Raw genomic sequence first — 57,795 nt, 5'->3', positions numbered from 1 at the left:
TAATTTCTGGTGAGTGTGTAACACTGAAGATATTGGTAGAAAGTTCAGTAGACCGTGGAATGAGTATGAACGTGCTTGAGACTTCATGTTATATGTCATCAACACAATAACACCTAACACGATTCATGTTCCTTGTTACATATAGTTGACGAATCGAAATATTTCATTATTAGGGTATAATTGTTTGGTGAGGAGAAGGCGTTGAAATAAATGCTGTAGTAGATTCTTTTTTTTTCTGTAGTTGTTGTTTGGTCATGTATTCGTTCCACCACTATGTGCTTATAATTATTTAACAATGGTTATTTATCGTGCATAAATCGAAAGCTGCCTGTGTTCTGTACACGTATGTCTTACTTACTTATGCTAATAATAGAACTACTATTGAGGTCATTCATTCTAGAGAATTTTCATGATCTAGTTTATCGGTGGCAAGCATAAAGTGCCCTATGTAATGGTTTTTGGGTACAGTGTGAACTTACAATGCTTTGCTGATGCATTTAATGCACATTGCACAGAATATGATGTTTGATCAAAATATTTGTCTATTTCTAAAATACTATTATATGAAATGGATGGCACTGGGATATATAGCATCTGATGCAATGTACCATATCCTCACTTAATCCAGAGGTTTTCAGACATCACCATGGTGGCTCTTCTAATCATATATTACCCACATTTGGTTCTCTGTTTGTTAAATAATGTTATATGGGAAAGAGATTACTAAATCATCTTGCATAAGTACCAGTCACTTTTCTAATTTTTTTTTAATTTCAGGATCAGATGATCTTTTCTGTTCTTGCTTTCTAAATTAATCTTATTTGGTATAGACCGTGTACAAAAACACTACCACAAAAATGATTTCAGGAGACAGTGGGTTTTATTTACAGAGGCGGACATTTTCTTCCATTGCCTCTAAAAATCTCTCCCTGCATCTATAAATAGATTTTCAGAGGCGTTAAAAAGACCATATCTGAAAACAAGGTCATTTTCAGAGATGGCCTTCTTATGAGGCCGTCTTTGAAAATCCAATTACAGAGGCAGTGTGTCACGCGGATTACAGAGGCGATGTCTTACACAGAAGCTTATGGCATGACCCTCGATAACTATGTTGCGGTTCGGGCAATCTTTTGCCCGAGTTATCGGCGGCCATGATTAATGTGCCAAAATGCTAAACTGAGGCCAAATGTATCTCTCCACATTTTTATTAATCAGAACAATCTTCGTGCCTAGCAGAGGCACTGCTTTTCCTGTTCGTCTTTTGCGTGTGGGGAGACGAGCAACTGAGCACCAGCACCGTGCTCACCAGGCCCGAGCCGGTGCTCGCCCAGAGAGGCCGAAGGCATGCGCCAAGCAGCAGGAGCCGCGTGCTCCCAGAGCCCGAGCGGCGCTCGCCCAGGTGGCCATCCTCTCGTCGGTCTCCTCCCTGTCTCTACTTCCTTCGGTGCTTGCTCTCTGTCTGTCTCAGATTGGCAGCGCAGCATCTGGCCGGCGGCGAGCAGACCCACCGCTGGTTGTTCCTCTCTCCATCTCCGCTCGGTACGTGCAATGCAACCCAGTGCCGTGCGGTAGCTGTTTCCCTCCGTTCGTGCGGTTTTTCTCTCGGTTCTGTTCGCGGCTGTCGGTGTACACCGCCTCCTGATCGTGCGGTGGTGTCCAGTGCCTGTCAAAAGTGCCGGCCCAATTTCCAGTCTGGCAGGTTCGAATTTCCAGCCCTGTTTTCTTTTGTTTCATCCGTGGTTTGCGCGTTTGTGCTCGGATTTAAGTTCCATCTTTTGCGTTGGTTTTCGATCGATTCAAGGAACTTATCTAAGGGCCTGTTTGGCACGGCTCACGCCGGCTTTGGCTTATCTGACATCGGCACTGTAGCAACACTGTAGCGCGAAGCCGGTTTTCTCTCTCCTCCTCTTCCCCTCTCACTGACATCGTCGCTGTTCATCGAAGCCGGAGAAGCCATTTTTTCTGGCTTTTCCCCGAGTGCTACAGTACGCGTGCTACAGTGAGACAGAAAAGCAGGAGAGAGAAAACCGGCTTCGCGCTACAGTCAGAAAAGCCGGAGCCGGCGCAAGCCGTCCCAAACGGGCCCTAAGTATTCTCGTCATCAGTTGGCATGGATATTTTAGATTTGGGAACTTCTTTTGGTGTGCTGGTTTGGCGGTGATTTTGGGACAGCGGCCACATATTTCGAGAGAAATTTTACGGCTCGTATTCACCCCCCTCTGGTCAACGTTTTCGGTCCTTTATATTGCTACTAATTTAAATATCTGAAAAATAAAAGGAGCCTTGTTAGGAAGCTGCATTCTCATGGCACTGGCAGCATATATATGAACATTTAGTTGGCAACCTACGTACATTTTCAGGCTCACAATGAATCCGCAAGCCGGAATAAGCTGTATCATAACATTTGTTTTGTCACATGACGACTCACAACTTAATTATATGTACAAGGCTCTGTATTCTCAGGTGGTAACCTGCATCCACAGTAACACAGATTCGAATAAAAAAACTAATTCACATCACATCGCATTCTAGTCACCATGAATTTATTTGCAGTGTCCAACATCTGACTGCCTCACGACGACCCGCAGCGTAGTAATCGGCTCCATTGCTTCTTCTTCGGCCGAAGCGATGATAGCTCCAGCCTCCAAGGCTGCTTTTTGTCCATGCGGCACTCCACCTGCAGGCGAGGTCTTTTATACATTCTATAATCGATAGTGCTAGAGACGTATGTAGTAATAATAATAGTCTTGGAGTAGCATGCATACTTTATTGTTACTCCCTCTGTTGTTCCACGATGAATTCCCTTCAAACTTGCTCCACTTTGTCCAATAACACCTCCTCTGTTTCATCCCCTGAAACGGACCGTCTAGTCAAGTAACCAGATATTCCAATAGCAAGAAAGGTGCTCAGTATATGCAACATATAAAGCAGCAGTGTTGTGTTAATTTACCTGAAGCGTCAGCAGAGGGGCTGATGTTTGTCTTGAAGCTGAAAGGATCTATCGTGTACTTCACGTACCACTTCCTTTCAATGTTGTTGACATCATCATCTGCATATGCCTTGACCTGCTTGATATGGCTAAACTTGTCCCACTCAGGGCTAGATTTTCCTTCAGCTATGGAAGTGAGCAACAGGACATCACAGTCTAGATCCAAATGCCTTGGCTTTACGTCCTGCAAATATCCAGGGAGTGTTTCCATGTCGTAGTCCTCCAGCCAGAGTTTCTGAAGTGCAGGCAAACCCTCTAACACCTTCAACTTTGGGCACGACCTGATACTAAGGTTCTGCAAATTTGGTAGGTTACTGATCCTCTCCAGGCAAGGACATCCAGCCACGTGAATTTTCAAACCAGAACCAAAGTTCTCCACAGCGCTTGGGTGCTCATGATGGTGTGGTAGTAAGAACTCTGGCCCAACACGCTTGATGCCTGGGGCGCTTTTAATCTGTAGGTACTCCAAGCTGGGGTGCTGCCAGAAGCCATCAGGTAGCTCTGTGCAATAAGGCAAGTCTTCCATGAATAGAATCCTCAAGCATCCAAGGCACACAATTGCTGTCGACGTCATCCACCGTGGAAGTCGTTGACCAAAGTACCCTTCGATTGTAAGATTTTCTAAGCAAGGCGGAGGGCAGAGCCCATCAAACACCTTCTCGATGTGTTGCTGCTCTTCCTGTTTCACCAACCGGTGAGCACCTCCACTACTACTAGTGCACTGTAAGTACAGATAGCTGAGGCACACCTTTTCACCAAGCCTGGCTTTTATAGCAAATGAGGAAGAAGATACATTCTCCAGGCCACGAATATCAACACTCGTGAGCCAGTTAAGAGGTCCTAATTCTTCCAAACTACACCAATCACCCTCCACATGGGCTGGAAACCCCTTTAATATCCTCAAATTAGTTAGGCTGCCGAAACCCCTGGGTATATTGTTTATACCTGAGTATACAAGGCTTAGATACCTCAGCTGCCGTAACATTCCAATGCCACAAGGAAGCTTCGTCAGACTTCCACAGTTAGAAAGGTCAATGAACTGCAAGAATTGCATCATGTCTATATTTTCTGGCAGCCTTGATGTGTCAGTGCCATCTAGGCACAAATACCTCAAGTGTTTGAGTTGGACCAAGGATTCAGACAATGCATCAAAATTTCCATCTTCTATATGTAGGGTCCGCAAACAAGGAAAAGATGACAGTGAATCACCTGGGTTGATCTTTGTTTCCCCAACTAAAATAAGTGTTCGCAGTGATATATGTGCTTGTAGAGCACTCCACTCTAGCTCATTTGACTCTGATTCTTTGGATTTTAGTGATAACCGAATAACATTTTGTGGGTTAATGTTATTGGTATGGCCAGGCTCAGTTTTGTGAGCTATCAATGCTTCATCTCTAGTCAAATACTGAGCGAACGAGCGAACAACATCATGCATATTGCAAACTACCTGGTCTATGTACCCTTGATCAGGCTCTAGAAGGTTCCTAGCTATTAACTGGTCATAGTACTCTTTTCCTAACACTTCCAAATCCTGTGAGTTTCCATGAACAAATCCTTCACTAATCCACATGGCAACAACTTGCTTATACCAGAACACCATGTTCTTTGGGAGGAGGGCGTAGTGCAGAAAGCAAGACTTCAACTCAGGGTTCAGATCTTGATAGCTCAGGTATACTGCATAGTTTAGCTCTTCGGGCATTTGAGATACTGACCATGTAGAATCATTAAGGACCTTTGTCCAATCGCTTCGCCTTGTCCTTTTCTGGAGGAGGAGGCCTCCTATTACTTTGACTGCGAGAGGCAAACCATCACATTCTGCTATAATCGACATTCCAATGTCCTTCAGTGTATCAACCTTTTGTTCATCATTATTTTCATTTCCGACCACCTGCAAGCAGCTAATTAAGCCAGTTAATTATGTGGAATATGGATATATATATACATTTCGTCCTAATCGGAGGCAAAATCGAGTGCTAATTACCAGCTCTTGTATTTTATAGTCACTGTATTATGTACCATAGTCACTCCAGTATTTATTGTAGCTTTTAATAATTATAATTTTATTTTACTAAAATGGAATGAACTGTCCTCTAAGCCCTGCACTGTGGCACTAAAGATATTGAATTTTCTATATCAAATTTTTTTGCAGTAATATTATTTTGTATAAATATAGAATAATTAAAATTAAATTACTAGCATTGATATGACATAATATTTTTTGTCAAAATTTATAAACTTATTTAAATTAAAGGGCGTACCCAGTGCAGATATAAATGTAATTAACAAAAAAATGTTAGTATAATTATTTATTTGTGGTTTGTTAAGGAAGATTTTTAGCTCTTGATTAATTATTAAATAAAGAGTAAATTTCACTAGTGGTCCTCGAGCTTGTCCTAAGTTCTCGTTCAGGTTCTAGTACTTTCAAATTACACACTCAACTCCCTAAATTTGTCATGAGTTCTAATCCCGGTCCTAGTATATGCAAATTGCACATTTAGCTCTCTAAACTTGTTCCGAATTCTCATCTCGGTCTTGGTACTTGCAAATTCCACACTCAAGGTTCCTAAAATTGTATTATTATACCATTATGGTCCATTCACCCTATAACATTGTCCCCACCTCCGTCACACCACACATGCTTGCCTTACTACCCTCCACCTGCCTATGTTGCATCAACGGGGGTGTGTGGGCCAACACAGATGGCAGTATGTAAAAACGTCACTTGTATCTATTTTAAAATGTTTTTATTATATTTCTTTCAACGATTTCAAAGACCAAGGTGAGCATCACCGTCCAGTTTCACTGCGAAATCGCAAAACTGACGGTGATGGCGGTTTCTAAACTGGTGGGGATAATGTTTCTATAGTAGTGTCTTCAAAGTAGTTTGTAGCCTAGATTCATAATATTAGTGCTAAAATAAATAACCATCTAGGTTAATTTGCATATCCGTGTGCATAAGAAACCTAATAAAAACTACTGAAAATGCATAGATGTTATAAATTATAAATATTACATAGGGGCACTTTGTTCTTGAGCCAATTTAAGCTCAGTCAGTAATAACAAATGGTAATGATAAAGATTCTAATTGTTAGAACATTCTGGATGGCCAAAGAATTCCTTGCATGCATATATTTGTTTCCATAAATAAACTACCCTCAACTAACGTTTACAATTAAATGGAAGTTACAACAAATCTTAAAGGTTTTGTAGATAACTTACTAGCCCAAATGTGCATCGGGCAGTAGTGTCGTGCTAAACAAATTTGTTTCTGAAGAAAAGCTACCACAATAGAAGGTGAAGCTTAGGGGCATGGCATGTGCAGACCGACTAGCTAGATAGACTATGAAGCAAATGTACAAGACTACCAACTATCTAGATAGATTGTGAAGCAAATGTGCACACATGAATACATAACATATTAAATCCTTAAATTAACTTATACGAACCTGCTTCTTGAGCAAAGACCAGGCATCTTCTTGCTCTAGTTTGTCGACATGGTGGTAGGGAACCTCTGCCATCATGCCTCGAGCAACTGCATCTTGTCTCGTTGTAACGAGAACACGGCTTCCTCGAGAAAGTGATTTTATCAATGGAGGCTTGAGCACCTTCTCCCATGCATGGTGGTCCCAAACATCATCCATCACCAATAAGGTCTTGCACCCCTCCAGGGCTTCCTTAAGGGTTCGCTCTAGTGCAGCCTTTGTGTTTCTAGCTGCTTGATGATCTCCTCGTGCTTCAGTGATAGCTCTCTCTAGTAGACCACTGTCGCTAAATTCTTGATTGACGCTCAACCATAGTCTCTTTTCGAACTCTAATTTGATGAAGTCATGGTTGAAGATCTTCTTGGCAAGGGTGGTTTTGCCAATCCCTCCAACTCCCACAATAGCATAAACCATAACTTTTTTGTGTTCATGTATGTTTTTCTCCTTCTTTGTGAGTAAATTCACTAGATTTCTTGTGTCCTCCTCAATCTTGTCACCAACCACACCTAACTCATCCTCCCCCGTCGTCTCACGCCTAGCGCGAAGGGAGGATTCTACCTTTTTCTTGTCGTCCTCATAAGAAGCAAGGTTGATGAAGTTGAAGGTTTTGCTACGCTTCTCAATGTCATCTAGCCTCTCATTGAGATTCTTTATGCGATGACCAATGTCATGAGCATGGAGAGGATTTCTCAAACAAAAGAGCAAGGGATTGAAGCAGCCCATATCCTTGGATGGACCCCGTTCCATGGCCTTGAGCTGGCACAAATCAAGAATATTGGTTGCATCATACATGGCATTCCTAAGCTCTCTCACCCATGATTGCACACTCTCGTCGCTGATGTTCCTCTTGTCAGCATCGGCGATGAACCTCTTAAGGTCCCCGAGCTTGATGCCCATCTTTTTTATCTCATCAGGAACACCTAAGAGCAGATGCACCTCTTCTTTAGCCATCTCCAACAGCATGTGTTGTAGGTAGGATGCTAAACCGTCCAATACCACCGCCATTGCTGCTTCTGTGTCTACAAAGTCAAAATTAGATAAAAATATCACGTGATTTGTTTCAAGCAAAGGTAATATTTATGGTAAAGGAACCGAGGTCCCAGTAACCATAACACTAATTATTGAAAAGTAGGCCCCTGAAACAATAGATATATAGGTACTAGAATAATTACATCTAACGATAACTGAAGGCACTACTGCACAAAATATTTTGAGCAGCGTTTGCAAATAGGCCTCAGAGGCGGGCATATTTTTAGACCGCCTCGGTTAATGCCTCGATTAACTGAGGCGGTCATTTTTTATTAACCGCCTCCTAAAATCTATTAACCAAGGTGGGCAATCTAACAGAACCGCCTCGATTAATGCCTATTAACCGAGGTGGTTGCCCTAACGCAACCGCCTCGGTTAATCTATTAACCGAGGCGGTCATCTATAAGGCTTGCCTCGGAAATTCCGGCCTAGCCCGCTACTGTTTCCTTGCCCAATATCTAGCTCCTACTATATATACCGGGATGAAAACCCTAACCTTCACCACTCCCTCCCAGGCACTACTCGCTCATCTCCCAGGCGCCGTGCGCTCTCGCTCATCTTGCGACCCTTCCCTCCCACTCTCTCATCTCCCTCACTCGGCGCCACTCTCCTCTCTCTCCCCCACCGCCGCACATCACCTCGATCTCATCTTCCTCTCGCGGGCTAACTGGTGGCGGGCACCCCTTTCTCCCTCTCCGGCGGGCGGCAGGGCAGGCTCGCGCGGCCCAGCAAGCGCGCGGCGTGGGACGCGGCGGCGAGCGTGGCACGCGGCCCTAGGAGCGCGGCGAGAGCAGCGGCCCAGGAGCACGGCAAGCGGGGCGGCGGCGGCTTGTGGGGATCTTCGGTGACTGTGCTCCTAGGCAGATCTAGGGCATGGATCTCCGGCGGCCACGCCTCCTTCAAGCGAGTACACAAGTTTGAAGTAGATCTTGGACGCAGAGCTAGCTACGCATGAAAAAAATTGAATGCAGAGAAATAAGGCGTCGAGGAAACGGACCTGTTGAGCGATGGCTGGAACTGGAAGTACGTTGGACCAAGTGCAGGCGTGGTTTGTGGAACGGCACCTGCTGCCTAGCAGTTGCAAAGGTTGGAGATTGGCCGGATCCGCGACTAGGCGTGGAACGGCACCTGCTGCCTAGGCGTGGTTTGCAGCCGGTAGAGAGAGGATAATCTGTGTGCTTCAGTTCCTTGGTCTGTTGTAGAGTAACGCAAGAGGACTGGCCAGGCCGCGCTGGGGTTTACAGTCATCGATCACCATAGAGATGCCGAATTGTTAGATTTGTGGTTGGTGTATATATATAATAGTATATATAAACGAGTACACAAGTTTGTAGTAGATCTCGGACGCAGAGCTAGCTACGCATAAAAAAAAATAATTGCAGAGAAATACAACGTCAAGGAAACGAACCTGTTGAGCGATGCCTGGAAGCCTGGAACAGGAACGAATCCCGGCGTGGTTTGTGCAACTGCTCTGCTTGACGGACGCTGGCGGAGGTGGTGGTGAATGGGCTGATGGCCAGGGTTGCTGCTAGCCGGCGCCGGAGGGGGCGGACAAGCTGAAATGGACTTAAGCGAAGAACAGAGGAGATGTGAGGTGGTTAGCGACGACTAGAACTGCGGTTGCTTCTCTCGGCAGCTTGAGATGAGGAACGAAGGCAACTTTATAGTTGGCCATGGTCGCCCAGTTAACTGAGCTGGTAGTGGCAGGCAGAGTCTGAACATCTTCAAATACTTCAAATAAGTTATAGTCTTACACATGGTATCAGGTCAATAATTTTGGTATAAATTTATCTTCATGCAAATTCATATAAAAAAATTATGAATTAATTTTTTGACCACACTTCTTTTCAGAAACGGGCTTGCCACCTCTGTTAATTGTTATGTCCAGATCCTAGTTTTCTCTTTAACCATTCGTATAAATGCCTTCCTTTATTTGTTCATGTTACTAAAAAAGAGTTTAGGTCCTAGTAGTATTGCTTTCCACATGTTGATTAAGTTGAAACACAGCCAACGCTCAATACGTTGAATTTATTATAACACAGGATTATATTTGTAGTAGTATAGTTTTATATAACGTAGAATGGTAAAAAATAAGTTACTAATATTGATATTACATAATTTTTTATTCAAAATGTATAAACTTATTCCGAATACCAAATTATGAAATCTATTATCATGGAGTGTTAATATAAATTAAAATTAATAATTGGTGATATTGCTATTGATTTGGTAGGTGAACATTTTTCCATGTTTCATAATCTATTAAAATAAATATTTATCCTATGTATACATGTGAAAGATAATATTATGCTTAATTTTAACTTCATGGTTGTTGAATGTTAAATTTTTTTTTGTAATAGCATATATTAGTATTTAATGTAGATTTGAGAATTTTTATTTGTTTCTTTATAATAGCCGTGGTAGAAAAAATATAGAGGTGTTACATTATATGCTATTTCATAATAGCGTATATGGGTATGTTGAATGCAAACTTAGAGGTTACTTTGCATTATCCTTCATATTGATAGAGGTGGTTAATTTATAAAATTATCAGGGAGTATTTTAAATTATCTTTCATAATGGCAGGTGTAGGTAATTTAGATACATTGTTAGAGAATTATTTCGAATTGTCTTGATAATGACAAAGGTGGATAATTCAGATGTAATGTTAGGGGGTTATTTTGAATTATCTTTAACAATGACAAATGCGGTTTATTTAGATGCAAGTTTAGGGGTTAGCTTGAATTATTTTTCAAAATAACAGAGGTGGGTAATTTATATACAAGTTTAGGGGGTTATTTTGAATTATCTTTCATAATGGTATATGTGGATAATTTAGGTGCAAGATTCAAAGGTTACTTTATGTATTTTTCATAATAGCAAAGGTAGGTATTTTTATAAATAATAACATATCCAATGGCTATTATCAACGATGACGATTAAAGTTTATCAAATTAATGGTTAGATGTTTCTTATTATTGTGAGAGTTTCTAGGATCTATTTTTTGACTAGCACGTCAAGTGAGAATTAACGAGGTGCCTTTAATTACTTCATATTAGAATTAGGTCTTGAGTTGGTTTTTGATAAATTTTTTTTTTACCAAGAGACGTTTGAGGTCATAATAATAATAAATAAATTGGTCTGTTACTCCTCAAAACTCTTCTTTCCATTGTCTTAAAAATAGATGAGAGACCCACACACACACGGGTGATATCCTGAAAAACAATCTAGGAGGGAGAAGCGCTTGCATCCTGTCGCCTTATCGACGGAGACATCTATCCTTGGCTGCGGAAACGGGTCTTTCCTGCATGCTTTGTTAAGATCTGTGAAATCTATGCACATTTTTTCTTCGTTGCTAATACCACATTTGCCAACCATTCTGAGTACTTGACTTCTCTGATGACGTTTGCATCTAACAGTCTCTGTACTTTAGCCTTCGCTGCTAAAATTCTGTCCTTCCACATTTTCCTTTGTTGCTACTTTCTTGGCTTTATTTTGGGTTTGATGTCAAGAGTGTTGTATAATATACCTGTTGACTCCTTTCAGGTCAGAGGCTGACCAGGCGAAGACATCTTTCTTCTTGGCTAAAGTTTCTATGAGGTCTGCTTCTTCTTCCTTCTACAGATTGCCTCTGATGGTGACTTTCCTGTCTGGGACTGCCTTCTCCAATGGGACTGACTTTGTTTCTTCTTGATCTTTGAGATCTGTTTTGCCCTTTGGCATGTCCGGAGGCTCCGGTGAATTGCTTCTAGCCGCCTCGACAGAATTGATGTTGCGCTGTGATTTGTAGATGGCTCTTTCTATGTTTCTTGCCTCCTTCTGACTACCATGCACTATGATGGTGCCATGCAAAGCTGGCATTTTCATACACAAGTAGCCCATATGGATGGCTATATTGAACTTGTTTGCAAACCCTCTGCTGAAGATGGCATTTTATGGGTAGTAGAGGTCTACTACGTCAAAGTCACGTATCTATCCTAGCATTTTCCTGGCCTCCGAAAGAGACTGGCAGGGATATTTTTTCCCAATGCATTCATCCTCTTTCCTCCGAAGCCTATCAGTGGTGAATCCATAGGCTGCAGCTGGCTTCTGCTTAATTTCATCTGATCGAAGGCATTAACAAAGATGATGTCTGCGGAGCTTCCGGGGCCTGAGAACCTTGTTGATTTCTCAGCCTGCTATATTGGCTTTGATCACCATGGCGTCAGCATGGGTGTAGCTCTCCAATTAGATGTCCTGTTCTGAGAATGTGATGGGTGTCTTTGACCAATCTATGTAGTGTACTGGACCCTGCACTGCTATGTTGTTAACGAGCCTGAGGTGATGTTTCTTCTGCTTCTTTGTTTGGAATTCCATTGAAGAGCCACCGGCTATCGGCAGTATCATGTCGTTGATGGGTAATGGTGTATGTGGATTGATCTGGTTTTCTGGGTTGGGCTCATTTTTTGGGGTGTGTAGCTGTGATGGAGGTGGTGGCAGAGGTAGTGCTTCGAGTTGTCTATTGTGCGCTTGAGCTAGCTGGCTTGTCTTTATGAATGTTATGTGCGGAGGCTTTGGATTTATATAGGTAAGGTTGGCTTCTGCTCGCTGATTACTTGCCTGCCCTTGCTGTTGGGTGCTTGGTCACTATTTAGGTAGGAAGTTGGGGTAGTATGCGGCTGCTAAGGTTGATGGGTGAATTTAATTGGAGTTAAGACTTGGGTAGATTGGGCAATATGGCTGCCGCGAAGGCGTAGCGAAGGTGTAGTTGACCTCTCTGGCGGGTTGTTGTGGCGGAGGTTGAGGATTTGCCCTGTTTTTTATTCTCTCCTGAGTTTCCTTCGCATGTGGGCAATCTCTGGTGATATGCCATTTGTTCTCTCCATGAAAGAAACAATATTGCCTTCGCTGTCTTGGTTCTTGGTTTTTGTTCTAATTCTTCCTTTGATTGTATTTCTTGCCTTAGTACTGCTTTTGTGGTGCTTTGTTTGGGGCTACCTCCGGCGTCTGTTGCCCTTGCTGGCTATTCCCTTGCTGCTCTATGTTGAAAACTTGTTGATCTGACGGTTGGTGGGGCTTTGACTTGCCTTGGCTTCTGTTGCCCCTTTGTCCATTCCTGTTGTTCCCTTGGTACTGTTTGTTCATATTTTGCTCCTCTAGCCTTCTACAAAGGTCGTTGTCTGACTTTAAATACTTCTCAAACTCACTGTATAGTTCTTCTATGGTACACTAGTAGAGAAACGACCTTTGATCCAGCTCGAAATTTGGCTTTAGTCCTGGTATATTTTGCGTCCGGGACTAGAGAGACCTTTAGTCCCGGTTTGTAGGTCCAATTGGGACTAAAGGTCCCTACCCAACGGCTACTGCGGCAGACTTTTGCTGCAGGGGACCTTTAGTCCCGGTTGGAGCTACCAACCGGGACTAAAGGTTAACTTTTACTCCCGGTTGGTCCCTCCAACCGGGAGTAAAAGTCTACTCCTAGCTGGAGGCTCCGTCCGGGACTAGAAAGGACCTTTAGTCCCGGTTGCTGTCTCCAACCGGGACTAAAGCTTGAAACTGTAACAGGCAGCTTTTAAGCTGACACTGACAGGGTATCAATTAGTCCCGGTTGCCGTGCTTTACAATTAGTCCCGGTTGACACTGACAGGGTAACAGGCAGCCCTGCATGATTCATTATAATGAATGCATCAATTAGTCCCGGTTGCCGTGCTTTAAGTCCCGGTTGCCGTGCTTTACTTGTACTAGGAAGTAGCAATATGTATCAATTAGTCCCGGCTCTACTTGTTGCCGTGCTTTACTTGCCGTGCTTTACTTGCCGTGCTTTACTTGTACTAGGAAGTAGCAATATGTATCAATTAGTCCCGGCTCTACTTGTTGCCGTGCTTTACTTGTCGTGCTTTACTTGTTGCCGTGCTTTACTTGTTGCCGTGCTTTACTTGCCGTGCATTTGTTGCAATTAGTCCCGGCTGGTATTACGAGCCGGAGGTTAGTCCCGGCTGGTATTATCAGCCGGGACTAAAGGTCTTTTAGTCCCGGGCGTTTACAGGAGCCTCGATGGGCCAGCTCAACCTGAAGCCCACACATAGGAGAGATCATATACCAGAATGGAGCGGCCCAGTACGCAATATGCTGGAATTGCTGACCAGTCCCACCTATTAGCACCACCTCGCTTGCTCAGAAGAGTGAAAGCTAACTCAAAAGCTCAGCTCTGGAGCCATGCACCACGATCTTACTTGAATAGGATCTGTTCTATAAGATCGTACCGCTGCATCCTTGACTAAACATTATAAACATGTAGAATACGTATATTCTAGCAGCATAGAATGCGTATTCGAAAGCCAAAACGAATCATCAATTGAAAATAGAAACAAAAAAAAGAAAAAATATTGAAAGTCCCGGTAGCAGCGTAGAATGCGAACGAAAATTGAAAGTCCCGCTAGCAGTGTAGAATGCGAACGAATCATCAATTGAAAATAGAAAAAAGAAGAAAAAGAAAATAGAAAGAAAAGAAAAGAAAACCTTTGTCCCGGTTGGTAATACGACTAAAGGGCCGGCCCACATGGCCAGGCCGGGAGACCTCTTTAGCCCCGGTTGGTATTACCAACCGGGACTAAAGGTGGATCTTTAGTCCCGGGTGAGAAACCGGGACTAAAGTAGGGGCCCTTTAGTCCCGGATTCGTGCTCCCGGTTGGGAAACCGGGACTGAAGGGGGTTAAGAACCGGGAGTACAGCTCGTTTCTCTACTAGTGGTATTTGGCTTCTCCCGGGCCAGATGAGCAACGAAGGCTCCAATACGGAGACCTTTAATTGCTGCTTCGATTGCCACATCTTCTGGGACGTTTGGTGCCTTCGCTTTGAGCTACACGAATGTTTGAAAATAATCCCTCAGGGCCTCACCTTGATTTTGCTTGCACTGGAAGAGGTCCATTGAGGTTAAGGATTCCGTGCTGAACCCTTTGAAGTTGGCTATGATCTTGTTGCGGAGGTCCTCCCATGAGTATACCGAACTTGGTCTCAGCATAGAGTACCATGCCAATGCATCACCTTCGGCTGCAATAACGAATGACTTGGCTAGGACAGTGTCATTCCCCCCTACGGAGGCTATGGCTGCCTCAAAACTCATGATGAATTGGCGCGAGTCTGACCTTCCGTTAAACTTGGGCAGGGTGATGGGTTTGTAAGATGGGGGCCAAGGTGAGCTTTGTATTCCTTCGGATAGTGAAGATTTTGAATCTATGGTTCTGTGGACTGTAGGTGAGGTGAAAGGCGCGTTGAAGGTTGGTTGGGCGGCCATTCGTGGTGAAGGGTTTGGTCTGTTGTGGCATCTGCACCTTGATTTGCAGCGGGGGCAGATAATGCTCTGTGTCCTGCAGTTCCTTGGTCTGTTGTGGTCTTGTGGGAGTAGAGCAAAATGCCTGGCCGGGACGGGCTAGTTGTTGCATTTATGATAGAGATGCCGAATTGTTAGATTTGCGATTCATGTATGTATAATAGTATATATAAACGAGTACACAAGTTCGGACGCAGAGCTAGCTAGGCATGTAAAATTAAATGTAGAGAAATACTGCGTCATGGGAACAACGTACCTGTTGAGAGATGGCTGGATGGAACTGGAAGTACGTTGGACCAAGTGCCGGCGTGGTTTGTGGAACGGCGCCTGCTGGCTATCAGTTGCAAGGTTGGAGATGAGCTTTACATTGAACACTGTGCTCTGTATCGTGAACCTGTTGCTATGTGCCGTGAGCCCAGCCAGCCAGCCAGTCATAGATTCATAGTGTGAGGACAGCTTACCCCGCAAACCCAGCCACGCGTCCCGAGGTAGGGGGGCGCATGCAGCAGCCGCACGCCGCAGTCCGTAGTCCGCCTCGCGGCCGTGTCTGCCGCACCCATCACGTCGCATTGATCCCAGCGGCCGCTCTCTGTTCTTCTCTACCGCGCCATGATGGATCGGTGGCGTGGCAGACCCTGCCACGTCACCGGTTAGCGTCCCGGTCGTCGCCACGTCAGCCCTCTCGCCGCGCCACTATGCATGGCGCGACACAGGCATTTCGCCGCGCCATGGCAATAGGCGCGGCCAAAAGTGTTAGATTTGGAAATAAAAAACAAACAGTGTTAGATTTAAAATTAGTTAAAAAAAGTGTTAAAATTAAAAAAAAAATCTCCCCCGACAAGGCTATGTATGGGTAGTGGATCATGTATGTCTACAGAAATGCAGCCCATTCGGTTGATCGGTTCGTATCGTTGCTAATTCGTGAAGAAGTACTGTTGGCTGATTTGTGTGAGAGAAAAATACTGTTCCGGCTGGAAATTTACGATCGTTTACGACAAGCCACAGCCAAACGAACAGGCTGATGGAGTTGAGGGCTTCTATTGGATTATATGTAAAAAAAACCAGACCATCAAAAGTAAGGGGACCCCACGAATCTAAAGTAGGGGCCTTGGTTTGTGGGCTTCTGTTGAAGTTGGTCACCTATCTTAATTGATTCACAAAGGCGCGGCTACTGCCTCTATAAATTGATGATTTGTAGAGACAATGGCCGTAGGTGCTTGCTAGTATAAATGATTAATAGCGGCTGACATTTATCTGGTTCTTGTGTCACTATTTTCTCCCAAAACCTTTTTTTTATACTGTGGCCTGCGGTGGCCCTCACTACTGGATTCAGGTTCTTTGTCGAGTGCCTGAGGCACTCGGCAAAGAACACACGGCAAAAAATTGATCGGCAAAGTCCTCTTTGCCAAGAGCCCCAGGGGCACTCGGCAAAGAAAAGCGACCGTCACGGCGCCGGCCCCGTTGACGGTCGCTTTGCCGAGTGCCAACCCTGCAGGCACTCGGCAAAGATTTTTAAATTTTTTTAAAAAAAAATTCTTTGCCGAGTGTCCTCTATCCGGCCCTCGGCAAAGATGTTTTTTTTCTAAAAATTCTTTGCCGAGTGCCCCTTGGCCGGCGCTCGGAAAAGTTTGAATTTTTTTTAAAAAAAATTCTTTGCCGAGTGCCCTCTGGCCGGCACTCGGCAAAGTTTGAATTTTTTTTAAAAAAAAAATTCTTTGCCGAGTACCATGGTCATGGCACTCGGCAAAGCTGGAAAAATGGTTTTCCACCCATGCTTCTTGCCTTGCCCCGCCCTCATGATGGCCTCTCCATCGAAGTCCTGGGTGCTCGGATCGTGGTTTGGCCCATGGAGCGACCTCGCCACCTCAGTGTACTCACTGATGCGGGAGTGGATGCTCGGGTTCGTGTATGCCTCGGGCGGGTCCTCCAGGTTGAAGGAGACGTCGACGTCGCCTTGCCCTTGTGGGCCATACACCATGCCTGGAAGTCCGAGCAAGCCTGGCCACTATGTGACGCCAACTGCGAGAAAGACAGCACGATGATTAGAAATCAGGCAGAACTGAGCGTCACAATAGATAAATGAATTCGCGTACACATGCTTATTTGTATCCGGCGAGGCTATGGCTGCCTTGATGGTGTGCTGGACCTTGCATCTGCAAACGACGGTCCCAGGCATTCCTGTGCATCTTGAGGTACTCCTCCGTGAACCACCTCTCCACCATCATCGCCCAGCACTCGGGTACGCTTGGCACCACCAGGGAATCATCTACACGTCAAGTATTGGACATATAAGAAGATCAAATTAAACCAACTTAATGTCAAAACGAATCAATATTGATGTTCTTCATTTACCTCAAGGTACTGCTCCCGGGTCAGCTGCATCTCTCTTGCGTCTTTCTTAGTTTTCCTCTCCCCAAGCTTCGACCCGTAGTAGGTTACGATGGCCTGGATGCGCATCTCGTGATGCATGTCGGTGATGAGTTTTTTACAGGCTTTGGTAGTCACTTGCTCCGCCCTGGCCTCAAATCCCTCCTTGCATCTGTAATAAGTCTGCATACAAAAGCGATTTATCCATTCATTATTTCAAGAAAAGTTCAATGAATGCGACGTATTGAGCAATATTGTGCGAGGGAGACTTACCCAAAACTCTGCCTTCACCCGCACCGCCTTGTTGGGGTACTCCGCATCGAGGGCGACGGCGTAGTGGTCAAATGAGTAGGCCAGCTCCGTCTTCGATGCGTACGTGACAATGCCGGGGAAGTGTTGCCTGCATAGAAGACCCAGGATGCCGTTGACTAGCCGTGCGCTACCACCCGACACAACCACCCAGTTCCTGCACAAGTGATTAAGAAAAATTATTAGTTTTTTTTCATCATATCATATGAAGTAGTGGTGATAACATATAAAGTTACTTACTTTTGCCCTTCGGGGCGAATCACTGGGCGTTGGTGAGGAAGCGGAACCTGTGGAAGGCTCACGGGACCTCGCAAGTAGACACTCGAAGAGGAGTCGGAGGAAGCGGAACCCGTGCCTGCCGCCTCTAACTCATCGTCCTCGTGCGGCCCCTCCTCCTCGTTCGTCTGCCGAACTAGCTCCTCGTCCAACTCGTCCACGGGCGCCACCTCCTCCTCCAGCTCCTCCTCACGCGGCGTGGGAGGAGACGACCCCCTCCTACGGCTGGCGGTCCTCCTCCTCCTCCTGTCCGATCCCTCCGCCGCCCCCTCCGCCTCCTCCTGCAGCCGGCGTGGTCTTTGGTAAATCGAGTTCACGGACCTATGACGGTCACCCCGCCATCTTTGTTCAATCACCTGCAATAAAAAAGAAAAACAAGACGTAATTAGAAATAGGTGCAAAAATGAACAAAACATAATTACAAAAAACATAGTAATACATGTATTAGAAACATATGCAAAAATGAACAAAACATAATTACAAAAAACATAGTATTACATGTATTAGAAATAATCTTTATGATTGAGATTAGCTGGATCATATGTCTCGTCATCACTATCAACATTGTCCAACTCATCAACACTATCTGAAGGAGGAATGTTGTCTTCATTGTCATTGCCTAAACGTAATCGCTCAAGCATTTGTATGTCCTTCAGATTTCGCACCTCGTCTCCAGCATCCTCGTCATCATCCCTTTCATTGTCTACTTCCATTCCTATCTCTTCGGTTAAGTCTATGTCAAACCTCCCTTGAAGCCCCTCTTCTTGACAGAACTCTCCATCATATGTGTTTGGGTTGAAGTTGTAATCTTCATCGTTTGGGACAAGTAGTTTATCGTGTGGCGATACCTTGTGCACAATAGACCAACCCTTAAGATGCTCGGTGTCTTTGCACGCGTATGACATATAATAAACCTGGACGGCCTGTTGAGCCACAATGTAGACATCTTTTCCTGGATAGACGGAATCCTGTCGAATCTCGACTGGCCCAAGCTTAGGGGTCCGTCTCGTTACTCCAGGATAAAACCAGTGGCATTTGAATATGACAGGAGTAAGAGGTTTGGAACCATAGAATGATAGTTCGTAGATTTCTTCAATTCTTCCATAATAGTCGAGTACATCAGTATCGGGCGTAACAACTCCGCTGTTTGTGGTTTGTAAGCATCGTATGTGACAACGTGCACGAAATCTTCTGAAATTTTTATCATAGCCTCCACATACGATATCACGACATCTCAACAAGTTTCATGATTTTCGGACTTCGTTTGCTTTTTATAGAATTTAAAAACACTTCGCACGCAAGTTCGCGGTCATGTTTCGTGAACGAGATGTCCGAAATTTTGGGTCCGTTCCTGGATACGGCCTCACACTACACTCAGTAACATGACTATCATTTTTCGAATCATTAAATTCCATTATTCGTACCACGTGCAGTTCAAATTTATATTTTTCGAAAAAATTCAAGTAAACGAAATAAAGTAACTAAATATATCAAAAAGCCACAAAAAATTCCCAAATTCTAACGAGGAGTTCCTAGTACTTAAAAAGGGCTGCACAAAAAAATAAGGCGCTCGGCAAAGAGGGTTTTTGAATTTTTTTTTAGAAATTTTCTCTTTGCCGAGTGCCTTCACAGGGGCACTCGGCAAAGGTATTTCAGAAAAAAAGTAATTTTTTAATTCCTCTCTTTGCCGAGTGCCGAATCAGTGGGCACTCGGCAAAGACATTTCAAAAAAAAATATTGAATCTTTGTCGAGCGCCGTGTCAGGGGCACTCGGCAAAGTATTTTCCAAAAAAAAAATCTTTGCCGAGTGCCTAACAGCAGGCACTCGGCAAAGAAGGACGTGGCCAAACACCGTTACGCGGGGCAGCCTATGCCGAGTGCCGCGCTTTTGCCGAGAGCCTGGCACTCGGCAAAGAAGTCCTTTGCCGAGTGCCCTTTTTTGCCGAGTGCAATTCTTTGCCGAGTGCCCGATTTTTGACACTCGGCAAAGGCCCTCTTTCCAGTAGTGCCTGCCCATAAATATATCTATACGAGAAACTAAGTTTGAAAGAGATATAAGATGTGGACAATAGGAGAGAGAAGATAAATGATTAGACCAAAATCTATCTTGAAGAAACCTTGAATATAATTACTTTGTGTAGTGTGTATATAACTTATCAAATACTAGTTAAAAACCATCTTATATTTTTAGGTTGAGTTTGCCAAAATAATGTCAGTTCAGAAACAAAACCTACCAAAAAGGCTAGGTACCAGTTATTTGTACTCGGTTATCAGAGAGGATCATCCAGACACAGAGATCGTTGGGTTCTGCAAGTCTGTCATGCCTGGATGCCTTTACCGATTGGATCATCTGGCAGTGCGAATTGAAAAGACGGTGTCGGAGCTTCAACTACTGTGCCCTCCCTAGTTTAATCTACCTGTGCCCTGCGTGCCTCCGAGGGCGATAATAAACAAAAAAAGATTCCTCCATGGAAGTTCAACTCTCTTCCTGCCATGCCGAATATAACGAAGGACAAGAAGCTAAGGTCGTCGATGGTAAACTAAATACATAATCAACTCATCGATCGGCTGGCGCGCTGTCATCGCGCTGGCGACGTATGGCATATGCGAGTGTCATGCTTGTTGGCGGGCGAAATTTAATGAGACGCCGGACGACCTGCTTGGAGTCATGGAGTGTCACGTGGCCGTTTATTGTACACCGATGATCGCATGTTCATTGGCGGACTCCGGAGATGGAAGAAGAAGATGACGCCGTTGCTTGGCTGGGAATGATCTGTGAAAGGGCGTTGGAACTTAGAAGTCAACTGATGATATATGTATGTGGTATATACCATTCCTTAGATGCCCTTACACAGACTGGATCACCATCATGATTGGGTAGTGCTATTTTAAAATAGGCAATTTTTGCTAAATAATCAGGGTGGCCAGACGCGTGTTGACGCGTCGAACCCTTGTATGCGAAGTGAATGAAGACACGCGTCTGTGATTAGCTTTTCTTACGTAGTGTCTGTCTGTCGCGAGAGAAGCTGATGATGCAGAAGAAAAAGACGCAGTCCTGGACTCATGGTAAATTTAGCTAGTGTGTTTGTTTCACTGCTAATCAGGTTTCAAGAACATCAAAGAATGAGATGTATTTTTGTCCTCATCCGATGCACAGTGCGACTCGCAGGTCTCAATCAAGAACACATACTGTAGGCACAACCAGCAAAATTAGTTGTAGTACAACCCCAGATCGACCACCCAAAAGCCCAAATCCATATTCAGCTACACTCGTGATGACGTTTCCTTTTGCTGTTGCAGCCGCCCATATGTCGTCTGATAACCAATATACGCTGCATACCCGACTGCTTCCATCCACTGCTCTGACAAGGAGGCGACGCCCATGGCTTCACTGCAGTGCAGACATGCCCCACGCAACCAGGCGACCACATGACGATAAGAATTGCACCTGCACGCGTTGATCAATTCTGGTTTACTGCATGAAACAAAGAGCAATGTACGAGTAGCTGTTTCAAGTGATCTTTGAGGATCACTTGAAACGGCACATGGAGTGAAGAAATTTAGCGGAAAGCACTAACTAGCGAGGGCAAAGTTACCTGAATCGTGAACAGAGGGGAAGGCGTTTGTCAGCATGCGCACGTCGTCCTACCAGCATTTCGTCTTCGATCGGACATGTTTGACAGTAAGCAAACAATGCAGGTGCCAAGCAGCCTGAGGATGAGAGATTTTTTTTTTCAACAGGAGGAAGCTAAAAGAACAGAGTCTCTGATAATAAAAGTTATTTTAGACGGAGCTGCTGAGTTAATTTTTACCTTGACCAATGGTAGCTCGACTGATATTTGTCTCAAAGTGGAAAGGATCTCTTGTGTACATCACGTACCATTTCCTGCCATTACCGTCTGCATAGGCCTTGACATGCTGGATATGTTTCAGCTTGTCCCACTCAGGGCTTGATTTCCTTGCCGCAATCGATGTGAGCAACGATAAGGTGCAGTGCAGCTCCAAATGCCTTGGGTTTACATCCTTCAGATATCTTGGTAGAGTTTCCATGCCATAATCCTCCAGCAGGAGTGTCTGGAGAGCTGGTACACCCTTCAATACCTTCATTCTGGGGCAGTTGCAGATGACAAGATTCTTCAGGCTTGGTAGAAAACTAATCCTCTCCAGGTCAGTGTTTCTGAACGCTTCAAGCAGAACAACATGAGAAAAGTGGTCCAAAGATTTTAGGCAGTTGACGTCATTTACATGGAGTTCCCTCAGATTCTTTGTGTGGAAGGCAAGGCCACGTGGAACGTGACTCAAGTTGCATCTCTTGAGTTGAAGATACTCCAAGACAGGCATGGCATGCACTTGTTCCTCCCACTCCCACTCCTCCCATTCCACCATTCCTATAAAATTTAGCTTGAGCAATCTAGAGAACCCAGCAGCTACCCGAGAACGCTTGCAACACACGAATTCTTGCCCAAGACGCCTGATGGCTGGGGCCCTGTCGACCTGTAGGAGCTCCAACCATGGGAGCTGACACAGGCCATCAGGAAGTTCGGTGCAGCAGGCCAGGTCATCCATTGTCAGAATTCTCAAGCTCTCAAGGGGCATAGATTCTGTCGACATCATCCATCTTGGGAGTCGCTGACCAAAATACCCATGGATGTGAAGGTTTTCTAAGGAAGATGGAGGGCAAAGCTCATTAAAAACCTCCTCAATTTGTAACTTCTTCTCAGAGTCGCCTTCTTTATCTTTTTCCAGCCGACCATCAGCTCCAAGTCTACTGGTGCAACTTAGTGCCAGTTCTCTTAGGCATGCCTTTACACTAAGCCTGACTTCTGTAGCAAATGATGAAGAAGATACATTCTCCATGAGTCTTATACCAAGCTCAGTTAGCTGGCAAAGAGGACCCAGATCTTGCAAACTACACCGGTCACCATCCATGTGGGTTGGAAACCCATGTAATTTCCTCAAAGAGGTTATACCACGAAAACCCTCTGGTATACTTTTTATAGATGTCCTGCTAAGTTTAAGAAACCTCAAGTGTTGTAGCATTCCAATGCTACTAGGAAGCTTAACCAAACTCTGACAACGAAAAAGGCTAATATACTGCAAGAACTTCAACTTGCCAATATTCTCAGGTAAGCTAGATGCGTTACTATTTTCTATTGATAAATACCTCAAGTGTTTGAGTTGATACAAAGATTCAACTAATAAATCAAAATTATTTATGGACTCCAAATGTAGTGTCCGAAGACTTGAAAAGGGACCCAATGAATCACCAGGCTTTATCTTTACATGCCCAACCAATATCAGTGTTCTTAGTGATGTATGTGCTTGTAGAGAACACCACTCTAAATCATTTGATTCTGATCCTTTGTTTTGCAGGGATAAACGAATCAACTTTTGTGAATTGAGTTTATTCAACATAATACCAATTTCACTATTGTGACCCACTAGTGCCTCATGTCCTGCCACATACTGAGCAAAAGAGCGAACAACATCATGCATGTTGCAAACAACATGATCAATGTACCTTTTATTTGGCTCAATAAGGTTTCTCTGAATTAATTCGTCATAGTACTCTTTTCCTATTTCCTCTAAGTCACGTGAGGTTCCATGAAGAAATCCTTCACTGATCCACATGCCAACAATGTCACCAACCAAAAAAATTGTGTCCTTAGGAAGGAGGGAGTAATGCAAAAAACAATGTTTCAAGCCTGGACCCAAGTCATCATAGCTAAGATATATTGAATTGCTTAACTCTTTAGGCATTTGAGAAACTGACCATAGAGAGTCCTTTAAGACATTTTCCCAGTCGACTGGCCTTATGTTTTTCTGGCGTAGCAGACCTCCAATAACTTTGACCGCGAGTGGTAAACCATCGCATTTTTCTATAATTCCCATTCCAATATCCTTTAGCATTTCAAGCTGGGGCTCATCATTTACACTTCTAACTACCTGCAAGCATATCAGACTAATTAGATAAGCATTCATTTTTTCACCAGTACGGCAAATGTGGAGATCAGGTTAATACAAAGCGCATGATAATTAAATTGCACTGCCCCTTTGTCACTAACAAGATAGAACTTCAAGCTCAATTTTTTAATGCTCTGGTGGGACACAATTTTTGGTCCTCTTCATTTATATATGCATGTGCACATAACAAAATAGAAAAGACATCTAACAATCTACATGCTACTCATTTTTAGCTACATCGATCTGGAGGAAAGACAAAACAAGATCAAATACACAACGGATATTTAGTGGCGGGGCATGCCTTTCAGCTAAGTACAATCTAACATGAACCCTTGAACTGTCCACTGAATATTTAGATCATGGTTATACACATTTTTTTATTTTTCATGTCTGCCGTGCACTTTCCACATTAGATCGTCCTAGTGAAGTTAGATCTTGTACATTGATTTTCCCCAATTTTCAATGTTCTATATTAAAGGAAATGTAAATAAGTCACTTTTTGAGCATATTAAATCAAATATAATTAAATCAGTGGTCCACAGTTATTTTAGAGTAACATAGCTATAAACTTTGGGAACTAATTTGGTAAAAGAATCATTTTTCCCAATTCCACGGTAATTTTTACCCATGCATGCACATACTGTTTACTAGTACACAAAGGGCCTATAGTTCCAGTTAGGACAGCCCTTTAGTCCCGGTTTCTCACCCTTTACTCCGGGCATAGGCAGCCCGGACTAAAGGGACCTTTAGTTTCGGTCGGCAACACCAACCGGGACACCAGGACTAAAAGGGCCTCCAGGCCACTCCCGGGGGCGGGCACCTTTAGTCCCGGTTAAGGTCCCTTTTTATTTTTCTTTTCTTTTCTAGTTTCCTTTTCCTTGATGGATTCTTTTCAAGCCCCTATACTGGCATACCAAAGTCCCTATTTGAACTTGGTTTGTCGAATCTTATCATCACACATCCATCACCACACCAAGAGGTGGTTCCCAACTGAAAATCAATTGTTCACACTACTATAGTGAAGTCCATCCACAATGCATTATCGATATCACTCATACTACCAAAATCCATGTATGATAAAAAAGTGTATCCTATCATAACACAAGCACCGCTCGCAACAGTTTTTCAGATCAGTTAGCTAGGATGTGGCTCAAGGGCACTACTCTGTTTTATAGTATATTTGTAGTACGTGCGATTAGCAGGCATGGCACCAAAAAAATGTCATATAATTTTTGAACTTTCTATTATGCTGCTATGCTACTTTTTACTCGAACACAACGAAGGTTTGTAAGCTCTCCACTGATCTTTTTGAGCGCAAGGTGTCCATACTAAGAAAAAGGTAAGGTTTTCTTAATTATACCTCATAAAAAACCATAAAATGAACTTATTATTGTTTCCTAAGTCTGTAAACTGAATTTTCTAGGGAATTTACCATTTCTTATTGCCTTCATTGTCAGTGTTACGCAATGGCACTCAAAATTTCCATTACAAAACCATGAAAATTCCGTGCACTTTTCCCACAAAAAAAAGGTGTAGACTTGTTGTACAGGTTCTTGTTTGAGTGTCTTGATGAAACTGTGAATAACTGGTGTGGGGTCCCTAAGATATGAAACTATCAGGCAACTGACGCTTTATATTTGTAATATCGCAATATATACTAATTATACTGGATTTTTGCAACATAAAAAGAATACTGCAAGTGGTAGCAGATCGAGCCCTTACTTTTAAGAGTGCACCAAATATAATGTGATGCAGCTAACAAGCACGACGTCTGAATGAAAACCAAAGGAAATTTTCAAAGAATGGGTGAGCTTGTATGGACCTGTTTCTTGAGAAGCAACCATGCATCCCCAGGGTCAAGTTTATTGATATGGTGGTAGGGTTCCTCTGCCATCATTCCTCGTGCGACAGTGTCATGCCTAGTGGTGATGAGGACACGGCTACCATGAGCTAGGGCAGCATTGAGGAAGTCTGCTACCACTTGATTAGACATCATCCATTATCAATAAGGTCCTATGTCCCTTTAAGGCTTCCATTAGATCTCGCTCTTGCAGTGCCTTTGCATTTCCGGCAATATGGTGGTATCCCCCAGCTTCAGAGATTGCTCTCCTCAACAGCTCAATCTCATCAAAGTCTTGGTTGACACTCAACCATATTTTCTTTGTGAAATCTTGTTGTATTATGTCATTATTAAAGATCTTTTGGGCAAGGGTGGTCTTGCCCATCCCTCCAACTCCCACAATGGCGAAAACCATAATTCTGTTATATTCTTGTTGTGTTTGATACTCTTTTGTGAGCATCGCCACTAGATTTTTTGTGTCCTCCTCAATCTTCTCACCAACCAAACCTGATCCATCGAGAGCCCCCGATGTCTCACGTGTACTTGAACCAAATGATGCCTTCTTACTTCCATCGTCCTCATAGGAACCAAGGTTGATGAAGTTGAATGACGCGCTGCGTGCCTTGATGTCATCTAGCCTCTTGTTAAGGTTCTTGATGCGGTTTCCAATATCATGGGCATGGAGGGGAGTCCGCATGCAGAATAGCAATGGGTTGAAGCATCCCATGTCCCGGCATGGGCCTTGCTCCATGGCCTTGAGCTGGCACAGATCCAGGATGTTTGTGGCATCATACATGGCATCCCGAAGCTCTCCCACCCATGCCTTCACACTTAGATCAGTGAGGTTCCTCCTATCAGCATCTGTGAGGAAGTTCTTGAGATCTCCAAGCTTGATTCCCATCTTGTCAATCTCCCGGGTGACCCCTAGTAGTATATGCACCTCTTCTTTAGCCATGTTCACCAACATGTGTTGGATGTAGGATGCCAAAACATCAAGGACAGACACCATGGCAGTGAGCTTGTATGGCTATTTTTCTGCAACAAAAGCAAACCGTCATTTATAGGTTCAATAGCCTATAAACTCGGTCCATCCTAAAATAAATCAATTCCTAGAATGACCCTAAGACGGTATAAGTTTGACCAAGTTTATACAAGAGGGTGAAAATATCTATAGCACAAAATGCGTACATTATGAATATATATATATATATATATATATATATATATATATATATATATATATATATATATATTCCATGAGGTATGTAGTTAGTGATACTAATTTGGTGACATAAGTTTTGGTGCTCTTTTCAATAAATCTAGTTAAATTTAAATAGTTCGACTTAATAAACTCTAGAAGTGAAACTAATTTGGGACGAAGGGAGCACTGGAGTGGTTGCACCTCACATTCGGTAACCATGCATATGGAACAATTCATATCGTCTAGCCTCTTAAAATGTGTATTATTGTTTCCTACCGAAAGTCAGGGACGGTAGTGTTAAAGTATTGATTCTCTGCATTGCATGTTTTTTTGCCGGTGATGCAGATGCTAATTATTCATAAATTTAATGCGACTTATGCAGTACAACACTTCTAATAATTGATGTAAAATGGGAGGCCCTAAAACAAATATAGCATTATTCCTTTTTTTTTTGACAGAGGCATAGGAGTCCAATAATAACGCACTCGTTGCCGTAATGAACATATCGTAATCTGATACAATAGCTACTTTGCAGTTTCATATGTCTCTCAACTAATCACAAATCAGATGTTATCTCTGGGGTGGTTTGATTGATCCTACTCGTCACGAACAAGCAGAGAACCTGTTGTTGACAAAAGGGAGGCAGAGCTATGCATGCATGCAAGAAAATACAAACGGCCATGCTAGAAACGAACCTGACGTTGGCGTGGCCAGAACAGTTGCCGCCGTGGTTTATTCCGAGATCTGATTTTACAGCTCGACTGAGGCCGTGGAGGCAGAGAAGAAGGCCAATGGTGAGGTTTCCGATAGGCGGTAGCCCAGTGTGTAAGGGGCGAGATCAAATCAAATTAAGTGAAAACAGCAAGGCTTTTGGTTCCAATGTGGAGTGGTTGGCCATGGATGAGTAAGGGAAGAAGATGATGGCTGGGATGGGGCGGTGACTGTGAGAGGAGGCAGTAATATATACAGTAGGCTGCCAAGCAAGCTCTATAGTACGTACCAAGGACGAGAAATTGCGTGGAAATATCCGCGCGTATGACATTGTGAAAATATTGTAAAGTAACCCCCTAAATTTGTAATTTTATATAGATTATCCACCTCCATCGTTACTAAAATTAACATAAAAACCCCTGAATCTGTATGTAAATCACCTACTTATTATTTACTATAAAAAATATGACAGTCTAATGTTCCACATATTCTTCTTCTTAATTACTCACTTAAGTAATAAATGTATTATATTTGTCATATTAAAAAAAGAACATGTGTATAATAAGAATGCTTGAAGCAATGAGCATACATATGATTTATTTTTCCGTCAGACATACCTAGCTCAAGCAAAAAATTCTTTTTCAAAAGATCCGTTACCAGCTTTCATCGATAAGATTAGAGAATAATTACAGTAAAAGTTCTGGCACAAGCTACGCCAACACCCATTTATGCTCGGAGCTCAGCTAAGTGAGGTCCAAGCCACCCCTGGTTTGCCTTAGGACTAATTTATATATGTTGGAGGAACAACTAGGCCATTTGCCATTTCTGGCTGATCCACTACATGAGACTGGACGTCGCTCTACCCGGCAGTATAAGTTGCGGCCCTTTGTTTCCTGCATGTGCCCACGTATTGGCTTCATCATAAATGGATTCCATAATCTTCTGCACTTGCCTGCATTCTTTCATGAAAACTCTGTTGTTTCTTTCACGCCACACTTCCCAGATGGTCAACACGATCAGTGATCTCAGCCTCTCCTTCATTGGTGACGGTAGTCTGTTCATCATCTGAAGAAACCACTCCTTGACATTATCTGCGTCTTCCCAATTTGCCGGTTGCAGGCACGGTGCACTCACCCAGAGCCCCACCCTTTCCCATATCGTTTTGACCACTGGACACTCAAGCAAAAATTTCAACTAAAGATATCACAAACATACATGCATTTTTAAAACGTGTCTTGAAAGCCCAGCAGGATGGGTTGGTGGAAGATATAAATCAACACAGTACTACCAATGGGTGAAAGCCGGAGAAAGAAGGGATCAGAGTAACAAGAGGATACTCTGTTAGAGCTACTGCAGTACGTAAAAGCCCTCCCAAGTTAGGGCTCATATTTTTATTTTTGGGCTACTATACTTTTGCTGGCTAAATTTTTGGGACTCAAGTCCTTCAAGAGCCCTTAAATAAGGGCTCCTGCTACTGGCACATAGATGATTCTTCAGACAGACAAAATCGACTTTTAGGAACAATTTTTGAAACAGCAGCTATGCTATGATTGTAGAAACAAGAATTTTTCATAGGTTGTTTGAAAACAACCCTGTTTTTTTTAAAAAAAAAATAAAAAAATATTTTAATGTGCCAAGGGCTACAGTCACCTCTTGCGCATGCATCTCTCCTGCACACCGCACCCTGAAGTCACTTGTAACAAAGATGCTACCTCTTTGTATTAACATTTATGAATCTTGTATTGATAATTTTAGCTACTAAAGAGTATCAAATGCAAAATCGTTCAACTATAATGTTTTAGAACAAATGACACACTCCAATTTTGGTATACGCCATGTCTCCACCCAAGGTAGTTTGAGAACTTCAAAAACTTTAAATTCAAAATTTTGATATTTTCAATTTTTCAACTGATATCACTTAAGATAATTAAGAATTTATCAACTACAATGTTTGAGATCTTGTCCAACTCTACTATTATAATATAGATTTTGTTTTTCATCTGATATCATTTAAGACAATTATGAATTTATTTGGTTGGCAGCTATTTTCAAGGTTAGTTGACTTAGTCAGCCGTCCCTGAAAATTAATTTCTAAAAATGGTAGTAAATAAATGCATAGATTTTTTAGAGACGGTTTTTATTAAGCTAACTTCCAAAGGAAATTGATTTCAAGAGCCGGTTTGTAAGCTACAGGGCATTAAACATTTATAGAGGCTGGACTCTTAAGGCCTTGTTTAGTTGGGTGAAATTTGGGAATTTGTCTACTGTAGCACTTTCGTTTTTATTTGGCAATTAATAGTCAATCATGGACTAATTAGGCTCAAAACGTTCGTCTCGCGATTTCCAACCAAACTGTGCAATTAGTTTTTTTTTCGTCTACATTTAATACTCCATGCACGTATCACAAGATTCGATGTGATGGCTACTGTAGCACTTTTTGGGAAAACTTTTTAGAACTAAACAAGGCCTAAAAATAGGAGGCGGTTATTGTAAAAATGATTTTTGTGGTAGTATACGACTTTTACACATGGGACCGATCCATGAGCTTATTAGAGCAAGGCAAATAATATGCATTGGCCCTCTGTTTGTTGTATGTACATTTATTTACTGTCCACTTATATAGTAGTTGGCTAATCTATGATTCACTTTTTTTTCTCTTGAAGTTTCTTCGTTCCTATGCATAAGCTGGCTCAGCCCACTCCTCTTCTCTCTACTCTCCTCTTTACCCGGCCTCAATATAAAGCCCACTTATAGACACTTCACTGTATTTACTCCTACTCAGTTCATCACCTAGGGTTCCATGAACCATCCCGTGCAACTCGGCAACTGCATTGAGTGTGCAGCGTGGAGTCAAACAAGAAGCAAAGGTAAGGCTCAACCAAGGAAGTCAAACCAAAACAGACATTATGCTACTTTGCTACTTCATCACTAATAATGTACTCCCAACTTTTTTAGAGAGTCGAAGTATGTCAAGTTTGATTAAAACTATAAAGAGGATTATAAAGATTTATGACACTAAATAGGTATACTTGATGAAGGATCTAGTGATACTTATTTGGTATCATAAATATTATTATTTTATCATATGAGTTTGGACAAACTTAATATACTTTAATTCTACAAGAAAATTAGAATGACAGAATTTAAATTTAGAAGGGAGGGGTATCAACTTGCATGTTTGTATCACCGCGCTTGCACACACGAGTGTGACAGTCGAGAACGTCCTGTAAAGGAAGGTGGAACGTCAAGTCTCCCATGGCTGCTTAATCTACAGCTTACTCGGGTGGTGGCTTCCAATTAATGGCAGAGTGGACCTAGTGGTGACAGCATAGACACGTGGGCCAAGATGACTTTTGGATCTCAGAGTTGGGTAGCAGAGATGTGTGGCTGGGTGCATGCCAATTTGATGTGTTACTGTTGCAAGATGGAACGAAATTAACAATTTGATCGCCCATCTCTAGATGCACCGTGTAGATGCCTCGGCCTCACGTGTGAACTAATTGAGGACATCGGGTTGCTTTAGTCCCGGGTGAGAGACCTTTAGTCCCAGTTCGTAATACCAACCCGGACTAAAATATCACCCTTTAGTTCCGATTGGTGTTACCAATCGGGACTAAAGGTTGGAGGACTTTTAGTCCCGATTGGTGGCTCCAACCGGGAGTAAAGGTCCACCTTTAGTCCCGGTTGGTGTCTCTAACCGAGACTAAAGGTCCCCTACCACTGTGCCGAGCACAGTAGCCGTTGGGCAGGGACCTTTAGTCCCGGTTGGAGACACCAACCAGGACTAAAGGTCTCTCTAGTCCCGGACGCAAAAAATACCAGGACTAGAGCCCATTTTAGTCTCGGATGAAAGGTCTGTTCTCTACTAGTATGCCATGCATAGTGCTCAACGCCCTAAACCTCGGTCCACGGATGCCTGCCTCGATTGGCTGGAAGCTTCATGTGTGACTGCATCGGGTGCAGGTACCATGCCAGTGAACTGTGAACTAATTGAGGACATCGGGTTGCTTTAACAAATGAACATTAGGGTGCCAACTGTATTAGAGTGACTCCAGCATCCGAATCAGGGCCTCTATTTTCGATTTGGGTACTACTCCTACTTTTGTTAGCCTAATTTTTTGCTTGAACTCCAACAGTACCACCCAAATTTGAGCCCTCAAACCTCTTCTAGTAGATAATGACAAACGGAGCCCGCTTGCCATTATATTCTTTCTTTCTTCTCCCTCCTATTGGGCAACGCCGGGCAGATCCCGTTGACACCGGGCAGATGCAGCCAACTCCCATGGCTGAGGTCGGCTCTGGCCGCTGTGGCCCCGTGGGCACTCCGGCAGGTGAGCTCCCTGTGGTCCTCGGCCTGGCCTCGCGAGTAGCGCGCGGACACCGCAAGCAGGCACCGCGAGCAGAGTAGGGTCTGGCCACATGAGCAAGGTGGCGGACCGCCGTGGGTCTAGCCACATGAGCAAGGAGGCGGACTGCCGTGGCTGTGCAGCGGATCAGTGCGCTCCGCAGAAGACGGAGCTCTCGAGGCAACTGGCGCCTCCATGGTGTGCCCAGCGCGTCATCATGGGTCCGCCATGGGGAGCCCGGGTCTACCGCGCCGGGTGTCACATTCCGCCGATAAATCTCCGTGCAGACGCGCGGTACTGGAGTAGTGTCTCGTGGGGGAAAACGACAAGCGCGGAGGAAAAAAAACTAGGGCGCAAGCAGGGAGGGATCGAGCAGAAGGGGAAAATGAATGAAACGGTCTTTTGCACGCATGGCCTAGATCCCCACGAAAGGGTGCCAGAGAGAGAATTTGGGTGGCCATCTAAATTTGGGTGCTCTAGTTGGGACCCTCCTGGAGCTATGATTTTGGGCTAGGCACCCGTATTTAGCTATGAGGGCTAAAATAGAGACCACGCTGAAGTTGCTCTCATATTGTCACTGCTTTGACACGATGAAATGGTACCTAGGTCGCTCGGTCCAGCTGAATTATTCATCTACGCACACGGTAGGTGCAAGCCAGATCAATCAGAATCATATTCATGCAGACAGCGACAGAAAATTCAGTCGAGAACGACCAATATACTCGCTACTTAGCAAATGCCACGTGAAAATGAAGATGATGCTTCGACTACCTCTACCAAAGAGCGCCACGCCGGCGGCTCCACGCTTCTGAAGATGGCCTCGACCACGCTGCAGCCACACTAGTCGGCTACGCAGCCATGGCCTGGCCTGGCCGGGCGGAGCCATCGGCTTCGTCTACCTCCAGCGAAGCACACCACACCAGCGGCTCCACGCTTCTGAAGACAGCCTCGACCACGCCGACATCACACCAGTCTGCAGCAATTTGAAAGTACCAGAATCTAGACGAGAACTAGGGACAAGTTTAGTTAGATGCATTTGCAATTTGAAAATATAGGGACCTGGTCGAGAACTTAGAACAAATTCAGGGACCTGCAGTGAAATTTACTCATTAATAAATATATCCTAATGTATGTAGGTTGATTCTACTTTATGCTAATAACCGAAATATATAGCACCAATCATGTCGCAACTATACCAGCCACGAAGTTACCAGACATCGGACATGCTGTCGGGCTTAGCTGTGCCGAACTGGTTCTGAGACAAAATACAAAATAGAGGATTTGCTGGGACGTGGGCTCAAGCTACTGCACTAGCACTACTATAGAATTGATAATCACTTCCGCCACTTTCACCACCAGTTTGCTAAAAACCGACGTTGATATTCATCACCATCGGTTCATATTACGAACCGTTGGTGAAATAATTTTCATCACCGGTTCGAGTTACGAACCATTGGTGAAAATGCGGGTGATTATCACCGCCGGCTGGTAACACGAACCCGCGGTGATAACCTATCATTACAGCCATTTTGTGTTACCAAACGATAGTGATGGTCGGCCCATTTTTACCACCTCTTTGTGGTACCAACCGGTGGTGAAAATCATTTCACTGACGGTTCGTAATACGAACGGGCAGTGATGAATTATGCTAGCACAATAAAATTCATAACATTTTCGAACAAAGTTGGATGGATATAAACTTTATATCAAAGTTATGACTTTTTTATTTGAAATTGTTTGCGGTCCCAGAATTATGTTTGAACCTCTTATATTTTGAAATTCAATTTTTTTAATTGTACAAACAACCTCGGATGAAAAAAATGATCCAAAGCAAAGTTATAGATCACGCTATGTTCTACAACTTTATAGTTGATAATTTTTCATTACAAATCATTTATGGTCTCAAATTTGTATATGAAGTTCTAAAATTTTGAAATTCAAATTTTTCAAATGACCTCGGATGGAAAATTGATCAAAATCAAAGTTTTAGATCTCGAGAACTACAACTTTGTAGTTGATGACTTTTTCGTTTAAAACTATTTGGGGTCACAAAAGTATGGCTGAAGTTCCCACACATTAAAATTTTAATTATTCAAACGACATCGGATGAAGAAACGACCAACATCAAAGTTATAGATCTCGATTAGAACAACAACTTTATAGTTGATGACTTTTTCATCTAAAATCATTTAAGGTCCTAAATATTCATTTTAAAATCCTGAGAAATGTATACGAGGAAAATGAATATGCCATATAGACACAAGTGGCCTAGGGTTGAAGTAGTTAGAGCAGCTATGGGTGGGGGCAGAGGTCTCAGGTTTGAATCCCAGACCGTGCAATGCGTGGATTTTTGTATGAAAAGCCGCAGATCTGCAGCCTTGCTCCATCAAGCAGATCCTTCCGGCTTGCTATGTGCCAGGCGCAGTGACACGTTTTTGCGCCGACACACGTTCTGGCATGCGCGGTGGGACACCACAATCGTCATGGCGGCTTACAACAACAGTGACATGCTTATGGTGCCTTATGAAGACTTACCTGATGAGGATAAAGATGTCATCAGTAAAGCTATAGAAGAATTGCAGAACAAGTGTTTGTTGTCCTACACCAAGACACGTGACAATAAAGTTGTTCAGAAATATCCACTACCATGTGTTCTGTTGCATGGGCAGTCAGATACAAACGAAGCTGAAGATAGACGTTTCTTCGTAGAGGCTGTAAACAAATATGTTCATGATGCCATATTGAACCATAATACAGTTTTCTTGAACATATTCCACAACACCATGAAAGAGGTGTTTCATGGATATCCAATTGATCAGGTTGGACCGGTTTACTACAATATTCCACATCCGTCGACTTAGGGGACTAATCAAGCCGGTACTAGCCATCAAGAAGCAGTACCAGCTGGTAACGATGATGTCCAGGCAGTTTAGAGCTCATCTGAGCAAGTTCAGGGTGCTACTACTAATCAGATGAAGTATAATCCTGGACTGTCAGCGTAGCATGTGCAATAGCCGACGGGACAAGTTCAGAATCAAATGATTAATTTTGGCACAGCAGGCCAAATACCGTCGTCGGCTCAAAAAATAGTTCCATCAGTCCAAAGGATTCGTAGAGATATAGATCCTAGCATCTACAACCAAAGACTTCAAGCAGCAAACCAGCAAAGGACCCAACAGATAGAGATTCCACAAAGATATCATTATGGCACAGATTATAATACCCTTCATATGATTTCAAATCCGAGGTATCAAGGTACCCGAAATTTTAATCCGCAGATGGGTCAACAATTGCAGAGAAATCTAGATTCAAGTGCAGATGAGTTGTTGCTCAGAGTGACCGAGATGATGAAGAATCAGTTCGGTTTGAAGCCAAAATGGCAGACCTTCTCATACAAATGCCCGTATCCAGAGTGGTACGATTTGGTCGCTGTTCCTATAAATTACAGGCTCCTAGAGTTTGCTAAGTTCACTGGCTAGGATAGCACAAGCACAATAGAACATCTCAGTTGGTACCTTACACAGTTGGGCAAAGCAATCGTTGAAGAGGCCCATCGAGTTTGTTTCTTCTCCTTATCCCTATCAGGACCAGCCTTCACTTGGTTTTCATCGCTGCCAGTTAACTCCATTGCCAATTGGGCTGACCTAGAGAAGAAGTTTCATACATATTTTTACACTGGGACAGGAGAAAAGAAAATTACCAATTTGACAACTATAAGGCAGAGAACTAATGAATCGGGCACCGAGTTTCTTTAGAGCTTCTGAGAGACCAGGAATTTGTGCTTCTCATTGAACTTGACCGATGATCAGCTAGCTGCTTTTGACCGTTCAAAGAATGTTGCCAATGTGGAGAGATAAACTACTCGGGCAAGAATTGGACAATTTAGGTCAGTTGGCTCAACGAGTGGTAGCACTCAATAGCCAATTCCAGAATATGCGCAGAGATGCCCGATTCCAGAAGAATGCCGCAATTGCCGAAGCCTATAATCCATATTCAATTGATGACAGCTATGAGGGCAACGAAGAAGAAGAGATTGCTGCAGCCGAACGGAATTGGGGTAAGAAGACAGTGATGGTGCCAAGTCCTTGGGGAAAAGGAGTTGAAGAGAGCTATGATTTCGATGTCACAAAATCGGACAAGCTCTTCGATTTCTTGCTTGAGAAGGGACAGATCAAGTTGCCCGACAATCATGTTATGTTGCCTCCCAATCAGTTGAAGAATAAGAAGTTCTGCAAATTTCACAACGCTACTTCTCATTCTACTAATGAGTGCAGAGTTTTCCGACAACATATACAGAGGGCTATTCAGCAAGGGAGGCTCAAATTTGATACACCTCGAAAGATGAAAGTTGACGATAATCCTTTCCCAAGAGATCAGAACATGGTTGATGCTAGGTTGCTCAAAAGGAAGACTAAAGTCCTAACATCAACTAGGGCCAAAGAAGCCGGAACCATCAACCCGAAGATGCAAATATCGGCTGATGGATATAGAGAGATTGAAAGGCATCATGACCAATGGAAGAGCCGATATGAGCAGGGAGAGACGTCAAGGGATGGGGCGACAAGGCCGCATGTTACATCTCATATTTTGTTGAATAAATGGCAGTGGTAGACGGAAAAGGATTATAAGTGTTGGTTAGAAGAGAAAGAATACCAGCGTCAACAAGGGAAAGAGAGGTATGAAAGAAACCAAGTTGAATCACATTGGAATTGTTCATTCTTCAGACATTGTTGGAATAAAGGTTTGAAATTGCCTACTAAAAATAATTGCCCATAGTGCAGTGAGCAATATTAGGAGCTTGGGAAGCGAGTTGTTGATCAAAATTGGGCTGATCATGAAGAAGAAGATAATGAGGAAGAATATGTTTGGCAGGAAGGGCAATGGTGTCTAGGAGGTTTGACAAGAAGCCAGAAAAGAAGGGTGCAATGCCTGAGGAACATAGAGTTTGAACAGGCGTAGGCATCTGGTAGACCTCAAGTGTGGCGTGCTAAACAAACAGCCGATAGAGGTCAACCTTTGGCTAATATTGAAATGGCTTTTCTATTGCCGTCGGAATTTAGAGCTCCAGCAGACCAAGAAGTTTATTCAGATTTTGATGAATCAGAGTATGAGAAGATAGTTGCCAAGCTGGCAGTTGTACATCAAGCTATATTCGATAAGCCAGCCAAGCATCGGCACTTGCAGGCTTTATATGTGAAAGGTTTTGTTGATGGGAAGTCGTTGAGCAAAATGTTGGTGGATGGAAGTGCTTCTGCCAATCTTATGCCTTATACCACTTTCTGTAAACTTGGCAAAGGACTAGGAGATTTGACTGAGACCGACATGATGCTTAAGGATTTTGGGGGTAATGCATCTAAGACCAGGGGGGCAATGAACATCGAATTGACAATCAGAAGTAAAACTTTGCTCACCACATTCTTCGTCATTAGTGGGAAAGGGTCATACAGTTTACTCCTTGGTCGTGATTGGATTCATGCAAATTGTTGTGTACCATTGACTATGCATCAGTGCTTGATTCAGTGGCATGGAGACGATGTTGAGCTGGTTCATGCTGATGATTCTTTAAGTATCGCAACAACCGATCCAGTATATTGGGAACTAGAAGACTTCGAGTGTTTTTCTGGCAAGCTATGGGAATGAGGCTTCATTAAGATCAATGATGAAAGTCAATAGCCGATCCAAGCAATCGGCTTTGAGAGTTTGTTTTAATGGATAAGCCGATAGATGATACAGATGGTAAGCTAGGGCATGGCTTCACGTCGGCCGATGAATTAAAGGAAATAGACATTGGTCCTGGAGATAGGCCTAGGCCGATGTATGTGAGCGCTAAGACGAATCCTGAGTACAAGCCAGAGTTGATAGATTTATTAAAGGAAATTTAAAGATTGTTTTGCTTAATGAGATGTTTGGCCTAGATCGGTAAATTGTTTAACCTTTGGTCTAAAGATTCTAGTGCAACCTATCAAGAAGTGATCGATGGAAAATGTTTGAAGGAATATTATCCTAGCGTTTGGATCAACACTTGATAGCCAATTTGTTCAGTCGTTGGCTGTAACAGCCGGTACCAGAAGGTTATCGCCTTTAGCTCAAAATTACCCCAGAAAGGGGGAAAAGCCGATACGAGATGTATTGCCTATAGAGCAAAAACAAACGCAGAAACAATCATGACACTGTAGAAAGTACACAGATATAATCATAGAAAAATGGAAGATTTTATTCGTTGATCAGTTTGCCCTAAATACAAACTAATCGAAGACATTGTTTATCACATCGTGAGTGGATGTGATGTCCACGATAGCCTCCGCTGCATCGACGAACTCCTCGATCAAGTCCTCATGCTACTCAGGGCTGTCGCGCATCGGGAAACCGGTCTCCATGGTATGGAGCTCGTACCTGTTCTGGACCTGCGTTGCGGCCAGCGCCACCGATGCGCCATGATGAACGCCATGAAGGGCGATCTCTTGGACGCGGGCTGGGACGTCGTGGAGGCGGGCATTGATGAGGGGGCCCTAGGCGTTGATGGCCGCTGTAGCCATGTTTGCCACCAGTTGGAGGGACTCCAACTGCACCGTTAGGGCTGGCGATCACAGAAACAAAAGAGCTATCAAGATAAAGATAGTGGAAGTCAAAATAAAGGTGTTCTTGGAGTCCATCTTTCCCGCCACCATGGCATCAGACTCGGACAGCCGTGCCCAAGCAGCGCTGGCCTCTTCCTCGGCGGCGTGAAGGGCGGCTTGAGAGACCCCAAGGCAGATCTCAAGCTGGTTGTTTTCCCGAGTTGCCTCGGAATAATGGTTCTGGGCAGCCCTCCACTCCTGGAGGAAACACCAGGCGTCATCGCCATTGTAAGAATCGGAGGAGTCCGACGACGAGTCTGGCGTGGAGGCAGCATCAGATGCGGCATTGGAGGGCTCACCGGCCCTAGGAGGAAGCGGACGAAGGCTCTCATTCAAGATGAACCTATAAACAAGTTAGAGAAGTCCATTGCCACGAGCAGAAGATATCAACCCTTACCTCATACAGCGGAGGCGCTAGCTCATCGGTAGATCCTCCTCCGAAACCTCCTCCGCCACGCGTTTGCCCCGGTTGTCCTTGTCGGCCATAAGGTGGATTGGATCTACGAGAAGGGGGAAGAAAACTGCTATAGGGTTTGTGAAGGCGGAGAAGTGCAAAGGAATAGGAGCAATTGTGAGTATAGATGTGTTCGAGGTCGGAACACTTGGTTGGTATTTGTAGCCACGAGGCGAGGTGGTGGACGTCTCGGGACGTGCAAAAGGCAACCGTAATTAATAGGAGGCAAAGCGCCACCTCACTAATGCCGAAGAGAATGCGGCGTTGATAACTGAGGACAGAAGATTGGGGAATTTTCTTAATAAAGGCCGTGTTTTTAGACTTAATTGGATTAAGGTCAGAGGTCTGGGACCGGCTATTTTCAAATCGGCTCTTTAACCGAGACAAGAAATACAATGGATCGGCAGAAAATATGGTTATCATTGATTCTACACAAGGTACATGTTGATACACAGATTACAAGTCTAGAACATCCTAGATTGCTTTCAATGCTTCTAGCCAGATAGCGTCGACTTCCACGATTTGTTGTTTGTCCTCTTCGGCTGATCCAGGAATATCGTCAAGGCTACTATAGATGGCCCTGCCTTCTCTGAACTTGGTCAGCAGTTCCTGTTTCTTCTGCTTGATGGCATCGGGTATTTGAGCCAGGTTGGACTTATCGCGATCGATGGCAGCTTTCACGTTCTCTAGTTCCTTCTCAAGTTCTGCACGCTTGGTTTCCAGTTGGGTCAGCTCTGGATCGATCCTGAGGGAGGAGTTCTTCAAATCATCGATCAGCTGTGTCAGCTCTTTGGCCTCTTGCCTATTGGAGTTCTTCTTGGCCAATAAAGCTTCACGGTTAGACAGGTTCCTCTGAGCCTTTTTCACCTTTGGGGCTTGATCTTCGATGATAGACAAAGATGACAAGACCTTGGTAAGAACCGGGGATGAATTATCCTTAAAGGCCAAGGAGACTCTCTGCATTGAATCCGCATCTTGGACCAAATCGGCTATATTCTTCTCAAGCATTGGCAATATATCCCTTAGCCGATTTCTGGTCTCTTCTGATAAAGCTTCTTTAGAAGAGGTGGCTGAGAAGCTAATTTCATCTTCATCTAGATACTCTTCAAGGTTGAAAGAGTAGCTCAGAGCTAGAAGATTAAGTACCTATATATAAGGAAATCTTGTTAGGAGGATTGAATCAGTTGATAATAAGATAAATGATGAAGTAAATACGGTACCTTCTCTGAGATAGCTTCCATCTGAGAAGAAGGAACGACTGATGACGCACCAATGGTATCTGGTTGAATCGGCTCTAAACTCTCAATATTGGTATCTGCAAACATCAAGGAGGATTTTTAGTTCATGATTATTGCAGAAGGATAAAATGGATATATGATTTTCTTACCATCAGTTGTGTGCTGAACTGGGAAATCGATAGTCTAGGCATCGACAACAGTAGGATCATTTTCAATGCTAACAGGATCATTTCCAATAGGGAGACTGTTAGACTCCTGCTCTTGCATGAATGTATCCTCAGGGACTGTCTGGCATGGTAAATGGTTAGAGAAAGGTGAAAATTGAATAAAATTAAGAATTTTGAGGAGATACCTTGGCAACATCAGGGATTGAAGTGGAAAGGTTCTCATCTTCTACAGTCTTAGAAGCATCGGTTGGATCAACCAAAAACGGCTCCTCTTGAGGATCGGCCGATGAAGGTTCAGTTGATGCTAAATTAAACGCCTGGGACAACAGTTTTGCACCTAGAGCCGATTGGGATGCATTGATTGATAACTATGAAGAAAGGAAATTAGAAGTTGAATATCATTTTGAGGAAAAGATGAACTATTTACCTAGGGAGTAGATGGTCTCGTTCTACGAAATCTTTTCCTAGTAACAGTTTTCTGGGTTGACCCTTGGGCTGCCTTGCGTTTTGAGGGTTGATACGTTACAATGGTAGAGGCAGCTTGAATTTTCATCAGTTTCTTAGTGTGGGTGCAGTTGATCCCATTTTTGAGGCTGGACATGGTGGATGATACACTATAAGACGCCCCTTCCTGTCCAAGCTTGGGGGATCCAATTCGGTGTCCTAAAAAGTTCTGTCAGAACAGTTGGTAGGGGAATTTATCAAATAATTTTTCTAAAAAAGAGAATAGTGAGTTACCTCACTGTCAGAATCAAAATCTCCATCTAGAGCTATGGATCTAGGATGGACTGACCCACATAAGAGATGGGAGTGTCATTCTTGCCAACAGGAGTCAAAATGGTTGGAAGAGAAGTTGACTCTTGTCCAGTCATGCAAGCAAAAGGAAGGAAGATCTGATCCTAGTTCAAAAACTCTGGAGGCTTCCATTACTTCACTGATACCTTCTCTTGGCTTCAGCATATCCTTGAAGAACAATTGAGGAGGCAATTGACCAAGACCAAACCGATGAGCTACAAAAGAAGGGTTGTAAAACTTATAGGTTGGAAGGTTGCCCGGAAGGAAGAAGCCTGTAGACATTTTGCCGTGGCCATGATGAAATTTGGCCGGAAGAACACAAGGTTTAATGAAGGAATTGAAGATTGCAGCCGCCGTTTCGTCTGAGCAGCCTGATTCAAATTGAAATTTGAATGGGAAGACCAACTCATTGTTCTCATCCTCATCATAGGATAGCCAAGTCAGGATATCTGCATCAAACCCTCTATAAAACTTCTTGAAGAGATGGCCAATATCGACAGCAATTGTTATGGCCGATGCGGGATTGTTTGAAGGGGACAAATCCACTGCAGATTGTTTGAAGGGGATTTGGTTGGTTTCTTGACGGATATAGTCAGATGGATCAGGATCACCCATAGGCCCAAGAAAATAGACATTGGGAGCAACAGCCGATGGAATCAAAATTTCGTTCTTCATTTCCTAGGAACCAGATAAAATAAATTTGAGAAGAAAGGAAATGCAGGGTAACGGCTGATACTTGGAAAATGGGATCTTGAAATCACACCTCAGGGACATGGTCGTTGGTCGCCATTGCAGCCAAAATAGGTCCGAATCTAAAGAAGGTTGCTTGAATAACAGCTTGATAGAGCAAAGGATTTGCTAGGGTTGATGCCTTAGCGATGGCAGCGTCGGCTGTTACGATTTGCTCGTAGAAGAAGGGGAAAGTAGATGGGCCGAATGAATCAGAGATGATATTATTGGGGTATTATATAAAATTCGGACCGAGAATATCAAGAGTCACGCGTATATCTCGGAATGAACGGTTGCGACATGGTGAACAGGTAAAAAGGAATTTTGGAATAAAATTATTTTTATCCCAAAATTGGGGGGGCATATGTTTACACCAAAATTTGGGAAGAAGAATGTGGGAACTCGAAGCTTCCTAGATTGTGTCATCAAGGAATCGATTGCATATGGATCGATATCAGCTGATTCAGATGCGGCACTAGAATCGGCTCTCTTTAGATGACGTTAGCAGATAACAACAATAAGCTACGGTTGGCGTCGGAAAAGACATGTCGGACTCTACAAAAAGGGAAAGATTAGGGTCCAAGTTATCTTAAATTAGGAATGTTTTTCTCTTGTGTCAAAGATTGTAATGAGTCGTGCTTGAGTAGGATTCATGCTTAGGTTTCAGGTATAAATTTTGAACCCCGGCTATTGTAAAGGACATCCAATCAATCAATACAAATTACTTTTTCGGCTTTACGCCAACCCTTAGGAGTAGGAGTAGTGTAGATCTCGGTGAGTTCTTCAACAAGCAGGGCTGCATCGGTCCGGCCGACCTCCGGCTTGTCTATGAGCACCGTCATGGCTTATGCTTTGGTTTGTAAGGCTGCATTGGTTAAGCTCGACCTCCACTGCGAGCTCTAGCATAAGCTAGCTATCGATCTTTATCTAGTTCAAGTACGGCTGCATCGGTTAAGTTCGACCTCCACTGCTCGAATTAGATTAAGGTCAAGTTATCGGCTCTACCTAAGGGTGGCGTCCTTCGGGTAGATTCATTAAATTACCGATCTTGCTGATGTTCTTATTGTAATTAGTTTCAGCAACATCAACCTGCCCGATCAAGATCGAACTAGATCGGCCTCACATCCTTTTAGTCCCTCATTTATTTTGTGACATTGCGATGATTATTACTTTAAACAACAGATTATGTTTCATCGGCTGTCCTACTTCGATCTTGATCGTGCATAGTACGAGCTTAAGGCATGTCAGATCTCGAGGAGGTTTACTGGCTAGTTAAATCTGGCCTATAGATTGCTATTATGGCTGTAACGATCCGGTCGATCCCCACTGATAGCACTCTAGATCGGAGGATGCTAGTTGGTGGACTTGCTTTCGACCAAGTGTGACCTTGGCTGTTGGCTATGCCTGCATCGGCTAAATAGCCGATCGCCTGCACTTTAACGCTCATAGTATGTTTTTATGATCCTGTTAAGTATGAATAGATCTGTTTTCTTTAAAGGTTTAATCTGTTATCTTTATTATGGCTGCCATCGATCCGATCGAACCCCACTGTTAAAGATGATATGTTAGATTTGAGGAGTTTTTAGGTCTGCTCGTATCGAATAGTCGATTGTTCACATGCTATGATCCTTTTTCTACCTGAATCGGCTCTTTTGGACGATTCGCTCTTTTGGCCGATTCGTTTGTGCTTTCACACATATAGCATGTCTTTCAGAAAACCTGTCAATGTATAAACAGTTTTATGAATTCTTCGGTTTTAGTTTGTTATTATCATCATAGCTGCCATCGATCCGGTCGAACCTCACTATTGGTGGTAACAGATTAGATTCAGAGCGTCTGTAGACCCGTTTGCACTAGATAGTCTATTTGTTCGTATATTATATACTTTCTCGTTATATTCATCGGCTCAATGCTTTACATTGGTAATATCCACCTAGCTGATGATTTTACTTATATCTGCGTGCATTGTACTCGCCAACATAAAATCAATCACGACCCACAAGCTTTACAATCCGTAACAGCCGATTTCTTCGCGTATCGGCTATTTAGTCGATTCTCTCGTCTGGCTGCTCCTGTAGCGGCACACTTGGAACTGTCTGGGCAAAACCGGCATGTTCCACCTTAAATTACTGATAAACTTTCTCTCCTTGTCAATTGCAGGTCAAATTGACTAGCACGCCCTCAGGAGGAATTCGCAAGATCGGCTACCCCTGCGTTGAAGCCAAGCAGATCTCTAGCCTTGCTCCACCAAGCATATCCTTCCGGCTTGCTGTGTGTCCGGCGCAGTGTCACGTTTTTGCGCCGACAATATTATAATATAGATTTTGTTTTTCATCTGATATCATTTAAGATAATTATGAATTTATTTGGTTGGCAGCAATTTTCAAGGTTAGTTGACTTAGTCAGCCGTCCATGAAAAATGATTTCTAAAAATGGTAGTAAATAAATGCATAGATTTTTAGAGACGGTTTTTATTAGGGTAAAGTTCACTTTAGGACCTCCAACTATCGTAGAAGTATGGATTTCAACCTCCAACTTCAAAACCGGATAACATTGGCCCTCCAACTCTCGAAAAAGTTCACTTTAGGACCCTGGCCGGTTTCCCAGGCGGTTTTGCATGGCACTGTAGCAGTGCTGACGTCAGCGATGACGTCAGCACTCCTTTTTAATTTGCAAAATTGATATCTTTTTATTCGGAGCTCCAAATATAGCAAATAATATATCAATTTTGATCGTCTCGACGAGCTCTTTGCAATGGTGTACTCCGTTTTGTTGTTTGAGATAATTTTATTTCATGAAAAAATAAATATTTCTACAAAACAAGTTATGCAATTAAGCTGACGTATGCAAGTATTTTATATACTTTGTATATTTGTATATGTACAACACCAACGTAGTCAGTATATAAAACAGGGAGTTGGACGGTCAATCAGACCTGCCACGATCGCTTAGATATTTTTGAATTAACCTTCCCTAGCTGCGGTTAACTAACTGTCAACATATGACACGATCAAACGATATGTTTACTGCTCCTAGTGTAGTTTTTTTTCTGTTTTTGTGGTGAAATTAAGTAGCTAGTGGTAGTAGTAGTATTATATTTATCTTGTACCCAAATCCGATACAGTATACGATTCGTGTACACCTGTCCTTTTTCCTTTCCTACGGCTACTATTGCAGCACACAGGAACTGGACGACCATTCGGCCGACCTGTACGTATCTGTTTCCTGGCTGGCATGGCATGAGTATGACCGCATGAAGTGGCAGTGGATAGCTAGATTGAATTGAGGGAGCAGGTAGCAGCAATAGTGAGTGGCTTACTCGTGGTCTAGAATCTTGTGCGGCATCGGTAAGTTGAGCGCGTGCCCCCGCGGGAAGGTCGTCCGGGCGAGGATCTCCGTGGCGTCGGCGTTGCGGTGCGCCTCGTCGCCCTCGCGCCCGCCCGACGCGAGGTGGCAGCACACGAAGCAGAAGCTCGTGTCGTGCAGCCAGAACCGGACGGACACGGCGCCCTTGTTGAATTATTGCAGAAATATTTTGAATTATTGCAGAAATATTTGCGGACCGGGCGGACACGAAGCAGAAATATTTCTACAAAACAAGTTTTGAATTATTGCATTTCAAAAATGGTCAAACTTATATATTCTATGGTCAAATGAACCTAAAAAGACAACATTTCGTGTTACATAATAATAAAAATATTATTTATCTAACAAATTCCACGAGTTCTGTTATTCTAACTTGTTTTGTAGAAATATTTATTTTTTTCATGAAATAAAATTATCTCAAACAACAAAACGGAGTACACCATTGCAAAGAGCTCGTCGAGACGATCAAAATTGATATATTATTTGCTATATTTGAAGCTCCGAATAAAAAGATATCAATTTTGCAAATTAAAAAGAAGTGCTGACGTCATCGCTGACGTCAGCACTGCTACAGTGCCATGCAAAACCGCCAGGGAAACCGGCCAGGGTCCTAAAGTGAACTTTTTCGAGAGTTGGAGGGCCAATGTTATCCGGTTTTGAAGTTGGAGGTTGAAATCCATACTTCTGTGATAGTTGGAGGTCCTAAAGTGAACTTTACCCTTTTTATTAAGCTAACTTCCATAGGAAATCGATTTCAAGAGCCGGTTTGTAAGCTACAGGGCATTAAACATTTATAGAGGCAGGACTCTTAAAAATAGGAGGCGGTTATTGTAAAAATGATTTTTGTGGTAGTATACCACTTTTACACATGGGACCGATCCATAAGCTTATTAGAGCAAGGCCAATAATATGCATTGGCCCTCTGTTTGTTGTATGTACATTTATTTACTGTCCACTTATATAGTAGTTGGCTAATCTATGATTCACTTTTTTTTCTCTTGAAGTTTCTTCGTTCCTATGCATAAGCTGGCTCAGCCCACTCCTCTTCTCTCTACTCTCCTCTTTACCCGGCCTCAATATAAAGCCCACTTATAGACACTTCACTGTATTTACTCCTACTCAGTTCATCACCTAGGGTTCCATGAACCATCCCGTGCAACTCGACAAGTGCATTGAGTGTGCAGCGTGGAGTCAAACAAGAAGCAAAGGTAAGGCTCAACCAAGGAAGTCAAACCAAAAGAGACATTATGCTACTTTGCTACTTCATCACTAATAATGTACTCCCAACTTTTTTAGAGAGTCGAAGTATGTCAAGTTTGATTAAAACTATAAAGAGGATTATAAAGATTTATGACACTAAATAGGTATACTTGATGAAGGATCTAGTGATACTTATTTGGTATCATAAATATTATTATTTTATCATATGAGTTTGGACAAACTTAATATACTTTAATTCTACAAGAAAATTAGAATGACAGAATTTAAATTTAGAAGGGAGGGGTATCAACTTGCATGTTTGTATCACCGCGCTTGCACACACGAGTGTGACAGTCGAGAACGTCCTGTAAAGGAAGGTGGAACGTCAAGTCTCCCATGGCTGCTTAATCTACAGCTTACTCGGGTGGTGGCTTCCAATTAATGGCAGAGTGGACCTAGTGGTGACAGCATAGACACGTGGGCCAAGATGACTTTTGGATCTCAGAGTTGGGTAGCAGAGATGTGTGGCTGGGTGCATGCCAATTTGATGTGTGTACTGTTGCAAGATGGAACGAAATTAACAATTTGATCGCCCATCTCTAGATGCACCGTGTAGATGCCTCGGCCTCACGTGTGAACTAATTGAGGACATCGGGTTGCTTTAACAAATGAACATTAGGCCACCCAAATCAGAGCCTCTACTTTCGATTTTTGTTAGCCTAATTTTTTGCTTGAACTCCAACAGTAGCACCCAAATTTGAGCCCTCAAACCACTTCTAGTATATAATGACAAACAGGGCCTGCTTGCCATTATATTCTTTCTTTCTTCTTCCTCCTATTGGGCAACTCCGGGCAGATCCCGTTGACACCGGGCAGATGCAGCCAACTCCCATGGGCGAGGTCGGCTCTGGCAACTGTGGCCCCGTGGGCACTCCGGCAGGTGAGCTCCCTGTGGTCCTCGGCCTGGACGCGCGAGTAGCGCGTGGACACCGCAAGCAGGCACCGCGAGCAGAGTAGGGTCTAGCCACGTGAGCAAGGTGGCGGACCGCCGTGGGTCTAGCCACATGAGCAAGGAGGCGGACTGCCGTGGCTGCGCAGCAGAGCAGTGCGCTCCACAGAAGACGGAGCTCTCGAGGCAACTGGCGCCTCCATGGTGTGCCCAGCGCGTCATCATGGGTCCGCCATGGGGAGCGCGGGTCTACCGCGCCGGGTGTCACATTCCACCGATAAATCTCCGTGCAGACGCGCGGTACTGGAGTAGTGTCGTGTGCGGGAAAACGACAAGCGCGTAGGGAAAAAACAAGGGCACGAGCAGGGAAGGATCGAGCGGACCGTGAAAATGAATGAAACGGCCTTTTGCACGCATGGCCTAGATCCCCACGAAAGGGTGCCAGAGAGAGAATTTGGGTGGCCATCTAAATTTTGGTGCTCTAGTTGGGACCCTCCTGGAGCTATGATTTTGGGCTAGGCACCCGTATTTAGCTATGGGGCTGAAAGAGAGACCACGCTGAAGTTGCTCTCATATTGTCACTGCTTTGACACGATGAAATGGTACCTAGGTCGCTCGGTCCAGCTGAATTATTCATCTACGCACACGGTAGGTGCAAGCCAGATCGATCAGAATCATATTCATGCAGACAGCGACAGAAAATTCAGTCGAGAACGACCAATACTCGCTACTTAGCAAATGCCACGTGAAAATGAAGATGATGCTTCGACTACCTCTACCAAAGCGCGCCACGCCGGCGGCTCCACGCTTCTGAAGATGGCCTCGACCACGCTGCTGCCACACTAGTCGGCTACGCAGCCATAGCCTGGCCTGGCCGGGCGGAGCCATCAGCTTCGTCTACCTCCAGCGAAGCACACCACACCAGCGGCTCAACGCTTCTGAAGACAGCCTCGACCACGCCGACATCACACCAGTCGGCAGCAATTTGAAAGTACCAGAATCTAGACAAGAACTAGGACAAGTTTAGTTAGATGCATTTGCAATTTTAAAGTACAGGGACCTGGTCGAGAACTTAGAACAAATTCAGGGACCTACAGTGAAATTTACTCATTAATAAATATATCCTAATGTATGTAGGTTGATTCTACTTTATGTTAATAACCGAAAATATATATATAGCATGAATCATGTCGCAACTATACCAGCCATGAAGTTACCAGACATGGGACATGCTGTCGGGCTTAGCTGTGCCGAACTGGTTCTGAGACAAAATACAAAATAGAGGATTTGCTGGGACGTGGGCTCAAGCTACTGCACTAGCACTACTATAGAATTGATAATCACATCCACCACTTTCACCATCAGTTTGCTGAAAACCGACGGTGATATTCATCACCGTCGGTTCATATTACGAACCGTTGGTGAAATGATTTTCACCACCGGTTCGAGTTACGAACCGTTGGTGAAAATGAGGGTGATTATCACCGTCGGCTGGTAACACGAACCGGCGGTGATAACCTATCATTACAGCCAGTTTGTGTGACCAACCGATAGTGATGGTCGACCCATTTCTACCACCTTTTTGTGGTATCAACTGGTGGTGAAAATCATTTCACTGACGGTTCGTAATTCGAACTGGCGGTGATGAATTATGCTGCAGCACAATAAAATTCATAATTTTTTCGAACAAAGTTGGATGGATATAAACTTTATATCAAAGTTATGACTTTTTTATTTGAAATTATTTACGGTCCCAGAAGTATGTTTGAAGCTCTTATATTTTAAAATTCAAAGTTGATAACTTTTCATTAGAAATCATTTATGGTCTCAAATTTGTATATGAAGTTCTAAAATTTTGAAATTCAAATTTTTTAATTGACATCAGATGGAAAATTGATCAAAATCAAAGTTTTAGATCTCGAGAACTACAACTTTGTAGTTGATGATTTTTTCGTTTGAAACTATTTGGGGTCACAAAAGTATGGCTGAAGTTCCCACACATTGAAATTCAAATTATTCAAACGACATCGGATGAAGAAACGACCAACATCAAAGTTGTAGATCTCGATTAGAACAACAACTTTATAGTTGATTACTTTTTCATCTAAAGTCATTTAAGGTCCTAAATATTCAATTCAAAATCCTGAGAAGTGTATACTAGGAAAATGAATATGCCGTATAGACACAAGTGCCCTAGGGTTGGAGTAGTTAGAGCAGCTATGGGTGGGGGCACAGGTCTTAGGTTTGAATCCTAGACCGCGCAATGCGTGGATTTTTGTGTGAAATGCCGCGTGACTTGTGACTTCTGGTTGGGCCTCCCAGGATTAAAATAATTTTTTGCTATTTTTTGGCTCATTATTTTGATTTCGGCAAATCCAAATCACTTACGGCTGGTAACACGAACCGGCGGTGATAACCTGTCATCACCGCCGGTTCCCAACTGTCAGTAATGACCGTTCCCATCACCGTCGACTTTCACTGCCGAGGGACCAAAACCATCGGTGAAGGGGGGTCTGGAACCGGCAGCGATGAACTTTCTGTAGTAGCGTAGACATTTGGGGCGAAATGGTGTTTCTCCTATCTGTTAACGGTGTTACCTATAGAAACTGTTAAATTGGTCATAAAAATGAACACGATGTCATATAGGAAGGGAAATGTTTTCAGGGCCAAATAAAAAACCATGTCAATGGAATATTTTTTAACCCGCAACCACTACTACAGAATGGACTTGTTGTCCCGGGCGGTAACGGCCTTTAGTCCCGGTTACCGCGCCGGGACAACGATCCCGTGACTAAAGGTGGAACCTTCAGTCCCGGGTCATCGAGCCGGGACTAAAGAGGGACCTTTAGTCCCGGTTGGTGTTACCAACCGGGACTAAAGGCCCTCCAGCCGAGCAAACGTGGCCGCACCCTTTAGTCCCGGTTGGTAACCCCAACCGGGACTAAAGGTTCCTTTTCTTTTTCTTTTTTTTGTTTAATTTGTTTTCAGTTCAGTTACACATATTTGTTTAATATATAATATGTTTTTATGTACGTATTCTATGCTGCTAATATAAATACACGCACGCATATAATTACATCTAATTCTCATCTTGAGCATTATTATATTCGAATAAAGTATGAAACTATATATATTATAGATATATATGTATATATACAACACTTTCATAATCTTGTTCTCGAAAATAACGATATCAATAAACATTTAATTTACATCATTAGTTCCTTAGGATCAAAGTAGAACTCGCCGTTGGGATTTAGCACTTTTTCTAGAAGATATCCTGCTATTGACTCTTGAACTGCTTTCAGATGGTCTTTTTGCATGACCCTTCGTTTCAACCATTCAGTCTTGCATTTGAAATAAAAGGAAAAGTATTAATACATATATATATATATAGATTCATTTAAAAATAAATAAAAATTGATATATACGTACTCTGAGGACATCTTCAGGAGTTCTTCTTATGTATGCAGTGATAAATTCACAAACGTAGTATCCACACAAGTTATTACCTGGTTCCTGGCATAAACACCACTGTATGAGAAGAAGATTATTCTCATCATCTCACACGTAAATTGAAGTACGATATAGTAATTAAACACGTGGGGAAGTATATATAGTACAACTTACTGGTATTTCAACTACATTAAGTGGTGCCTTGCAATCCTTGCGGTGTTGCCGAATAAACTCTTTCCAAACCCTGTGCGACCAATAATGTACGATCGTTAATAAATTATGACAAAGTCTATTCAATAATAGTTGTGCGCAAGAGATCGAAATTACCCCTGGATAATGTCTATCATATCTTGGTATACTGCTCGCTCTTTTCTCAATGAGTCCAAGATTACTAACTGACTTGAGTTTAACTCAATGACAATGAGTATCCAGTGAAACCTGCATTGGTTTATACACACACGTACATGCATATAAGTTGTATTGATATTACATAAAATGTGTAGACTACATTATTATTAACACTTACTCAAAGTTGTACGGGAAAAGTATTGTTGTCTTGTCGTGCTGCTTCACGAAGAACTTCATGATATTCGTCTGTGCTTCAGATACCCAGTGCTCCTTGACAATAATATCGGTTTTGAATACGATATAAGGATCAATGAAGCCAACACTGGTGTCTTATATTCTTTGGAGCTCTGACATCTGGAATCTGTATATAAATATAAGTTACATGTGAGGATAATTATATACACGTACGCATGGAAGTGAGTTTATTAAATAAAAGTAAGAATCACTTATAAACAAAAGGAGCTAATGATTGATTTGTCCAGAGCGTCCAAGTGGTATAGTTGATGCAATTCTTCGAAACTAATATGTAAGATGTCATCGCCACGGAAGTAATGATGGTCTCTAAATCTGACAAAGATCCATTGCTCACCCCTGCCACACGCCTGCATGTACCACTTGTTGAGCAAGTACATTTGCGTACCCAATTCATTCAGAGCCGCAGGGTTGTACAGACTTTTGCCAAATTTATAAGTCTTCCAGGTACCAACTTCCGGGTTCTGGATTGGAGCTTTGCCCGTCACTTGATCCAAGGTTAAACCAGTTTGTTCAAAAAATCATTAAGGTCTTGAACCGACACTTCTCCAGAGTTGTCTGGTCGATAGACTTCTATGTTGGAACCATATTGATTAGCAACAACAAGATTTTGCATTGGTTGCTTCTGTTGTCTGAGCTATGGGACATCCTTCCCTGATGCTCTTTTCCTTTTCTTATGTGCATCATGTGACTTCACGAGGGAGCGGTCATAGTCTGATAGTGGCGGTGGCTTACGAACTTCAAGCATCTTTTTCTTGTGAGCTTCGAGGCCAGATCCGTGAGCCCCGAGGCCGAATCTCGCCGGACTCCACCATTGTCGTCGCGGCCGCCTGCTCCACCGCGCCACCGTCGTCGCCGCTTCTAGTCCACCGTCGGTCGCCATCGAGGAGAGGGAGGAGCGCGGAAGGGAGGGGCGCCGCCGCGCCTAGGGAAGGGAGGAGCGCCGCCGCGCCATGGGAAGGGAGGACCACCGCCGTGCTCGGGAGGGAGAGGGGCTCAGAATGGAGAGTTGGAGGGAGAGAGAGTGGAGAGGGAGAGAGTGGAGGGCGCCATCAGTAGGGACGGGCGCGCCTTCAGCAGCGCGACTGCGGGGAGACGGAGGGAGTGAGGTGACTGCCTGGAGGAGGAGAGGAGGGAGAAGGGTGGTGGGGCCCATAGGGGCAAAATCGTCTTTTCACAGCGCAGTTAACGGTGGCCGGATGGAAAATGCAACGGAGTGTCATGTAAGGAATGAAAGTTGAACTCCGTATCAAATAGGGAACGAAAAATTTTTGAGGGCCAAGAAAGGAATGGGTCATTTGTCTGGTGTCAAATAAGGAATTCTCTCAACTTCCATAAGAAATCGATTTCAAGAGACGGTTTGTAATCTACAGGGCATTAAACATTTATAGAGGCAGGACTCTTAAAAATAGGAGGCGGTTATTGTAAAAATGATTTTTGTGGTAGTATACCACTTTTACACATGGGACCGATCCATGAGCTTATTAGAGCAAGGCCAATAATATGCATTGGCCCTCTATTTGTTGTATGTACTTTTATTTACTGTCCACTTATATAGTAGTTGGCTAATCTATGATTCACTTTTTTTTTCTCTTGAAGTTTCTTCGTTCCTATGCATAAGCTGGCTCAGCCCACTCCTCTTCTCTCTACTCTCCTCTTTACCCGGCCTCAATACAAACCCACTTATAGACACTTCACTGTATTTACTCCTACTCAGTTCGTCACCTAGGGTTCCATGAACCATCCCGTGCAACTCGGCAAGTGCATTGAGTGTGCAGCGTGGAGTCAAACAAGAAGCAAAGGTAAGGCTCAACCAAGGAAGTCAAACCAAAAGAGACATTATGCTACTTTGCTACTTCATCTCTAATAATGTACTCTCAACTTTTTTAGAGAGTCGAAGTATGTCAAGTTTGATTAAAACTATAAAGAGGATTATAAAGATTTATGACACTAAATAGGTATACTTGATGAAGGATCTAGTGATACTTATTTGGTATCATAAATATTATTATTTTATCATATGAATTTGGACAAACTTAAGATACTTTAATTCTACAAGAAAATTAGAATGACATAATTTAAATTTAGAAGGGCGGGGTATCAACTTGCATGTTTGTATCACCGCGCTTGCACGCACGAGTGTGAAAGTCGAGAACGTCCTTGTAAAGGAAGGTGGAACGTCAAGTCTCCCATGGCTGCTTAATCTACAGCTTACTCGGGTGGTGGCTACCAATTAATGGCAGAGTGGACCTAGTGGTGACAGCATAGACATGTGGGCCAAGATGACTTTTGGATCTCAGAGTTGGGTAGCAGAGATGTGTGGCTGGGTGCATGCCAATTTGATGTGTTACTGTTGCAAGATGGAACGAAATTAACAATTTGATCGCCCATCTCTAGATGCACCGTGTAGATGCCTCGGCCTCACGTGTGAACTAATTGAGGACATCGGGTTGCTTTAACAAATGAACACTAGGGCACCCAAATCAGAGCCTCTACTTCCGATTTTTGTTAGCCTAATTTTTTGCTTGAACTCCAACAGTAGCACCCAAATTTGAGCCCTCAAACCTCTTCTAGTATATAATGACAAACAGGGCCTGCTTGCCATTATATTCTTTCTTTCTTCTTCCTCCTATTGGGCAACTCCGGGCAGATCCCGTTAACACCGGGCAGATGCAGCCAACTCCCATGGGCGAGGTCGGCTCTGGCCGCTGTGGCCCTGTACGTGGGCACTCCGTCAGGTGAGCTCCCTGTGGTCCTCGGCCTGGCCGCGCGAGTAGCGCGCGGACACCGCAAGCAGGCACCGTGAGCAGAGTAGGGTCTGGCCATGTGAGCAAGGTGGCGGACCGCCGTGGGTCTAGCCACATAAGCAACGAGGCGGACTGCCGTGGCTGGGCAGCAGAGCAGTGCGGTCCGAAGAAGACGGAGCTCTCGAGGCAACTAGCGCCTCCATGGTGTGCCCAGAGCGTCATCATGGGTCCGCCATGGGGAGCTCGGGTCTACCGCGCCGGGTGTCACATTCCGCCGATAAATCTCCGTGCAGACGCGCGGTACTGGAGTAGTGTCTCGTGGGGGAAAACGACAAGCGCGGAGGAAAAAAAACTAGGGTGCGAGCAGGGAAGGATAGAGCGGACGGGGAAAATGAATGAAACGGTCTTTTGCACGCATGGCCTAGATCCCCACGAAAGGGTGCCAGAGAGAGAATTTGGGTGGCCATCTAAATTTGGGTGCTCTAGTTGGGACCCTCCTGGAGCTATGATTTTGGGCTAGGCACCCGTATTTAGCTATGAGGGCTAAAATAGAGACCACGCTGAAGTTGCTCTCATATTGTCACTGCTTTGACACGATGAAATGGTACCTAGGTCGCTCGGTCCAGCTGAATTATTCATCTACGCACACTGTAGGTGCAAGCCAGATCAATCAGAATCATATTCATGCAGACAGCGACAGAAAATTCAGTCGAGAACGACCAATATACTCGCTACTTAGCAAATGCCACGTGAAAATGAAGATGATGCTTCGACTACCTCTACCAAAGAGCGCCACGCCGGCGGCTCCACGCTTCTGAAGATGGCCTCGACCACGCTGCTGCATGCCACACTAGTCGGCTACGCAGCCATGGCCTGGCCTGGCCGGGCGGAGCCATCAGCTTCGTCTACCTCCAGCGAAGCACACCACACCAGCGGCTCCACGCTTCTGAAGACAGCCTCGACCACGCCGACATCACACCAGTCGGCAGCAATTTGAAAGTACCAGAATCTAGACGAGAACTAGGGACAAGTTTAGTTAGATACATTTGCAATTTGAAAATATAGGGACCTGGTCGAGAACTTAGAACAAATTCAGGGACCTGCAGTGAAATTTACTCATTAATAAATATATCCTAATGTATGTAGGTTGATTCTACTTTATGCTAATAACCGAAATATATAGCACGAATCATGTCGCAACTATACCAGCCATGAAGTTACCAGACATCGGACATGCTGTCGGGCTTAGCTGTGCCGAACTGGTTCTGAGACAAAATACAAAATAGCGGATTTGCTGGGACGTGGGCTCAAGCTACTGCACTAGCACTACTATAGAATTGCTAATCACTTTCACCACCAGTTTGCTGAAAACCGACGTTGATATTCATCACCGTCGGTTCATATTACGAACCGTTGGTGAAATGATTTTCACCACCGGTTCGAGTTACGAACCGTTGGTGAAAATGAGGGTGATTATCACCGCCGGCTGGTAACACGAACCGGCGGTGATAACCTATCATTATAGCCAGTTTGTGTTACCAACCGATAATGATGGTCGGCCCATTTTTACCACCTCTTTGTGGTACCAACCGGTGGTGAAAATCATTTCACTGACGGTTCGTAATACGAACGGGCAGTGATGAATTATGCTATAGCACAATAAAATTCATAACATTTTCGAACAAAGTTGGATGGATATAAACTTTATATCAAAGTTATGACTTTTTTATTTGAAATTGTTTACGGTCCCAGAATTATGTTTGAAGCTCTTATATTTTGAAATTCAATTTTTTTAATTGTACAAACAACCTCGGATGAAAAAAATGATCCAAAGCAAAGTTATAGATCACGCTATGTTCTACAACTTTATAGTTGATAATTTTTCATTACAAATCATTTATGGTCTCAAATTTGTATATGAAGTTCTAAAATTTTGAAATTCAAATTTTTCAAATGACCTCGGATGGAAAATTGATCAAAATCAAAGTTTTAGATCTCGAGAACTACAACTTTGTAGTTGATGACTTTTTCGTTTAAAACTATTTGGGGTCACAAAAGTATGGCTGAAGTTCCCACACATTAAAATTTAAATTATTCAAACGACATCGGATGAAGAAACGACCAACATCAAAGTTATAGATCTCGATTAGAACAACAACTTTATAGTTGATGACTTTTTCATCTAAAATCGTTTAAGGTCCTAAATATTCATTTTAAAATCCTGAGAAGTGTATACTAGGAAAATGAATATGCCATATAGACACAAGTGGCCTAGGGTTGAAGTAGTTAGAGCAGCTATGGGTGGGGGCAGAGGTCTCAGGTTTGAATCCCAGACCGTGCAATGCGTAGATTTTTGTGTGAAAAGCCGCGGATCTCCAGCCTTGCTCCATCAAGCAGATCCTTCCGACTTGCTGTGTGCCAGGCGCAGTGACACGTTTTTGCGCCGACACACGTTCTGGCACGTGCGGTGGGACACCACAATCGTCATGGCGGCTTACAACAATAGTGACATCCTTATGGTGCCTTATGAAGACTTACCTGATGAGGATAAAGATGTCATCAGTAAAGCTATAGAAGAATTACAGAACAAGTGTTTGTTGTCCTACACCAAGACACGTGACAACAAAGTTGTTCAGAAATATCCACTACCATGACTTCTGTTGCATGGGCTGTCAGATACAGACGAAGCTGAAGATAGGCGTTTCTTCGTAGAGGCTTGTAAACAAATCTGTTCATGATGCCATATTGAACCATAATACAGTTTTCTTGAACATATTCCACAACACCATGAAAGAGGTGTTTCATGGATATCCAATTGATCAGGTTGGACCGGTTTACTACAATATTCCACATCCGTCGACTTAGGGGACTAATCAAGCCGGTACTAGCCATCAAGAAGCAGGTACCAGCTGGTAACGATGATGTCCAGGCAGTTTAGAGCTCATCTGAGCAAGTTCAGGGTGCTACTACTAATCAGATGAAGTATAATCCTGGACTGTCAGCGTAGCATGTGCAATAGCCGACGGGACAAGTTCAGAATCAAATGGTTAATTTTGGCACAGCAGGCCAAATACCGTCGTCGGCTCAAAAAATAGTTCCATCAGTCCAAAGGATTCGTAGAGATACAGATCCTAGCATCTACTAACCAGAGACATTCAAGCAGCAAACCAGCAAAGGACCCAGCAGATAGAGATTCCACAAGGATATCATTATGGCACAAATTATAATACCCTTCATATGATTCAAATCCGAGGTATCAAGGTACCCAAAATTTTAATCCGCAGATGGGTCAACAATTGCAGAGAAATCCAGATTCAAGTGCTGATGAGTTGTTGCTCAGAGTGACCGAGATGATGAAGAATCAGTTCGGTTTGAAGCCAAAAGGGCAGACCTTCTCATACAAATGCCCGTATCCAGAGTGGTATGATTTGGTCGCTGTTCCTACAAATTACAGGCTCCTAGAGTTTGCTAAGTTCACTGGCCAGGATAGCACAAGCACAATAGAACATCTCAGTTGGTACCTTACACAGTTGGGCAAAGCAATCGTTGAAGAGGCCCATCGAGTTTGTTTCTTCTCCTTGTCCCTATCAGGACCAGCCTTCACTTGGTTTTCATCGCTGCCAGTTAACTCCATTGCCAATTGGGCTGACCTAG

General features: G+C 43.5%; 2 protein-coding genes across 2 annotated transcripts; both read right to left on the bottom strand.

Moving 5' to 3' along the window:
• Window positions 1–2,805: 2,805 nt before the first annotated feature.
• LOC136489889 (putative disease resistance protein RGA3) lies at window positions 2,806–7,476 on the bottom strand. The gene is made up of 3 exons (XM_066486399.1): window positions 6,436–7,476; window positions 2,951–4,877; window positions 2,806–2,852 (listed from the first exon to the last, which is right to left on the bottom strand). Exons 1-3 carry the CDS (start codon window positions 7,474–7,476, stop codon window positions 2,806–2,808), a joined length of 3,015 nt encoding a protein of 1,004 aa, XP_066342496.1.
• Window positions 7,477–20,907: 13,431 nt separating this feature from the next.
• Window positions 20,908–27,639, bottom strand: LOC136489888 (putative disease resistance protein RGA4). The gene is given in 6 exon segments (XM_066486398.1): window positions 20,908–21,209; window positions 21,358–21,472; window positions 21,574–23,707; window positions 25,548–25,701; window positions 25,703–26,600; window positions 27,462–27,639. Coding segments are annotated over 5 exon segments (3,459 nt in total). The 5' UTR covers window positions 26,575–26,600; window positions 27,462–27,639; the 3' UTR covers window positions 20,908–21,025.
• Between the last annotated feature and the right edge of the window lie 30,156 nt (window positions 27,640–57,795).

The sequence above is a fragment of the Miscanthus floridulus genome, chromosome 10 (genome assembly GCF_019320115.1).
Source record: "Miscanthus floridulus cultivar M001 chromosome 10, ASM1932011v1, whole genome shotgun sequence".
Lineage (NCBI taxonomy): Eukaryota > Viridiplantae > Streptophyta > Magnoliopsida > Poales > Poaceae > Miscanthus > Miscanthus floridulus.
This window is presented reverse-complemented; position numbering and strand designations above follow the sequence as displayed.

Coding starts and splice junctions, on each gene's coding strand:
- LOC136489889 (XM_066486399.1), bottom strand. CDS start 7,476: ATGGCGGTGGTATTGGACGGTTTAGCATCCTACCTACAACACATGCTG. Junction 4,878..6,435: donor GGTCTTTGCTCAAGAAGCAG/GTTCGTATAAGT, acceptor AGCTGCTTGCAG/GTGGTCGGAAATGAAAATAA. Junction 2,853..2,950: donor CCCCTCTGCTGACGCTTCAG/GTAAATTAACAC, acceptor GGTCCGTTTCAG/GGGATGAAACAGAGGAGGTG.